This window comes from Triturus cristatus, chromosome 8 (genome assembly GCF_964204655.1).
Source record: "Triturus cristatus chromosome 8, aTriCri1.1, whole genome shotgun sequence".
NCBI lineage: Eukaryota > Metazoa > Chordata > Amphibia > Caudata > Salamandridae > Triturus > Triturus cristatus.
In genome coordinates this window covers 1423493212-1423565300 of record NC_140591.1, presented here as the reverse complement: position 1 = coordinate 1423565300, position 72089 = coordinate 1423493212, and the positions used below count along the sequence as shown (strand labels likewise).

Genomic DNA, 72089 nt, shown 5'->3' with positions numbered 1-72089 from the left:
ACTCATTCATTGCTGCCATGATTGAGTCAATGCATCATTTGCAAGAGCCAGTTTCCTCTATTGCCCACATCATACTTTTAATACATTTCCTAGTTATATCTGCTACTCAGACTGAGAATGTTTCCAAGCTTAAAAACAAAGCTGTGCACAGTCTTTGATTCCAGTGTGGGAATGTTTAAATCTCTTTTACCTAGAGTGTGGGAGATTCACACAATTTGCTGTTGTGCAATTACACAAAAGTTCAACAAAATTACATGAAATTAGGCAAAAGGAAAATGTGCCATTTAGCACTATTTAAATGTGAAATGCACCTTTGTGTCATTTTTAGATGCAAGAACACTTTTTTTTGTTCATCATCACCCTCAATCAATCTTTATTTTATCTTAAAAAAATCATAAAATCACAAGCTATAAAACAATACAATAAAACATTGTAATAAAAGTACAATATTATAAAGTCCTTTCTCAATGCATTCAATTTGACTAAAATCAGTAAAACTCTAATCTAAATCGAGGACAGCTTAAATACCCGATTGTCTCCCCTCCATACATTTTCAACTATGAATAGTTATCTTAAGAAAACAACATTAATTGAAATAAATATCAGGGCTATTTAACATTTGGAGATAAGATAAGGCTGCTCTTCAGTAAAGGTTTGAAACACAGCTGAAAGAACTTGTAATTGAAACCACAAAGAACATAACATGCAACAGACATTGTTCTGCCCTGCCATTGCAGAGACAGGGGGGCAAAGCTGTACCCCACACATTAGCCACACCATAAAAAAACATGCTTAGGGCCAAACCATCCATGACCTAAATCAATAAAGAAGAGACCTCTCACAACAAGTTTTTAGGTCTTGCCTAGCGATGCAGCACGAAAGTGCTGCCATCGCTTTGCGAGGCATGCAGTAGACACTATAGTGGGGAAGCTTTGTTGAAGCTCCGTCCACTATCCGGCCCATCTTCTTCATTGGCTTAGGTTATAAATTCTGCCTTGCAATTGGTTTTAAACTTGTTAGTCCCTCCCCATGACAACCATGTCAGTCATTTGTATCCTTCCATGGCTACTGGCCCCTTCACTGTACAGACTACTTTCTTCCCGTCCCTCCCTCCCTCAGTGACTACTTGGATCCCTGCCCCCCTCCCACACACTCCCGGTCGTGATTATGCTTTCTGGTGTTGCCCACATTCCATTTCCCATGTGCCGTGGAAGTCAAGCCTAGGATCAGGTGCAGGGAGCGGGTTGCAGTCTCCAATGCTTGTTGTATTGTGTGGATCAGGTTACCTCAGGCAAAGCTTAAGTGCCTCAATTATTTGGTACTTGTTTGTGTTCCCAGTACTTTTGTGTTTTTTGTAGGACGCCTTCTAGTGGCTCGTTCTTCCACTCGAGTGCTGAGTTTGTGCATAAGCAGCTGCTTGAAATGATGTCACCTTGATCCATAAACTGGGGTGCTCACTTTACACCGCTTCCTCTGTTGCCTTCTTCGATATGTGCCTTGTTTGTGGAATTGGATAGATGGCATTTATCATCTTCTTCTATGTCCCAGCTAAAATGCGTCTTAATTAGGATCGGTTAGTCATGGGAAGTTATTACTATATCTCGCTAAAGCATTGTTTAGAGTGCTCTTCAAAAACAGAAAACATATATGCTAATAAAGTCTTACAACAAATCCAGTCCATTAACTAATCAATATGCCAAAACTCCGCAAACGTGCTTGTGGCCGTGCTAAATAATGTAATCAATTAAAGCATTTACATTCATTCATTCATTTATCAAAAGCAGATTTCCTAGCAACATTCCCACCCGTTTCTTCATATCATCGACACCAAGACACTTTCATCTTATTTGATTGTGGGGGAACAAAATTCAGAGACCGCACTTCCGAAACGTTTTATGGGAATGTGTCAGTGCATGGCAGGATGTCTTCCAACAGGCCAGATTTCGGCTCTAACCACAATCCTTTCCTCAGACACTTAGATATCCTACGCAGGGTTGGACTGGCCTATAGGACAATCTGGCAGTCCCCGAGGGTTTGGCCTGAAAGGTCAGCGTGTGGGCCGTTTTTAGGTCAAGCATTCAAGACCTCTTGTATATACTTTGGTATATACTTATATGTGTATGTACTGTGTGGGCTCTGGAGATCAGCCCTAGGACTTGTCTGCTTCCACTTAGGGACTTTTTTTTCTGTTCAACTGGCTCTATATAACTGTCTTGATAGAAAACGAACAGTAGAGGTCAGTAAAATACCAGAATTCCTTTCTGCTGAGGGACTTTCGTTTTGAAATTTTTCTGGCAACTGCCTCCATTTAACTTTTTCGATAGAAAACGACAAGCAGAGGTCAGTAAAATACCAGAATCACTTAGGCATTCTCTAGATTCCAGTCCATAGAAATTGTCTTCCTCGAGCAGCCATAGACAATAATATTTTTCTCAAATCTTGTATTTTCAGTGATATGACCACCAAAGGCCCTGATTTTATATTAAAAACAGAGCTGTAGACTATACCATTTCCTGATGAAAGACGATATTTCTCCCCACGTGTTCCCATACCTGGCGTGTCATGCAGTTTGGTGCTTACTTTCCCTCCATGTTAAAGAACAGTAGGTGTTTCAGCACCCAGGCTAACGTGCTGCATAGCGAAATACATATAAGGTCCCAAAGGCGAGACTGATTGCATTGAAAATGCTTGTTTTTTGTTGGATTTTCTTTATTGATTTTTTAAAAGAATACAAAATTGAGGAACAAGGAGGAGAGGAACCAAATATTCCCCCACTGCGACATATTGACAAGAGTATGTATGATCAGATAAATTGGTGGAGACAAGTAAAGAGCAAGTTGAGTAATAATAGGGCAACATTCAATCACAGTTACATTCATTTTACATCAACTGTGGCATTCTGTATTGTGAGTATGCTTTCTCCAACTTTATTAACAAATGACAAAAAAGAATAAAGACAAGAAAGAAAAACCTGTCCTTTGTTATCTGTATATGTGTAATGTGTACCTGATTGAGGGTTCTATCAGGTCTCCACCTATGTGCTTGTGTGTGCATATGTGGTGGGAGCATATGAGGGAGGGGGAGGCCATGATCAGTGTGGTCTTGTATGTCTCTGCTTGTGATGGACCGGAATGCACCAGTGTGAGAAAAACAGCTGCTCTCTTTTCTAAGTATTGCTTGGCCTGTGGAACGCTACGGGAATGCAGACCAGCCCACAATTCATGATGTGTCAGAGGCCATGGTTTGCAATTTTGATTCTATGGCAGCTAGGTGGTCTTGCCACTGTGTGAGATTTGTTGTTGATCGTGTTGTCTTTAAGCGTTATCTTTTGGTTCATGTGTTCCGTGAAGATCCATGAGCCATACATGTATGACTGGACCCATGGATGGTTTCCAAGACATGGCTACTCTACGCTTAGCCAATCCCAGTGCCAGTTCCAAGAATCTATTAAGCTTTTTCCGGTTGGCATTTCGCTTTGTGATTCCAAGGATCGGTGAGTATCTCGGCTCTACCATTCTAGTATGTCCAAAATGGAAGGCATGTAAAGACCATATGGGGTAATGTAGCGTCTGTAGATAAACACCTAGGACATATATCAAGGGAGGTAGGGAACATGCAGGACAGCCTATGTGAAGTTAAATATGTATGGTGGAGATAATTGAATTGTGTCTATTTCAGTCTGAAGTCAGTAGATATGTACTTAGGGTAGCCTATGCTCTATGTCCACTGTTAACCAGTGAGGTCTGCTGCCAAGGCGCTGTCCTAGTATTCTCCTAAAATTTACAGAAGGGAGAGGGTGTCAGGTCTAAGGGAGTTTTATAGCGCTGTGATTGCTTTTCTGCCCTGGCCATGAGTCAGCAGTGTTTGTAGAACCCTGGATGTGGGGGGTTCGGTATCTGTGTTACCCCACTCCTGAATAATTTGCTGCTTCAATATTGCATAGTGCAAGAAAGTGCCCAGTGGGCATCCATATCCGTCCATCAAGATTTCAAACTCCATATTTTTGCATCGATGTATAAATCCCCCTAAGTTTCGAGCCCAGCTGTGAGCCACACACCTATCTCCGCTCTCTTGAGGCAAGCACAGGAGCTGGGTTGCAACTCAAGGGTTAAATCTGAGACGTACGATGAGGGTCGCTGGGCAGTCAGAACATATATCAACCAGCTGTCCCGAGCCATTAACATCAACAGATTGCCCTGCTTTTTCTGCAGCGGAATTTTAGTGCCAGAAAGCCACTCAAGCATGTTGGAGCTGTTGCAGCTTCATCACCCAGGGGTTCAGTTCAATGAGGTTTCAATTTGAAAGCCATCTCATTGGCCATTGGAGTTGCGCCGTGGCGTAGTAGTACTCATATTTGGGTGCCCTCAAACCTTCCTCTGAGAAGGGAAGGTATAATTTCTGAAGTGCTACTCTAGCCCGAGCATTACCCCAAATCAATGATATCAGGAGTGACTCCAGGTCTTGAAAAAATGTGCGCAGGAGTTTGTAGGGGATGGTTGCAAAGAATTCTAGGAGTCTGGTTAGTAGTAACATCTTGGCGATGACCACTTTCCCAATTGGAGATAAAGGCAGCCTGGTCCAGAATTGTAGCGTGGAACGATCTGTAGCAAGTACTCTGCCCAAATTATCCTCTATTAAATCTGTCCAAAAGTAATACATTTGGACCCCTAAATCTTTGAAAGATTTAGAGTCCCATGTAAGTGGTGTAATAGGCAGAAGCAGCCAGGTGTTTTATTAGGAACACTACTGATATGAAGCAGTTTACTTTCAGACCGGATATTTGGCCGTGCTCATCCAGTACCCTCGTTAAGCCCTGAAAGATTATGCTTAGACCATGCAGATAAAGCAGCGTGTCATCCGCGTACAGGGAAACTATATGCCATTGGGTGTATGCTTGAATGCCCCAATCCAGGAAGTGGCTTCGAAGTACACTCGCCAAGGGTTCTATGGCCAGTGCAAAAATAATGGGCGATAGAGGGCATCCAATGCTCAATATTGAAGGAAGGGGAGATAGTATGACCTGTCTTTACCCTAACATGTGGGCTAGTATATAGTATCCGTACCCAACAGAGAAAATTAGGGCCCATGCCAAACTTTGAGATGAATGCCCTCTAAGTAATTCCAGCCTAAGGTGTTGAATGCTTTTTCAATATCTAAGGAGGCAATCCAAGGTGTTTCTGCCTCAGTCCGCGCCCACTCCAATAATTTAAAAAGCTGGCATAGGTTCAGCCTAGTGTTCCTCCCTGGTATAAACCCATTCTGATCGCTGCGGACTAGGAGCTGCACCACATCTATTAACCGGTTTGCTAATATTTTACTCAGAATTTTATAGTCGGTGTTCCGTAGCAACAAAGGACGGTATGATCTCATTTACAATGGGTCCCTCCCGGGCTTTGGAAGTACACCAATATGGTTTCTCTTAGAGATGGTGGGAGCGTGCTGTGATCAAACACCTCATGTTAGTCATAGTATAATCGGTGCAACAAGGCCTCTGCATACGCTGGATAGAACTCCGATGGCCAACCGTCCGCCCCTGGTGCCTTGTCTCTCGCCAATTGTTTCATCATTTCGGAAATCTCAGTTTCAGATATAGGGGCCTCTAGTGTTGCATACCAGGGTTACGTTATCTGTGGCAGTGTGGTGCATGACATGAATCGCTGGATTACCTGTCATGTTCTAGTCTCTGGGGCTGTATACAGGGAGACATAATATTTGTAAAAGGAGTCATTAATTTGTTCCTAAGTGTTCACTAATTGCCCGTCTAGTTTGTATATGGCCGTGATTGGGGGCTGCAAAGAACCAGACCTAAGCAGCCATGCCATCGTCCTGCCCGCTTTGTCGCCATCGGCTTGTTGCTGCGCCAGTTGTTACTTGTATTCAAGAGCACAGAGCTCGTCTTGTGTCCCTTTGAAAGCCAATGAGGGCACAAAACCCACGTCGACAGGAGCAAGGAGTTCGCAGCAGCTAACTTTGTATTCTTGGTCCTGTGGCTCTTTCAAGAGCATCAAATGGGAGCCGTTTACGGCTTTAGTCATTGATCCTCGCGACACCACCTTAAATGCCTCCCACTCTAGATCAGTGGATGTGGCAGAACCTGCATTTTCTTGAAAGTTTGAGGTGATAAACTGTGCCATAGACGTGAGCAGTGGTGCATCCTTAAGTGCTTCCAGGGGGAGATGCCAGGTTGGAATGCTGTTACTACGCGTGCCTCGTAACAGGTGTACCAGAAGAGGGTTATGGTCTGACAACGTGCAGGCTATATACGCAGCACATGTTGCTTTAGATAAAGCATCTCCTGAACAATAAATTGCATCTATTCTGGTATATAGTTTGTGTATTGGTGAGTTATATGAGTATGTGCGTGTTCTGGGATGTTTGCTACGCCAGATGTCCCTTAGCTGCATGTCTCTAGCCCAATCCCTCACATGCTCATCAGACCAATTGATTGTCCTCCCGGTAATGGTGGGTGTGACCTATCTAAGTCCAAATAGTGTATGCAGCTAAAGGCACTCCCCCAATACATTTGAGCTGACGGAGTGTACAATAAGGATAGGGTCAGGGTTTGTAGGAACGCTGCCTGTCCCGAGTTTGGTGCATATAGGCAAATAAGTATCTAACAGTCCCTCTGGAATCACATAACGACCTTGTGGGTCCACCCGAGTGTGTAATAGCTGCAAGGGAGTTCCAGGTGCCACCCACATCAAAGTACCCCTGGCATAGCCAAAGTACGTGGTCCCAATCACCATACCTCTCTAAAGCTTGCATACTGATTTGAGGGTTTGCTGTGTGAGGTGTGTTTCATGGAGTAGCACAATAGTGATCCTATGTCTGCACAGATACTGGTATACCTTGTGCTGCTTGGCACAGCCAGCCAATCCTGCACGTTCCAGGTGAGTAAGAGATAATCATTACTTGCCATTGTTGTCTAGTGGGTAGCAAATGACAGGAAGATATTCCCCCATCCAGTGTGGCCAATAAATATCGGACCCCCTCCGTGGCAGGTGTACTCGGATATTGCCTTAGTAGTTAAGTGTACATTGAGTACGGTGTTTGTCGATACAAAATGGACAGGTTGCAATTAACATTTACAGATGTACAGCTGCCTGAATTCCTTGGAAGATGCCTGGATGGATCATCCAAGTTCATCCGCTGTTTCCAGTGTAATTGTGGGTCCTTTCCCCATCAGCGCTGAGTGGTGTGACTCCATTAGTTTGTACGCTTGGTCCAGGACAGTATGTGTATCAGATCCCAATCTGGAGGGCAGGTCCAGGTTGCCTTGTTGTTCTGCCTGCTTAATAGCATCCTCCTGTTCTCTTGCTACCTGATCTTTAATGGGACTCCTTGCCTGTGTCTTGTTGTGGCCACCCTGCGCGCCCACAGTGTGCCACCATCTGCGAGACGCTGGCAGCCGTGGGGCACTGGCAAATCCATTCTGCTCCACCCAGGACCAACTTCTTCAGGAAAGTGACAGAGGGTGGTTCTGTATTTGTGTCAGATTCGCAAAGTAGCAGAGTATTGTAGTGTGTACTGTACTTCGTGTCTCCGTAGGCATCACTTAACATCCATACAAGAGGATCAGCACCATTGAACTGACAGAGTGTAATCAGGAGATATATGTACTGTAGAGTTTTGTATTTGTCATGGGCTGCAAACCAGAGTAACCTGCAAGATATGGTCTCTGTCCCGGTTACTGAACAAACGCACGACCACTGGCCTTGGGGGTGTGACTGGCCAAGGGGGCCACCTGGCACCCTATGTGCATGTTCGACTGAGAAGAATTTCAAATGTTTGCCATTAAGAACATCTGTTGTGAATCAAGTATCCAAATGTAGCTGGGGGGCGCTAGGTGGTGCACAACCAAGATGGCCGCACGCCTGTGAGGCTCTGGCAGCCGTCAGAAATCCTTGTCCTACCACATGAATCCTGCCTGAATTGCCTGATGAATGCTCCTTGACATCTCCTTCAACACCAAGATGATTTTAGTGGCTCTATGACCTTGGTGAGCAGCTCCAGATCAACCTCTGTACATCGAGGGGTGAGCGCGGTAACGCTTCTGGAGGCCCGCACGGCTCCTGCTGCTACACGAGCCCCGGAGATTCCACGTAGCGGTGGGCCTCTCATGTGGAGGCGGTTTGCAATTGCTGCCTTCCCCCGCCCGCCGGTGCTCCGCCTGCTGGCACATCCTACAGTCCTTGCCTGGCACGGACTGTGAGGGAGGGACTCATCGGAGACTCCCGGGGCATACGGTAAGGTGCATGCTGCCCGGCACTAGACTAATCACTCTGATTGAGTGCCGCTACCCTCTCCCTGACTAGATTTCCCATTGGTCACGCTCCAGTGATACCCAGGAACCCCAATAACGATCCGGTCTCCAAGATCCTCAAGCTTCTGAGGGCCTCCCATCGCCATTGACGACGGTGACTATTATATAATTGGGCACGGCAGATGTTATTCCTTGCTGGGGTTGGTGGTGGGCATCCGTGGCTTCTGCTGTATACCCACATCACAGCTGAAGGGACGCCATTGTCGATTCTACCTGCATTAGACTCTCTAAAGTTGTGCATTACATTGCGATTCTCATCGCTGCATATTGCCTCTTCGTGACGACCTCTGTCCACGTTTGCTGCACACATCTGCCTGCCACCCACCCTCTGAGTGCAGCTCGAGTGCGCCCTTGGAGGCCTTGTCCCCTGAGGTCTGGACAATACTGCTTGCTCCTACCCTGCGCCCCCACTTGTTGTGTTCCCTTACAGTGTGCTGCAGGTACGCATTGCACGGAATGAGGTACATCGGCCCCGCTTGGGTGTGACTTACTTGCCCGCATAGAGTCTTTCGCAGCCTGATTCCACAAGCATTGCGCCGCCAGTGTAGAGCGCTAACTCTTTCCTGCTGGTGGTGGTTGGGATCCACCGATGTTGCCTGACTGACAAACACCTGCAGTGTTCCCATAGTTGCCTGTTGCTGTGCCTCAAGGGACCTCCTGGCCTGAACCTCCATAGCCTGCTGTTCCCCCAGTGGAGCTCCAGTGATCTTCTCCGACTACATTGGAGATTGCTGCCGCTGACCAACCTGACTAATTTATTTATTTGAGTTTGTCCTCTCCTCCTGTACTGTCCCCCTTGCAGCCGGAGATTTGGAACCTACATACTGATCCCTCCGTGGTTCCCTGGGCGCACTACTCACCATTCAGCTCCCCTACACACTCGCCAGATTACACTTGTTGGTTAAAAATGAGGAAACCAGATGGACGCCAATCCAAACTTGTTTTTGACTCCAAAAAGGTAGCTACACGGTCAACTCCGGATGATAATAGCCAGCAAGGCCCTGAATAATTGCAGGACCCACCATCGGCCCCGGAGGATGAGGTAAAAACACTGTTATTAGCTATGCAACATAGCCTCGCTGATCTCTCTGGCAAGATGGATACCATGAATAGCCGCCTTGACTTTCTCGTGCAGAAAGTGGACAAACACGATGAGCAACTGAAAGAGGCGGAGCGGCGTATTTCCGATACTGAAGATGCAACCTCTCAGATGCAGCTCCCAATGACACAAATGGATAAGCTCCGGAAAGTCATTGCGGCCAAAAATAAGGACCTCGAGGCTTGCAGCCGCCGCAATAACATCCGAGTGGTGGTGGGCATACCTGAAAACATGAACACGGGCCACAGGGAAGACTTCATTGAGCGCCTCTTGTTGGACACCTTTGGCACTGAATCCTTCTCATCGCAGCTTATTGTGGAGCATGCAGATCACTCCTTGGGTCCCCGGCCCCCTCCAGGCAGCCCTCCATGTCCCATTGTGGCCAGACTCCTTAATTATCGAGACCGAACACCGCACTGAAAAAAGGCACGTGAGCAAAAATCGCTGCACTTTGAAGGCAATGAGTTCACCATATATCCAGATTTTAATGTTGCAGTTCAAGGGGCACGCCGAAAATTCCTGCAAGTTAAGCAAAAGTTGCGCAAGGCCCAAATTGAATATGCCCTCATGTACGCGGCACACTTGCGGATTACCCATCAAGGAAAAACCATCATCTGCACCAATCTGCAGCAAGTTGAGGACTTTCTAAAGACACTCAAGTGCAGATCAACACATCGAGATTCCAATGACTGCGATCCCAGATCACCATCCCCTCCAGGGAGCTGATTCGAGAATTAGACATCAATGCATTGAGATTTGACACTGGCTCCCACTTCCTTCCCTATCGAACACCTTGTTCTGCGTATTCTCAGATGTTACTCTCCCTTCCTGTTCTCGCTGGCTGGATCAATACATGTTGTCTGCTGTTTTCACAGTCCTATGATTAGTTATTGGCAAATGAATGTATCCTGTAAGCTACAGGTGTTTCACGCCTTATTAGTGTTTTTTTTTGCTTCATCCCGGTAGGTAGGTTCTGGACTATGCCAAGCACCCTCCCTCTATAGTTATCGCCTCCTGATCCCCATATAATTGGGTAACTGCTTTGCAGTTTTGGCTGGGAGACGGGAGGGTTTCGTGCCCCACAGGCGCCCCTCAAATGGGCGATCCCCACATGTCATACTTTCTTGTTGGGCTCTCTTGACTGGGTCTGTAAAGTTAGGAAGCATTTGGGGTAGGGTTGGGCATTTATGTACCAGCACAATTGGGCTGATGTTGTGGGTGGGGGTGGCTTTGTCACTGGGTTTTTACTACACTGTCAGCGCAATTGGGGTGCTGCCGTGGGAGGTGGGTTGTTTGGGATTGTTGCATCTTTTTATTGAATATTTGTCACATCAGCAGATAGACATGCCAACTCACGCTATACGACCTACAAAAATACCACACATTGAGACATCAGTTCTGTAGCACCTTGTACTTTGTAATGTTTTCACACTCTGATCAGTTGCAATTAAAATTACTTACATGGAACATCAGGGGTCTTGGCGACCCACGCAAACATAGACAAATTCTTGCATACCTCGATAGGCATCATATACAGGTTGCAATGCTTCAAGAAACGTACACTGACCATCGTCTCGCTCATTGCTTTGGAGGCAAGTGAGCTTCTGATCGAGTGTTTTCCTCATACTCCACATATTCAGGGGGCACATTGATTTTAATTAAGAAAAACACCCCCTTCATTTTTGGTGGCGCTTCCCTCAGGGAGAAGCTGCATGCTCTGGGGCACTTTGGGTACACAGTCTGTAACGTTGGTCTGGTGCTATGGACCGAATACGGACGATCCAGATTTTTTCACTACCCTCTGTGGGCACATTCTCAAGGTGGGGTCCACTCCCGTCTTATGGGGGGGTGATTTCAGCACTACTTTATGTCCTTCAGCTGATAGGTCTAATCCCCTTCTGCATCTCTACACCAAAACCCAAGACACGCTATCCCGGCTGCTTCTCGACCATGGTCTCATTGATGCCTGGCAGTATGTTCACCAACTTGGGAGGGAAAGCACCTATTACACCACGCCGCACGCGTCATGGTCGCGCCTTGACTATTGAGTATGCACCTGAGGGGTTGGCCCCTGGATCCTCTCAGCTGAACATATGGCCCGGACCTTTTCTGACTATGCACAGGTGAGTCTAACGGTTGCCCCCCCTAATCTTCTTGTGACCCCACGTTGCTGCAGGCTGGTGCCTGAGGCACTGCTAGATGCTGCTTTTCAGACAGAGCTTGGAGAGGAGATTTCGGATTTTTTTACTCACAACAAGGGTTTGGTTACACATGTAGGCACGGTCTGGGAGGCATTCAAAGTTACGGTGCATGGCACCTGCATGTCAAAAAGTTTTGGAGTCCTTCGAGCTATTCGTCGTAACTTGCGATGTCTGGAGTTGGAGTTGAAACAACTCGAAAACGGTCTCTGGAATGAGACATCGGGAGCTCAATGAGCATTACTTAGGGAAAAGCTCACTGACTACACCACCACAGCCGACCGTGATGACAAATTCCGGGGCAAATACTTTATAGCTCGGCAATATGGGGAGGGATCAAGACCCGGTGGGGCCCTGGCGACTGAAATCCGACTTTCCAGTTTCTCTAATTACGTAATAGAAGTTGTTGATCAATCAATCAATCATAATATTTAGAAAGCGCACTGCATACCCGTGAGGGTCTCAAGGCGCTGTGGGGGGGGGGGGGGGTGCTGCTACTGTTCAAAGTGCCAGGTCTCGAGAAGTCTCCTGAAGGTTAGGAGGTCTTCGGTCTGCCGCAGGCGGATGGGGAGGGTGTTCCATGTCTTGGCGGTGAGGTGGGAGAATGATCTGCCACCGGCGGTCACTCTTCGGATACGGGGGACGGTGGCGAGGGCGCGGTCTGCGGAGTGGAGCTGGCGGGTTGGGGTGTAGAGGCTGAGTCGGCTGTTGAGGTACGCTGGTCCGGTGATGTGGAGTGCCTTGTGTGCGTGGGTGAGGAGCTTGAAGGTTATCCTTTTGTTGATGGGGAGCCAGTGCAGGTCCCTCAGGTGCGGTGTGATGTGGCTGCGGTGAGGGATGTTGAGGATCAGGCGTGCGAGGCGTTCTGGATGCGTTGGAGCCGTTTCAGGAGTTTGGCCGGGCTCCTGCGTAGAGTGCGTTGCCGTAGTCCAGTCTGCTGCTGACGAGGGCCTGGGTGACCATCCTTCTAGTTTCGGTGGGGATCCACTTGAAGATCCTGCGAAGCATGCGGAGGGTGTTGAAGCTGGAGGAGGAGACGGCGTTGACCTGCTTCGTCATGTAGAGGGTGGAGTCGAGGATGACCCCTAGATTGCGTGCGTGGTCGGTGGGTGTAGGGGGTGCTCCTAGTGCAGTTGGCCACCAGGAGGCGTCCCAGGCCGAGGGGGTGGGTCCGAGGATGAAGACCTCCGTCTTGTCCGAGTTCAGCTTCAGTCGGCTGTTTCTCATTCAGTCGGCAATGGCCTGCATTCCTTCGTGGAGGTCGGTTTTGACGCTGTGGGGGTCTTTGGTGAGGGAGAGGATCAGCTGGGGCAGCACAGTTACTCTCTCGAGATCCTGCGCACGTTCACCGAGCTTTATACTGACCTCTTCAGTTCTCGTAGAACTACCCCCCAGACCTCTCTCCTTATCTCGAAGATGTTGCTCTGGGCTGGCTGGGAGATAACCAGTGGGAGTTCCTAGCAGCCCCATTTGAGGATGATGAACTCCAGGTAGCTATTATGCAAATGAAACTGGGGAAAGCTCCGGGGTCAGACGGGCTACCCATCGATTTTTACAAAACATACCTTGACCAATTACTCCCCATGTTAAAAGAAGTCTATCTCAAAGCCCACGAGACTCAAGTTCTCCCAGAGACGATGAGGGAGACACTCATTACCTTGCTTCTGAAACCCGGCAAACCTGCAGATCGTTGCGGCTCCTACCGCCCCCTTTCCCTTATCAATACCGATGCAAAAACACTTGCTAAGCTGCTGGCTTACCCCCTCAGTCTCCTGATGGAAAAATTGGTTTTGCCTGACCCAGCCGGGTTCATACTCGGGAGGGAGACGTCTCACAATCTCCGGACGCTTTTCTCCATTCTCCAAAATGTTGATCCACAATTAGCCCTTGTCGCGGTTTTCATAGATGCCACTAAGGCATTTAATTCGGTTGAGTGGGATTATCTCTTTACTATTTATTTTTCAGTGCATGGGATTGCCCAATGGGTTTTTAGCTTACATTCGCCTCCTCTACACCTCCCCGAAGGCTATAATTCTAATTAATGGACATGTCACCCCCTCTCTGTCTCTTTCTCATGGCACCTGGCAAGGATGCCCTTTATCCCCCCTCCTATTTGCCCTTGCTATAGAACCCTTAGCTGCCAAGGTCCGTCAGCACCATCACGAGAAAGGCCTTTGTTGCTTCCTTCGCACGATCCTCCTATCATTAAACACAGACGATGTCACCTTGTATGTAAAAGACCCCCAGCAGAATCTTAACCCTCTCCTGCGAGAATTTGTCTGGTTTGGTGGGATTTCCGGTATCCACATAAACTGGACCAAATCTCAGATTTTTCCACTAACTGCCTCGTGACACCATGTGCTACAGATTACACCATAGAATGGTGCTCTACTGAAGTCAAATATCTAGGTGTGCATGTTACTGCAGACCGCGAGGGACTGATGAGGCTCAACTACGGGCGAGCACTTGAACAAGTAATGGGCTGTATAACTAGTTGGAACGCACTTCCCCTAATATGGCGGACCGTATCTCCCTTATTAAAATGGTAATCCCTCCGAAATTCTTACACCTGTTTTCCATATGACCCAGGCCAAAATTTTTTCTCCTTACTCCGGGTGGAACTGCTCTGACTGGTATGGGGTGGCAAACAACCACGTATTCAACGGGCACACGCTCGCGAGACCGTACTCCCAAGGCGGCTTTGATGTCCCCAATTTTGAATTGTATTATTTGTGCGCCCAGGCACATTATGCCCACTACTGATTCCGCCCTCCAATCTACACGTCCCATGTTGCAACTGAACACTGGCTAGCAGATCTCATCCCGCTGGACGGAGTCTTGCTGGCCACACTAACACCCCGGACCACCCACCCATCTTCTGTTGACTGCACAATTAAGGCATGGACTCGCAATGCGAACCGTCTGCTTACTCCCATGCTATACTCCCCATTGCTTCCGCTCACTTACCATCTGAAACTATCCCTATTGGAAGAATGCATATTCAAAAGAGTAAAACTTCAGCGTCATATACAATGCTGGGGCGACCTCTTGTCGAATGGCACATTTCGCACACTCCAACAACTATGTTTGGACCCCCCCTCTGCCATGGAGACTCTTGATGTTCGACTGCGTCAAGGGATTAAAGACTGCACTCCGACATACCCTCAAGAACCCCCAATGGTCCCCCGTTACACCTCACACTGTGTGCGACCACTGCCTCTCATCTAGTTTCTACTCTCTACCATAACCTCTACACTGTCACTGAATATCCCCCAAGTGCAGCTCGGGATAAATGGACATCAGAGCTCGGGCTGGAACTCACAGATCGACAGTGGGTGTTCTGCTGTAAGCAGACAGAACTGACTTCTTCTAGCAGTCGGTTGCGCCTCATACATTATATATTTCTGCACCGCACCAACTACACCCCGGTTAAACTACACAAATTTGGGCTGCGGGACACTAATAGGAGTGACAGGTGCCGGGCAGAAGGGGCTGATTTCCTGCATTTGGCCTGGGAATGTTGCTCGTTTTCAGCACTTGGCCTGATGATCTCCATGATAATCCCGATGTCTCCCCTCTTGGCATTACTTGGGTATATCAAACAAATGCCAGTGGCATATCATAAATTTGTCTCCTTTAGCCTATTGCTGGCCCGACGGAAGGTGGCCGGCAGGTGGGGTCGTGGACGGGCACCCAAATTCAAGGAATGGATTGAAGACCTGATACTTTGGCAAGAGCAAACAAATACATATGCTGAACTCCTCCCGAATTCTTCACGCCCCTGAGATATCTGGGGCCCGCTCCAATCATATCTCCTGGAACATCCGGTTGATAATGGACGTGAAACATGATCCCCCACTCAATCTTTGGAGCCTTGTGACTTGCCTAATGCCTTTTACCATACTATGCCTATATATCTGTGGTGCTTGTTCCCTGCCGATCTCTCATGTTTATTCCCACTCACTAACCCAAGCCTTTCCTTTCTTAGGCCTGACATGTGTCGAATATCGTTGCAGTGCACCAATGTTGGTTGCTGCACTTGTATTAATGTAATACTTGAATGCTAAACTACAATTGAATTGCTAAGGTTGTGCTGCAGGTATTCATATCTGAACTGTCGTTACCATGTGGATTGTCTTTTATTCTGCTGTAATCCAATATGTGCAATAAAGTTAATAAATACATTTAAAAAAAGAAAAGTCTCCAAATATAGCTCCATACTTTTTCCATCGATTCATTCTGGCAGTCCTAGTATACGTACATTGTTCCTACAGGATCTGCCTTCCTGATCATCTGCCCTGTTCTTTAGCAGCTTAATCTGTTCTGTTGCCGATACCACCATGGGGCATAAGCTGGCCAGCATCAACTCTGTCTCTTCTACTCTGCCTCTGAATTTGTTGTGGTCTTCACGTAGGAATCCTACATCCACACAACACGTATCTATTTTAGGGCCCAGCATGGTTTTAATTTCAAGTACTGCTACCAATAGCTCATCGAACCGATGGGAGAGGTCGGCGTGGTCTGTAGGTTTAGAAGTCGATGTTTGCATTTCTTTGTACGCAGGAGTGTTCTGGGTTACTGCGTCCCCTGGCTGGTTCTGAGCCCTATCAGCTGTGGGCTTACCCTATGCAATAATGTAGCCAATTGAGATGCCATGTGTTTGACCTGTTTTACTTATGCTGGCAATCTGTTAGATTAACTGGCTCCCTCACATCCCTGTTGGGCAGGCCACAGTGAGGGCCATTGTGGGGTATGCTTTTCAATTGTCCAAGTGTGAACACGGGGCTGACCTTATCTCTCGCTATGCTGTACAGCCAAAATGACCAGTTTGTGAGTCAATGCATACTGATTATTGGAGACTGCATGAGGACAGAGTGGGGACCTTACGAAGCAGACCACTTGCAGGGTCTGCTATGGGCGCCAGTGGAGGTAGGCCCAGGGCAGATGTCTTCTGTGGGGTCGCGGTCAGCACCCACACATCAGGCCGTGTTGTGCAGTCTTCTCCCAGGATCAGATATCCACCTCAGCTCCTTCAGGGGTCATCACAGCACTTTGACTCTGGTGCAGAACAGCCACGTCTCTATCGGAGGCTTGTGTTGCAACCTGCACGGCACTGTTGCTACGCGCCTCTACCCGACCAGCTCCGCCTGCGAATCACCAGGGTGATGCACTGCCGGCTGTAGGAAGGTACCGCCCTGCCTGGCAGTGCTGAGTCATGATTATTCGTCCATTTGGCCGGCAAACAACCAAGTATTAATCAGGATCTTTGGTTGGCATGTCGCGGAGCTCTGCGCTACGCGTCTGGTCTTGCTGCGATCTTGGCCACGCCCAACCTCTGACGGCAAGTTAAATCTTTTGTTGTTAAAAAGAGTGCTGAAACAAAACCATTGTGAATAGCACCAGCTCAATGTTTGTTGTATTGCGTCAGTGGTCCACTTTTACTGGGAATGCAGCATCAGTACTCAAAGTGGTGTAATGACATCATTTCAGAAATGTGTACCAAGTGAAACACGAAATTGGCAAAACTATGGGAATTAGGCCTGCCTAATTTAAATTTCACTCAGGCCTACTTTTCACAAATGTATCATCGTTAGGCATTTAAGCTGTATTGGAAACTCCCAAAAAGATGGGGTTTGTATAATTCTTAACTTCAGAGACAGTTGTTTTCTTGGAAACAATTTCTGTTCTGATTTCTGATTGTATCCCTAACACAGGGATTTGTGTCATACACTTAGGATATTTCTTCAAACCTGGTATGTCACAACGTTCCAAGAAAGAACTTACAGTGCATGCTTTTTTTCCTGACAGGTATATTGTTTCAGCAGAGAACACATCGTCCCCTTTATTGTTGGCTACAAATGATTGATGGCCAATTAGCCTGTCGTCTAATCATAATATTAATCGCACTCTCGTACTGAGTTACTTGAAGGAGGTTTTCTATCAAATGACTCTGGTTGTGGCTAGTGATGAGCAGGGCCGGACTGGGAATCAAAACCGGCCCTGGCATGTGCTCAGCCGCCCCCCCCCCCCCCCCCACTCCCCACTATGCTGCAAAAACGGCCCTGTAACAAAAACGGCCCCCAGGGGCCCAAAACCAGCCCCTACCCGTGCAGCCCACCAGGGGATCGCCCGGTGCCCGCTACGGCCAGTCCGGCCCTGGTGATGAGTCTAACTTAGGAGGGGAGCACACAAGAGACTCTATTAATAATCACATATGCTATTGCCGTGGGAGATAGCTGGTATTTACTCTAAGTTGCAAAATATGGATTGGTGAAAAAGGTATGAATACTTAAGTTATACTACTTCCAAAAACCTGGTCTAGGGACAACATGTTCTGGATGCATAGTCCTCATTCGCCTGCTATTCCATCTTTTTCAGGAAGATCTAAAGGTAGACTAATTGTTTGGGTCTTTTTAGCCTTTTATTTGTGCCACAGTAGAACATCACACAGGCCGAGTATGTTTGCAAGATCATTAATTGACCTTTTCTAAGAAAGGTATTATTCTGCATGTCAATTGCTATAACAAAAACATTAACCGTTTGGAATGTTCCAGCATCTTCTATTCCTTCCTCATTTAAACAAGCATTTGCAATGCAATCGGTCTCGCCTTTGGGATCTTAAACGTATTTAGCGATTTAGCATATTTAGAGTAGGGGCATGAGTAAAAAGCTAACACAGTTTGGGTAGACTTTAAGCACAATGTTTGGGGCAGAGTGACATAGGGAGAGGAGAGAGTTCTGCAGAAGGACAGAGAGTGGGGTCAATGAGAGAGTATAACTAGAGACCAACGGAGAGTTTGGAGGACAGCAGTTAGTTTAAAAGAGCTAAACACAGAGTTAGGAGTGAGGGAGAGGAGAAACTAGAAGAAAGAGACAGAGTTTTGGGTGGGAGCATCGGCGGGGGTAGCGTGCATTTGAGACATAGAGTTTAAAAACAGAGACAGGCAGAGTTGGCGGTTGAGGAAGATGAGAAATTTTAGAAGAGAGAGACAGGCAGAGTTTGGGGTGAAGGGAAGTGTTACGATGCGTCTTCTAAGGTATGTCATGTCGCTAACTGTATAACCTTACTTAGAGAGTTGTGACTTAGTTTAGGCTGTTATTTACAATGTTTATTCATGTACATTAAGGGGAAGATGTGTTACGATGCGTCTTCTAAGGTATGTCATGTCGCTAACTGTATAACCTTACTTAGAGAGTTGTGACTTAGCTTAGGCTGTTATTTACAATGTTTATTCATGTACATTAAGGGGAAGATGTGTTACGATGCGTCTTCTAAGGTATGTCATGTCGCTAACTGTATAACCTTACTTGGTATGTTCCCCCCTTCACCCCTATGGTTAATGGTTCGTTCCAAGTCCCTGAAGGGGACCTTAGAATGTTGGTGAGGCACAGTAGGAATGCTGGTGGACAGAGGAGTCAGGAATAAAGGACACTACTCTCACCTTCTGCAGTCTTCATCTTTGTATCAGGAAGGACGCTGGGTTTAATGGGGCTGTGCATGAGACAGAGAAACTGATTTTGGGGAGCAAACTGTGAATTTAAAATATTGTTTCAGGAGACAGGGGAGTGTTAGGGGGGGGGGCAACATCTGAGGCAGAGACAGGCAGAAACATGTTTGTATGCCCCTTGCGGTTGCCGCTAAGCACTGCACCAACTTTTCTGAGGACTTTACAAAGTTATCCCGGCCGTATTTCTTTTATGCGTCTACGGTTTCGGGGAAAAACTAGAATACAAGTACCCCCTGGTATCTTCTACAGTTAAAACACAGGCATTTGTAAAGTCGATTACTCTGGACAACAAAAAAGCTTAAAACCGTCAAATACATGGGTAAAATAATAGGCTTTCGGATTTTAAAAATAAAAACATCTCAAGAGAATACAGATTGAACAAGAACACCAGGATAAATAGGTTTACCTTGCAAAATGGCAAGGCACACTTGTATGCACGGCTCAAACCCTTAAATGTTCGTGAGCGCGAAAAAGCAGACACCCGAGCTAGAAGCAGACCGCGTTCAAAGTAAACTGGTTCAAAGTTTTTGCACGCGTGCAAACGTTGAAGTGGCACAGCTGGCACGAAAACAAACTATTGGTGCAATGCACAATTGCAACTGAAATGAAAGCTCACGTGTGAAACAAGAGTTCAGAAGGTAGGGGAAATACATAAGGACATAAGAATGCTTTATTGGCATGCTGATGGGTTGACAGTTGACACGTGTTTCCAAAGCTTCACAGACTTGAATGGATGTCACCATTTTTCACGAGGATCACAAATCTTTTGTTTTCTGCTGTAGGAGCAGAGCTTCCAGGCTCAGCCACGCGCTCTGCCCTTCCTCACCAAAGTGCTATGTACGAGCGTGTCATTTCCTCCTCCACACCACTGGAGAGTCAGAAGCAGGTGGCCAGAAACATTATCAAGACATGTCAGAAAGTAAAAGGCTTCAAATTAACAAGTGCGGAAGGAACAAGCCAAGAACCAGGACTGCGGCACAGGACAGCAGCAGATATTCTGTTAGATATGTTCCCAACTGTGCAGCACATGACAGCACTGTACACCCAGCAGGGCATTGCCCTCTCTGAGAGTTCTCAATCTCTGCTGCAGTTATGGCATTGATAACAGCCGCAGAACACGTCATGGCGATACATTTATTTTCATTGAATCGAGGCCCTTCTTTCTCAGGAAAACGCTAGAGAGCTTGCTTTCTGTAAAAAAATGTTAACAGGCAGTAAAACCACATGGCTGCCAAAAAAAAGCGCAGTCGTGCTGATTGTGATTTAAAAAAACCTCTAAATGCAGTTGCCATTAATGCATGCAGCCGAAGCTGCGATAAAAAGAACAGAAGGGGCACGGCCGCTACAGTGAATGCATGCCGTGTCTGCAATGCTGTGAATGCATTCATTGAAATCACAGAAAGGTGTCAAGGGAGGTTTATTTTAAATATTCGCCGGTTTGAATGAGAGGAGCCATATGATTTTCTAACTGCTTTCAAATGGCTGAAATGAAAGGAAACCGTCAGGATTATTGCAGAAGAAATTCCCGGCGACGCGCCCGTGAGCTCTAACTGCATTTCACGAGTCTCAAGATCCTGGACCGTTTTTAAATCATTATCAAGAGCTTCCACAGGCCCATACAATTTAAGTCTCAATTAACACTATGAATTGAAGAACAGATTATGGACATCTGTCTGCAGCACAATTGAGAGCTCAAACCAAACCAAGTCCGAGTCCTGAAGAGAATCCCGGAAGTGTTGGGGATTCGAAGAGCGTTGGCTGTTGAGTGTGGGGGACGGTAGAACAGGGTGTGCCACGAGGGGACTGAATAGAAATGATTTCCCCCTTTTTCTAGGTTGTCAACACCCTTAACTAGGATATGCACCCCCACCCTCCCACAGGAAGGACAGTAGACATGTGTCTTTGAATGAGCAATTGTCCGTCTTGTGTTTTCAGTCCTAATGTAGGACTGGATTAATTTCAGGCTGGCAGACATAATTTATCGATATTTGTCTTGTGATCATTGGTTTGCTGTATAAAATGTTGTCACCAATAACGTTTGGTATGATATATGTGTTGTATATATTGTCTCACAAAAGAAATGGTTCTAAATCACGCATACAAATGTGTTTGCAATTGTGTGATTTACTAATGTTGTGTTTCCTTTTAAAAGACATGTCCAATTGATTTATGAATGTCTTTTTGAATTATCAAAACTAAGCAGAATATATGCTCAAAAACCTCAGAATTAGTGGTCTCAGGTTTATCACGAATAGTTAAAATAAACTTCCCTTGACACCTTTCTGTGATTTCAATATTTGGGTGACCCGGTCTGGGGAGTACAGGACCCACGCCTGCCTTGTTTTGACTAGTGAATGCACTAAGGCAGCCGGGAGCACACTCTCACCTGGTGCAGAGTGTCCAGGGGCAGCTGTGTCCTGGAAGGGCTCAACCATATTGTTATTCCCTGTCGTGGTCCCTGTGCCCACCCTCTCCCTGGAGCACCACCCAAACAGCAGGCACGTGAAATGAAAATGGTGTGCCTGCTGTTTAACAAATATACTAACAAAACATTTTTGTTGAGGTGCATATACCACAAGTAAAGTTCGCAAACCGCTGCTTAAAATGAAAAGGAACACAACGATCCTAACCCTACTAGCCCATTCCTTGTGAGCGCGGCACCTGATCTCGACATGACCAACAATTATGGGCATGCCCCTGCTATGAAGTAAACGCCCAGGGAGCCTACCACGGGGATCAGGTGCTGCACTCCCTAGGGAAGGGCTACCTTTAAGGAAGCATGCTTTCACTATAAAGTGTTAACAGGCAGCAAAAGCATGCAGCTGCCAAAGATAAAGCACGGCCATAGTAGTGCTGATTTTAATTTAAAAAAAGGCATGCGCAGTCGCCATTATTGTATGCAGCTGAAGCTGCTCAACACAAGCATTTGCAATGCAATAGGACTTGCATTCACGCGAGACCTATTGCATTGCAAACGGGAGTGCGGAAGTCACAAATAACGGGGGTGGAGTGAGGTTGGTAGCGAACGAGAAGGCACAGACTTTGGGGAGGCGCACAGGAAGAAAGTAGTGCTGTGTAACAGTAAAAGTAAAGGGGCCAGTAACCATGGAAGCACAGAAATTATGACATAACCATCATAAGGAGGGACTAACAAGCCTAAAACCAATCGGAAGACAGCATTTAAGACAAAAGCCAATGAAAAAGATGGGCGGAGAGTGAGTGGAGCATACACAAATCTTCCAAGCTATACTGAATAGTGCATGCTTTGCAAAGCGAGCAGCGCATGCACTGCAACACTAGGCTCAACCTAAAAAGAAGCCTTTGTTATTCTTGCTGGTGATTACAACATTTAATTGAGGCAATGAATCTCTACCCAAAATTTGTGTCTGGTGGTATTCGGTCTAGTAGTGTCCTTCAAATTAGGTCCAAGCAAGGAGAGTGTTTAGTGGATGTTCTGACAGTGAATTTACGGAAAGCCTCCCAAAGTAATTTGAATGACTCAGGTAATATCTATACCTTTAATGCTAGGAGTATACAGAGCATGATTGATTAGGTCTTTGTTTCTTATAATTGACATAAGTAAATCAGTCAATGTTATGTTGAGGTTAGCCCTCAAATGATCATGATCCAATCATCCTACCATTTTCACAAACCCTCTGGGAAACTGATCGATCAATCTGTGTTGAGTAGAGCTGAGCACGGACAATTTACAAAACAGGGATTGGTTAACTTTGACACTTTGACAAGCAAAATAGTGAGCTATAATTTCAATAAAATGTTGCATTGTTAACTGGAGATGTCTGCTTAATATATTGTTTTAGACGTTTTCAAGCTAGCTCTAACTTTGTCAATAACCTGTTAACTTCTTAAAAGATTGGTCCAATAACTTTTAACCCCTTCAGCGCTGCGCGGATTCCCCCGCGGTGCTGAAGGGTTCGAGCGCGGGCGGGGCCATGACGGAACGGTTCCGTCATGAGCACAGCTCAACCAATGCTCATGACGGAATCATTCCGTCATGAGCATAGAAGGGGTTAAGAAGCAATAATGTTGCAGTCACGCTTGTTTGACTTTTACCCTTATATTAATTTTTGCTTGAGACATGAATGCGATTATGAAGCTTTGGTATGTCTATAAGAAAACCATCCTTAAAAGGAGTCGTTGCCAGCACAAGGCTTGGCAGGACTTGTGTTACTTTCTTTCATATGCTTTCACAAACAACACAAGTGCTTCACCTGAGCAGTGTGACATTTCCAGTCACAGCTCAAGTGCAGTGCAGGGTCACATCTGAGGGTAATCAGCTTCTCCCAGTTTTGATCATTTCTTAAATGAGGATATGCTTTTAATTCCCAGCCTTGAAGACCCCCAGACGTGCATGCCAGAAAGAGGTAAAACAAGGCACTGGCTGGCCACTTCTCAGTCTGCTACTGAAGCTGATAGGGTGAGCAAGAAACCAGAGAACAAGGAAACCTGAGGAGAAAATGGAAAATATGAAATGTACCATTTAATTGTGATACAAGCCTGCTCTTAGGCCTGCTCTTAGGCCTGCTCTTAGGCATGCTCTTAGGCATGCTCTCTGCATCTTCGTTAACCGTGGTAAACGACTTAGCGCTCTTTTGCCTCAGAATTAAGGTGGTAGAATTTCAATTAGCAGATTTATTTAAATGTATGAATGAATAATTGATATAATACACAACAAAACAGCATCTGCACCATATCTAGCAGGAGTCACAACAAATAGAAGAATGGAATAGGATGAAGTATTTACTGCACAAAATATTAACCAAAGATATAAGTATTTTCTGGGCTGGTTAAATACCTCTTATTCCAGGTTATGGCCCTTGTGGTGTGGCTACATATATGGATGCCGTATTTACCAGCCCAAAGTCTGCACGCTTGCTTCTACTTTTGGCGTTTTTCTTTCCAAATTCCCAGAGGTGTGATATTTATTGTATGCAGTCAATCCTCCACCTGCGTTAAATATCCCTGAGTAGAAATTATATTAATAATAGATATGATTTGTGCACATATTTATATGTGTTTGTTTGGATGGAATTGAGCTCTGCACTTATAAGCATGGCCTCAGTACAATTTCCTATTTACTCAATAATTCTGCCTTACATCATGTCATACAGTTTATTCTACTTCATTTCTAAGGAGTGATGCCAGTAACCAGAGAAGTGCACCCAATCACACACACACACACACACACACACACACACACGCGCGCGCGCGCACACACACACACACACACACACACACACACACAGGGCTCAGCCACATCCTGTGCATAGAGCTCGGGTATCATAGGCCCCACCCCTTCTGTGAGAGTATAAAAGACATGTCCTGAGCACGAGATGAACAGAGGACCTAGGCACAGAGACTTCATCACCCAACTCCTTACCCTCTTAGCAACATGAGGGCCATCCTTGCAGCTGTGGCAGTGCTCCAGGCACTGATAACTGGAGGTAAGATGAGCATGCCCTTTTACAGTCCTAATTATTTTGAGTTCACTTAAAGGTGCACATAAATATGAGGAGTGTAACGGTCAGGACCGAGCTAACTTTTCTCCAGAAATGAGCTGTAAGTTGAAATGTCCCTAGCTGACTCTATCTACTATCATATGATTGCCCGTGCTCCCTTTATCCCTGTCTTTCCCTGTATGTTCCATTGTTGTTCTCAGTTTTGGACAACCTGTAATTGCAGGGGAATCTCCACCCACAATCCAAAAATCTGGTGCTGTCCTAAGGATCCCCCCCCGCCCCCGGTGTGCTCTAAGGTGGGCTATAAGTAGAATTATTTGCAGTGACGTGGAGTATTCAGAGGGTGCCCAACTTTCCCTGGGGGTCTGCCTGGGGTTCTGCCTTGCTAGACCTTGCCACATTTCTTAGCCCTGTACCCTGAGACATTTCTCCCTGTGACAACGCAGTCAGTTATTGTCTCAAACATTGCAACAGGCGCAGCATCGAGGGTCATCATCTTCAGAGCATCTGTTCTCACAGTTTCCATAAGTTGATCACTAACAAAACTTGCCTGAAAGTTGGGGGTGTGGAGAAGCACGTGGCTAGTTCATCCAGACCTGTGTCCACAGCGTCAAGACACAGGTGGAAGCAAATGTTTCCCCAGTCTTGTTTTCACAGTCCCCTCTCAGGCAGTTAGTCATTCCTAACTTCTTCATCTGTCTCAGGTGCTTTGATGCTTTGATGCTTGGATTGCGTCAGGTTTGAAGTGGTGGAACCATCCAGGCATTGCTGATAATACCGATTGAAGAATTATAATTGTCAGGTGTTTCCTCCAGGACGTTACGTCAATGTGACTCAGCTTCCAAAGACTTCCTTTTTTGTCATGAAATATGGAACAACATCTGTACCAACAAGTCTAATTTGTTCCTTGACTTGAGCTCCACCAAACATGAGACTTGTGTCTCAACTCAGGTTAATAGTGTATCTTGCCTGTGTCCAAAAAAGGTTATTCAACGGCAAATGAGTTTAGGGTTGTTATCCTGCCAGTACCGATTGTGTGCTATTCATTTGAAAAACAGATTTTGCCTGAAGTGAGGTGAGCTAAGAATGTGCAATCTCTCATGCTGCTCGATAACTGAGCTCTCGCTTTAATATTTGAACACGAGGTTTACCTTATAGGGAAACATAATCCTGCCGGACAAACCTGTTCCATAGATGATTAAATGTGTGCTGCAAATTGATATTTTATAGAACTTCTCACCAAAAGTTAGAAAATTAAATTCTTAATTAGGATATCACTTTGGAAACAGTGTCGCAATATTTTCTCCTGAAAGCATACGCGTGGAAAAGCAAGTTACATTGCAGTTGTCAATATGAAAGGTTTTAACTTCACTCCAACAGTGTACTTAGAAAAATGACAGCTCTGCTCAGATTAGATACATTTTGTTGCTCTTTTAAGCTGAACATTTATGACTAAGGCTTGGTCAGCAACTTTGAATCACAGAAAAGGTCAGAAGTTCAGGAAGTAAAAAAAGGGGGAACCCAACTATAGGAAGCTTGGTTTTCCTGAGTGGTCTTTCTAGATTATCCACATGTCAGGGATCCATATTTTTCTGCTACTATGACTTTGTGCATTGTGCATCAATGACACAATATGTGTTGTGTCCCCAAAACTGTGATGGCTTTAGGTCATTGGTTTACTTGACAGTACAGTAAGTAAGTTGACTCATTAAATGCACCATTGCGGTTGAAGGTAAAATGTCATATGTAGGCTGCAGAGTTTATTGCATCACATGGCACGTCATAGAATTGTCATCTGACATATACTTTTTGTTTCCTCCAATCACTTCCCTCTTTACTTATGAGTTGTGATGCCCAGCACTCGTACAGATGTGTAATATCTTTTGTCTATGTCTAACCATAGACATTTTGTACTGGAAGGGTAGGCTTCCAGTACAAAACCTATGCAAGGCATCACACTCACTGCTTTGCACTATGGTGCAAGTGCGTGTGCATGGCACAAGGCAGCCGCAAGTGCTCCGGCACAGGCAGAGAGGTAAATAGCACAACATCTATGTAGACATTGTGCTGGTCTGCTCTCTGTCCTTTGATGTAACACAGCACATCAGCATTGGTTGCTGCTGTGTGTTGTTTCAAATGTTATTACATCGGCCCCTCTATCTTTAATTCATTCTACTTATCTCTTTTTTCCCTTTTTCTATGTATTCTGTCTTTCTCTGCCTCCTTCTTTCCATTTCTGTGTTTCTGTCATTCTCTCTCTGTCTCAGTCTGTTATAATATTATTGCCCCAGCTGCTGCTCATCTCTCCCATTTTCTGTTCATGTTCCTTCACTTTTTTACTCTCCAAACAGCCAGAATTCTCGGATACATTTTTTTTATTTTCCATTGTATTTTGTACCCTTGACCACCAGGTGCCATATCATAGAAGTGCGCCTGGGGCTCAGCGGGCGTTCACGCCTGCTTTGCGGACTCCAGGCACTTGGGTATTACAGAAGGGGGCTTAGACACTTGTGTATCCCCTTCTGTAATAACGGTAGCGCTGGCACACATAAAGCGCCAGTGCTATCATCAGAGGGCATTCACACATTTGCATGGAGTGTGGCACATTCAAATGAGGGAATCCCTTTGTCTCTGCGCCCGTGCCGTATTACAGATGTAGTGCAGAGACAGAAACTCTGTCCAGAGGAGCACTAAAACATGGCACGCTGTCAGTGCGCCCTCTGACGGCAGCCCCCTGAAGGGTAGGGTTGGAATACGTGCTACTACGCTTTTGTATAAGGGTTCCTGTTCGGTTGTCAATGTTTATGTGTGCTCCCGGGGCGGCATCTTCACTCTTGACGTCTTTTGACAAATAGTGATCTGCACTCCGTTCCTGAAGGGGAAAGGGGCTCCCACGGACCCACTCACTGCACCTGCCTGCAAGGGGATTTGTAATCTCCCGTAAAAGTGCGGGCAGGGAGCCGCCTGCACTGTGAAACATGGAGCACCTTCAAAGCAGCCGCTCTGTTTTTCACATTAATTCACTGCTCACAACACAGCATGATGTTGCAGCTGCCATTCATCCTAATATGGCACATTAAAAAGATGTGCCTGGTGCAAACATGGAAAACGCCCCATATGTATGATGCAGCCCCAGACGTCTCTTGGCTTCTCCTTATTCCTAAATCATTCACTCTAAGTCTATAACATCTATGCTTGTTTTCTACGTTTTGAATTTTAAGCACAATTATATTCAGATCTCTAGAATTCATTTCTTTTTCCCAGCAGATTGCCTGTTTTGCGAGCAGTGTCTCGCTACCGGCAGCAGCCAATGCTCAGGGGTCTTCAAGCAATGCTCTGCTGACGTCACTCACTGCATCAAAGGACTGGAGAACAGCACAGTGGGTGAGTGCCGCATGCCACATGTTGGTAATGTGACTTCATTGTCCACATGATGGCCAGTGCTCATTGTGTACAATCATGATTACAGCAGCCAAAGATATGTCTTAAGAGGCCATTGCAGGTTGATTGCAGGTTGCACTGGCTGCAGCTTCTGTCAGCGCTACCAGATACCAGGACCAACAGCACCTACATACCATTACAGTCCTAAAAGTATAACACTCTGGACTATACTATGTGAGCCAAAGCTGTAGAATGGGCCTGAGCAAGCACCCTAGTATTCATATTTTAATAATCCTATACTGAATTGTTGAACACTTTGCTCATGTGCTTTTTTTAATATAGAGTGGCAGAGCCACCATGTGGTGGATTGTCATAAATAAGTGCCGCTGATATGAAATAAGTGCAGGTGCCAAGCACCAGAAAGCACCGGCACAAATTAAGAACTGCTTCTGGCCATTCATGCGTTGGTTGTAACCTGCCTCTGTGGCCTTCAAAGTCCCTTCCATTGCAGTCACATGGCAGCAGCTTGTGATTCACTCATATGTGCTGTCTGGTATAAATATCTCAACCCTGCCAGCCTCAGTTCTCTTGCTTGCCTGTTTTCAAAGTACTTATTTGCAAACAGTCCATGGCCAAAAATATGGGAGTTTAGAATTGTGGAAAAAGTAATAAAGGCTTGAGAGTGACATCAGTGACAGATTTCCATTAAGTGAGCATTGTTGAGGGAGGTGAGAGATGGGGCACCTCATTCAAAAATGTTCAAGAGGAATTTTTCTCCCTACATAAAATTGACATTTGCTGAAAAACATTTTCCGAGTTAAATTTTAAACACCAAACCCTTGCTTTTTCAGAGGGCAGCTGTTTCATCTACACTGCTTACTCATGTCTGCTCTGGAACTCACAATATGCATTTTGCCAACAGGGAATACTGTTATTCTAACTGCATTCAAGGACTGTCTGGATCCATCCAGCAAAGCAACCTGTGAAAGAGACCTGACCTTCAAAAACTCACTTTCCTCTTTAAGAATCAGCAGAGCTTGCTGCGACTCTGACTTCTGCAATGGAGGAGAGGTGCAAGGTATGTATGTGCATGGCTCTGACATCCTTTGCACAGGCAAGATGCAGAATGCAGACCGTCTTTGTCTCTGATATAAGAAACCGAGGAAGTGTGCAGGGTATGTACAGTCTGTGATTCCTACATCTGTAACAGAGCAGATGTTTAGGGCACATGAGGTTTGTGACTCTTATATCTGTAATATAAAGTAGGTTCAGGGTTTGTACAGTCTGTGATTCCTGCATCTGTAACAGAGCAGATGTTTAGGGCACATGAGGTCTGTGACTCTTATATCTGTAATATAAAGTAGGTTCAGGGTTTGTACAGTCTGTGATTCCTGCATCTGTAACAGAGGAGATGTTTAGGGCACATCAGGTTTGTGACTCTTATAGCTGTAATATAAAGTAGGTGTGGGGTATGTACAGTCTGTGATTCCTGCATCTGTCACAGAGCAGATGTTTAGGGCACCTGAGGTGTGTGACTCTTATATCTGTAATATAAAGTAGGTGTGGGGTATGTACAGTCTGTGATTCCTACATCTGTCACAGAGCAGATGTTTAGGGCACATCAGGTTTGTGACTCTTATAGCTGTAATATAAAGTAGGTATAGGGTTTGTACAGTCTGTGATTCCTACATCTGTAACAGAGCAGATGTTTAGGGCACATGAGGTGTGTGACTCTTATATTTGTAATATAAAGTAGGTATAGGGTCTGTACAGTTTGTGACTCCAACATCTGTAACTGAGGGAATGCCTGGCTCTCACACAACTAAATTGGCTACCCACCAAGAGACAGACAGACTGTAGGGCTCTGTGCATTGCCCACAAGTTAAAGTCCTCATGCACTACAACACCTTATCACTCATACACAGCTTCAAAAGCACAAGGATCTAATAACCTGTCACTCCGTGCAGTCTCCAAGATGCCCCATCCATTGGACACATCTGTCATTTATTCTCTTGATAGCTCTGGGAATACCGATTTGGGCAGCTGTTGTTTTCTTTATGAAAAACTCTGACATAACATAACATACCATGAAATAAAAAGCAAAGGTATGTTCAGTAACATAAATGAAATGCAGGGTATATAAATCCTGTGACTCTGACACCTGTAACAGAGGGAATGTGCAGCGTGCATACAGTCTGTGACTCCAACATCTGTGACAAAGGAGATGTACAGCGTATGTGCAGCCTGTGACTCCAACATCTGTGACACAGGGCTGTGCAGGGTGCACACAGTAACAGGAGGGATGGGCAGGATACATACAGTGTGTGGCTCCTTCATCTGTAACAGATGGGATGTTCACGGTATGTACTGCCTATGACTCTGATATCTTTAACAGGGGGATGTGCACGGTACATGCAGCCTATGATTCTGACATGTGTGACTAAGGGGCTATGTAAGGGTCATACAATGTGTGACTGTGACATCTACAACTGAGGGGATGTGCAACATGCATTCAATGTGTGACTGTCACATCTGTGACACAGGGGATATACTATGTAGATATAGTGTGTGGCTTCAACTTTTATAATGGATGGGATGTGCAATGTTTTATAGTTGAGTTTCTGACTACAGTAACTGAGGGGATGTGGAACATATGTGCATGAGCTAGCTGTAAGTACTGGAACTTGTGAAATACATGGAGCTTGATTTAGGTAGTGGCATGACTTCTCACAAATAATCTTTATAACTCTATATCACACGTCCTTGCCCCAGCTCGTAACCCCAAAATCAAGAGTGTACACACCTCTGACAGTTGTACATCACAACACAGAGGCCAATACTATCAACCTTCACATAGATTGACTCCACAAAATCAGCCAACACCGTCTTGTCATAGTAATCATATACTGGGAATTCAGATTTTGATTAAACACAGCTCCCCACAGGATTCTCATTGGCATCACATCTGTTCTCACAGGTATGGACCAGGGATAAAGATTTCCAAAGTGTAGAGTTTTCTTAAAGATGAGTCAGAAATCACTTGATCTCCCAGCTCTTCCAAGTCCCCTGAAAAAAGTAAACATTGAGGGGGGAGTACTAGTTCCCACAATAAATGCATGTAGGAAGGTCTCTTAGTGGGAAGCAAGAGACTGAAAAAAAGAAAGCTGGTCAACAACTTGGCCAAGGAGGAAAGGAGATGCACGCTTCTGCTCCAATCCCCAGCAATGATCATTGGAGCAGTTATTTCAGGCCTCAAAAGAGTCCTTTTGGAGATGGAGCAGTAACAACTCATCTCATCGATAGGGGCGTCGGGGTGTTCACCTGCCTCCTTTGAGCCTCCTCATACTGCCCCTCACTTCTGGTCACACTGGTCTTCATTTCATTTAGTTGTGTTATTGACAACACAACACAGGTCAGCCCTATTGGCCTTTTGAGGCTCCTGATTATAGGAGGGGGAGGAGGGGGGCTAATTCACAATCCCTCTAATAAATGCTGTTTAAGAATATCTCATTGTGTAAGCAGATGTCTTGACTGCACATGTGTAGGGGGTAATCCAACTATGTTCGACTCACACAGGTACAATTCATTCCATGTAGTGGATGTACCGTGGAAGCCCCAGGCAATGCAGTATATCACCTACAATGGGTCTGTCATGCCACTCACCAGTGCATTCCTTAGAGCAATGAGGAGTGACACAGGGCAGCAGGTGCTGGATACCAAGTCCTCTCTTAGAAAATTAGAAAATGGGAAATGGCTTAATACATGTCTTCTGTGGGTATCTTTTGCCCTGCCTGGTTGCTGATTTGCAGTGCAGTAATCCTGCATTTCTGCTTCTTATGTCCAGTGACAGTGTCCTACCCGGTAAACGGCATTTACTTAGCAGGCGTTACTTCGCATGCCGTTACTACGCGGATGGTAGTACGCACGCGTTGTTACTTAGAAAACCTTTACTACGCAATTCAGAACAGCGACTTGCGTTAGGGGGGGGGAAGGTGTTGGATTTAAAATCCAACACCTTCCCTAGTGGCCGCATAGACTGGAGTTGGAATAGTAAATTATACTATTCCAACATCCAGCACCCCCTACTGTAATTCGTTGTTCCGAACTGCGTAGGAAAGGAATGCGAACTTAAAACGTGGTTGTACTAACGACCGTGTAGTAATGGCATGCGTACTAAACGCATGTGAAGTAACGTCATATATTCGTCCTACCCTGCTGCTAGCAGTCACCAAGGAGAAACCAAGATAAGAAAAAAAGATCATTCCAAAGTTGTTAGTTAGTGCATTTGTGAAGTGTGTGTGTGAGTATGAATGTGTGACAGGAAGTGTGTGTGTGAGTTAGTCTGTCACATGTGTATTTGTAAGGCACACGCTCACCCAAGGGTTTCTTGGTGCTGAATAACAGATGCCTAGTGTTGCCCAACTCAATGCTACTCAGTTATCAGCCTCAGGATGATGAAATGATGATGAGTGGACACACCAGGACTTGAACCTGCGACTATGAGGTCAAATATGGATGTATGACGTTACAACGCATGCTGTTACAACGCATGCTGTTACAACTAAAGTTTTACAACGCGAGTGCATTGACAACGCAGGACATTACAACGCAAGTCTTTACATCGACTTGCACTAGATGGCGTGCTAACATTAAAAAAGTGTAATTTACTATTCCAACTCCAGTCCACGTAACAGTAGGGAAGGTGTTGGGATAGTAAACTACACTATTTTTAATGTTAGCACGCCATCTAGTGCAAGTCGATGTAAAGACTTGCGTTGTAATGTCCTGCGTTGTCAATGCACTCGCGTTGTAACAGTTTCGTTGTAATGGTAATGCGTTGTAAAAGTTGCGTTGTAAAGGTTGTTCCCCGTCAAATATAGGCCCCTACTGTGGCCTCATTAGTCCACTAAGCCACTAGCCCAGCAGGAGAATGAGAAACAGCGAAAGTGTGTATGAGGTAAGTGTGTTGTAGTGAGTGTTGTAGAATGTGTAACTGTGTTTGTGTGTGAATAAAAGTGAAAGAGACTCCTGGGTATATTTACAAAAGAATGGAGAAGCGCGTCGTTAAGTAAAAATTGTTGGCACAGCGCTTCTCCAGATTGAAAATGCAGGCAGTAATGTGCCACAGTCACAAGAATGGCGGGCACCCTGCATTTCCACTAGCACTGGCGCTGAGTTCCGCTGCCAAGCGCCAACGCAGGCATCCTTTAACCAACTAAGGGGACCTGAGTTGGAGGAAATGATTGTTTATGTGCAGGAAGGTCTCCCAGCACACAATGATTTTTTATGAGCGGGATGGGAGACCTTCCGGCACATAAACAATCATTCATGGCGTTCTGCAACTTCTATGTTTGCTGCTTAACGCAATTATACAGCACCCTTGTAAATTGGGGGCAAAGTCAAAATCAATGGGTGCTGCAGTGGAACGTCCACCGCAACTCCTATTGCCTTTCTCTTTCATGTTAAGTACAGCCTGCCTATCACACCTACCTCAGTCCACTACCTACATGGAGGTCATCATTTCATCTCACCTGATGTGGTGATGCTAAAGATGCATGAATCATTGTATAGCTTGAAGGTTAACTTGCATTTGTTCTTGATTCCAGAATGTTGTGCTTGCAAACAATTGATCACTTAACGTATGCTAAACATCTGTAAAAAGGCAATTATTGCGTGGGGCACCTTAGCTATTCCAATGGGTTATATAGTGATGTTTTCATTTTAATACCTAAGAAACTATAGTGAAACAAAAATGTGGGTGCCAGACAGCCTCCCATTCTACTGATGTTGAGCCGAGTCACACCAGGACGCATTTCAAGTTAATGGCAAAAGCTTGACAGGTCACTTTTGAAGCCACATCCACAGTTCACCGAACACTCCATGGGGACAGACCATGCTTACATCAGCAAAAATAAAACCTTACATAGAACAAGCAAGAGTTACAGCTAAAGGATGTATCAACTACTGACTGTACCACACATTTGAAAGATATGACAATACCTCCTACAAAATCATCCAGTCAGTCAATCATTTCCACTTCCAAATAGTATGATAGGTATTGGTATGATCATTAATACCCCTTTCTACAAATTTGTAATCAGATATTCTGGTCTGCATCTAACCTCGCAGTATCAGCAAAACAACACACATTTGCTGAAATTAATTCAAATCAAAGGATATTTTCTTTAGCACACAAGTGAAAAGCATGTCAAACCAACTATGAAAAATAGTTTTGAATCTTACACATATAGCACTTCTATATCCAACACTTCTGAAACAGTCTCCTCCTAAAAGGACAATTAAACCTGAACTCTGAGGGCTCTGCTGCCTGGTCAGAGTTATGACACCCAATACAAACCATGCAATATAATGCAATCTATTCTCCACCTGCTCTTTGCTTAAAGCCGTATCAGATTAGCAAGGGCCTTTGTGGGAATCCTGTGGAAGAAGTCAACCCAGAGGCAAAGACGTACAGCAGGCAGTGGCCATGGCGTGCTTGAATAAGGAGGTTCAATGAGACCAAACATTTTTACAAACTTGTATGTAACATGTAGTTTTATGTAGTTATTATCTTTCTGGGTTAAATTCTTCTTATAATTTTGCTGAGTGGAGAAATGACCTGTCTGGATCCTCTGTTCTCTCTTGAAAGCAATGTCTACGAATATATGCCTTGAATGTATTATGGGACTAGACTTACTTCAACAGTGCCAATAACTGGACTATAGAGAACATTTTCCCCAGCAAAGACACTCTAAGAATGACTGTCTTCTTCACATAATCTACTCTCACAGGTGATGTTGATCTTCCCAGCACTGATAGTAAGGTAGTGACATTCTTTAAGCTTATCTGAATAAAAATTCAAAAAGCATCAACACAAGCCAGGTCAAGTCAAGTCAAGAATAACTTTATTTCGGTTCCAAGAACCATAAATGTTTGACAAATAAAAACATTACAGTTTAAGAACTGTATAACACTTTCGTAAAACATCACAGAAAATAGGATACATAGGGAAGAGCTTGTGGTTTGAAAATTTCAGTTCATAGAGTAAAAAGTTAGGACCACATAGTATTACACAGACCGTTAAAAATTCCAGCAGTGTAAATTTTGACAATGAGAAATTACAACATTCTCGTTCAGTCGCTATAGTTCGTAATGCTTTCTGATAGCCATCGTAACTTTAATATAATTGGATCCTGCAGTGCAAATAACAGGAGTGACCAAAGAGTGCAGCACATGAAAACCATAAATATATGTACAGGGGCAGATTTCCCTTCAAAGTGGGGCTAAAAATGTATTTCTCGCCTCTTTGTACAGGGGCAGAATAGGATCAGAAGCATAGTGCTCTGGCTTGCCAAATATTCACACGGGCAGGGCATAAGGTTATAGACCCATCCTAAGCGGTGATAATTTTATTGCCTAATTAGCAAGGTCACGCTAACGCGTGAAACCTTGCTTAACCGTACGAAATCTTAACGCCCACCTTTGCATCTCTAATGAGATGCAAAGTGGGCGTTCCTGACCTGACATGACTGGAGAAATGTCGCTAAGCGACATTTCTCCTATCATCAAGCCCCACACTATGAAGCATAGCGGCAGGAAAAGTAGCGATAACCCCTGTTATCGCTACTTTCCTTACGCCTGCTTCAGGACTGACTTAGCCATGATATCCTATGGAAGGTGGATATCATGGCTAAGTTTGTGAGGCCCTATCAACAAGCTATCGCCAAACTTCGTGGGATTATCGCTGGGTTTCCAGCGATAATCTCACGTTAGGCAGTTAGCGCTAGGATTTTTATCGCTTTTGAGATAAGCGTTGCTAATAGCACGCTATCTCAGCGATAAAAATCCACGCTAGCCGGCGATAATTATCCTAGCGCTAAGTGCGCTTAGCGATAATTATCGCCGGTTGTTGTTGATATGCCCCACTGTTCTGTACATGGGTGGTAAAGGTTAGATAGAATTGCTGTTGGCCGGGAAGCACATATGAGAGGCCCATCTCCTCGTGTTGTGAGTAGCGCATATTGGCCCTAGAGTGACGTGCCTCTTTGATGATGACTTTCCCATTTGTTGGAATGCTTTCAGGGATGTCATAAATGTACCCCAGTCCTACCACTTGGAATTTGTCTCTTACAAAGTGAAGCCATGGGTTCGCTAAGGCGCTGTCTGGATTAATACAATCTTTAATTACTTCCCCTGAGAACATTACTTCGTCAGACACCAAATTTGTCCCAATAAGAGCAGAAGTGCATGACCTCTTCTGTCCTCTACGAACCCTAACCCCAGTTCTTGATGACAAAAGTATGTCGGGGCTCTCATGGGGGTCGAAAATAACCTTTTTTATAAATGTATTTTTCAAAACTTGTAGTTGGCAGTTTTTGTAGATTTGGGGACAAACCATGGTATAAGATTTAATAAAATTGACTTTTAAGTCAAACGACAACATAAAATCGGTAAAATCATTAATCAATTGTTAAAGGATATTTCTGTCACTGCCAATAACACTGTGCCATCTGCATATGATAGTAGTGGGACAGGGTTACCCGTGCTGTAATAAGTGGTTCCCAATTCATCTGACTGTTGAAATGGTTCCCTGCGTACGTAAAGTTGTTCAACTTATCTATTATTTTGCCCCTTACAGCAACATTTATGGTTTTTGTAGATTTGGGGACACACCATGGTATAACATTTAAACATTTATAACATTTTATGCTGCAGATCAGCGCATATAAAATCTCCCTACTTCCACGGACAGAGTAAATCCACAGTCACGCGCACATATACTCATCATACGCTAGGGCCCATCACACTGACATTCATTCTATTACTCTATCCACACTGAATATAAGAGAGAAACCTAAACCAATCTGCATCTAAACGAGGTCAATGCAATCATAAAGAAATTGTCCTGAGTCATGATTTTAAACACAGGAAATACATTTGAAACTCAATAAATGACAAAGAAATAACCACCCGACACTGGAATTCAAACAAATGGTTGTTTATCTAAATTAATTCAAATGAAAGTCAATCAAGAGCAAAATCATTATTCTCATAGTTACCTATTCTAGCTAAATGGATCAGGACAGGTCTCTCAGTAAAGTCTCCCGAGTCGCCGTCCTCACGATCAGCATCGATCCTCACGAACATAAGTTCAGGAAGAAGTGGCCTTAGACCCTCCCTAGTCTAAAATTATTTATAATAAAACTTGCAAAATAAAAGTAACAAACAAACTCTGAATGTCCGTTGAGCAGTTGAGCAGAGCGAGCAGGAAAGGATGTCGTTTAGCAACATTTAGAAAACCTCCGCTCAGAAAAATCACAAAAATAAAAACACAGAAGAAGGAAACTCGAGTTGAGGGAACGATACATTTATGAATGCTCTTCCTTGGTACCATAGTGAAGCCACCGCAAGTTATCTCAGTTCATTGTGGCTTTATTCTTTTCCAAGGGCAAATGGAAGCAAGGCCGGGGCTGCCGTCCTCACGGAAACTTTTAATTCAGACAGAGGCTGTGGTCAGGTGACTTCCAACCATGTTCAGCAAGGCCTCTTGTCAAATCTCAATCACTCGAGTGCAGGCTGTAAATAGCGGCCATCTTGGTTTAGGCCAAAACGAACCATCTTAATTAAAAGAAACACAAAACAACGTTACCACATCGTAATGATTATACAGTGTTAATTCCCACTAATACCCTTATGTGTATGTATTTATCTAGCCAGCTGCAACACAAAGAAGCATTAGAGCACGTTATTTTAAAGCGCAAACACGAAACAAATAGCACCTTTGCGACACTTATTTAATTAATTTGCTCACCAATTTAGTTCACGCATTAATAAAGCAACATATATGCATTCCCGCGTGTAATTTTCTCTTCATTAGTAATGTTGGTTAATCAAGACTTCTAACAAAATTAATAATTAATGATTATAAATTAGTAATTTTAATCATGACATATAACATAAACTGGAGTTTAAATCTCAATAAATTTTCAATAGAAAACCCTGCTCCAGCAATCCCCCCTTTGGTGATATATATCACCACAAAAACCAACCCAAAAAAAAAAAAAAAATGTTGTCCCAATTTTTAGGAGAAATTGAAAATGTCTTTTATGACACAACATTAAACACCAGATTCTCTTTCATCATCCCTCTTCGACTACAAATAAACACTCTCCCTCAATTCTTCTAATTCTATTTCTTGTGGGTCTCTCTTTGACCTCTTTTGTTTCTTTGCAGTGTTTCCTCCAATTATTCTCTTTTTCCCTCCCCTGTTTTTACAACACAAACACCCTAATCTAAGCAGCAATAAAGCAACAATCACACATGTCAAAGGAAATAATATTTTACCAATAATGGTACTACCTATCTTAGCAATAAAACTCTTAACAGCTAGTAGCTTATTAGCTATTTTAGTCCAGATACTTTCAGCTTCCAGTGGTACTAATTCTTCATGCAAATCAGTAATATTTTTGATATAGACCTTTAGATCTCTGCTTTCGTCAGGAATGTAAGTGCAACAATGTTGAACTTTCAGCATTCCACAAACTCCACCCTCCTTGGCCAATAAAATATCAAGGGCAAGTCGATTTTGCATAGACATGGCACGTACGGCAAACAGCTCCGTATTTACCAAAAGAAACCCTCCAGCGGTACTTGTCGATAAGCGATCCACCACTGTTGACAGTTTCCGAATTCCATATGAATTTAAAGAAATTCCCACTGCTGGAATTAAAGCTCCAAAGATATCACCTACAATTTCTGACCAAGTTTCTCTCTTAAAACGTGTTAGTAAATTAATGTGTTCTACATCTTCTATCCTATCTATATGAAAAATCTTTGGAAAGACCAGGCCAACATAACACGTGCCATACCAATGGTCAGGCAACCTGTAATAAGCCCTATTCCCACAAATATAATACACTCCCGGGAAAACTGGATCTTCACCACCTTTAAAACCCCATCCTGTTGCAATAAAGTATGTATCATGACACTCACTAGTCCCAACAAAATGACTATCAGATTGGGATCTCCTTCTGGTAATGCATAGTTTACCCTTTTGTGGTGCATCTAAAGCCAAAGTTGGACTGGCCCCATCCTTCAACTCTTTTCCCATCTCAATATCCCATATTGTCTCACTCACTTCATATTTCCCTGCCTTCTCATGCATACTCACTCTCCTTTCCTCTACCAAGTCTAGGAAAGCCTTTTCCTCTTCTTTCAAACTACAGGTTAAATTGTTTCTAAAAATGTAATCTAATATTAATTCTTCTGCCTCAATAAAAATCTCACCAAAAATGTTAGCTTCTTTAGCTGGATTCAGCTTCTTATCCATAGGTAATTGCCCAAAAATGTTATCTTTGTTAGACATCTCATAATCTATTTTCCCTAACAAATAAAAAACACTACTTAGCACACTACATGAAATCCCATACATAGCTGGTAAATGGTGATAAGTAACACCCTCTGAAACGGACGCTGGTAATTGCATACAGACGTAGCAATCCCTAACTTCCATTGTCTTTACGTATTCGTACAACAACTTTGAAAAAACATTGCTAGAAAAATCATTAATTGACCTATCTTTATGTATGTAAATGTTACTACTTCTAGTTGGAACTACTTTCTGTGAATTTTTCTCTATGTTAGTCACATTCTCAGTATGTATTCCTAAGGTGTCTATTGTAACCCTAAAGGTAACTAATAAAGCTAGTACACCCCATAATAGCATTAATAATCCAGTACAGCAGCAGCACATTCTACACCATCTTTTCAAGAAGGCACATCTACTTTGATTATTTTCTGTGTTAGCCATTTTACTACTTTGGCAGTGTCTTTTGACTTAGCCTTTTCTACTCCACTACCGAAATTTAGAACTCTAGATTATTTCAAACAGCTAATTTCAGACTTTTTCTTTTCACTTTTCTCCAAGTGACTCCTTCAGTTCACTCAGTTTGGATTTTCATCACTTTTCACTTCTTCTTCAGCAACATCAAATTGTATCAGATCTTCAACAACATCCTGTGCATCCGACTCTTCTCCAATGTCAGTCAGGATAACTTTCAGGATTCCAACAGTTTTCTCCTCAACCACTTCTCGTACGGTCCCCTCTGGATTTCTTTGACTCTCTGCCTCTTCACCTTCAGACAGTGCCACGTACGTCCATTCCGGTGACCTATACTTCTGGTTAGGTTTTCTAATTCTCTTGATCTCCTCTGGTTCTTTTGAGACCTTTTGTTTTTCACCTTTTGCTTGATTCTGACTGGACACCTCGTTCACCTGTTCAGCTTTCGATGAACTTGAACTTGCACTTGCTGGTGTCAGTCTGTACCTTAGCCTCTTTATCCTGTTAGGCCAAAGATCTCCTCTTACACTCCTTTTTGGTCTCACTTCTTTATTATTTCTCTCTCCAATCCAAGTTCTCTTGCTCAGAACTCGACCCTCTGATTTCTCATTCTCACTCTCATCTGATTCTGTCTCATTTGCCTCTTGTCCATGAACAACTCTCTTTTGCTCCACAGTCTTTCCCACCACCGATTGAGATTTCCCTAATTCTGTCCCTCCTCGGGTCTCCGACACGCAATCTTCTTGCTGTCTACTTATCCCTTCACCTAGCTTATCAGGAATGTTCCCTACACCTCCTCGGGGGTCTTCCGCAATCTGTCCCTCTCTATCTTCTTCTGACCCTACTTCTTCAGGTGTAATCTCAAGTGGATTTTCAACATCTGATTCAGGCGTAGTTTCTGTGGAATTGCTCTCTTCTCCTCTTCCTTCTCCACTGTTCGTTGGAACTTCAGGCACTCTTACAGAATCTGATCTCTCTTCTGAGACTCTCAATGTTTCTCTTGAAGCCTCTCTTGGAAAGAAAAAAGAATCACCTGACTCTCTTTCTCCTTCCCCCCTTTCAGAATTCTTTTTTCTTCTCACTGGTTCAGTTTCTGCATCATCACTGGAATCTGACTCTTCAAAATACTCCTTACCAGTCCCATCCTTTGGATTTGGAACTCTCAGAGTATGACTTGTATGAACCCAGTTTTTCACACCAGCACACTTTACTGCAGTTGTCGTAGTCAGAATGACTTGTCTTGGCCTTCCCCACCTTGGAACCAAGCAATTTCTTATCCTGTGCACCTTAATCCTCACCCAGTCCCCTGGACTCAGATCGTGGGCTTGCTTCTTCTCAAGTGTGGTAGCGTCTTCTCCAACCTGGTGAAACACAGAATGAACTGCGTCAGCCAGGCCTTTACAGTAATCCAAAATCATGTCATCAGTAATTGTCATCAACTTATTGACAGGCACGAATGCATGTCTCATCGCACGTCCCATTAATATTTCATGTGGACTCAACCCTGTGGTTCTATCTGGAGTAGACCTAATAGACATAAGCACTAGAGGCAAGACATCAGGCCATTTCATTCCAGTGGCTAAACACATCTTACCAATTTGGTTTTTGATTGTGCCGTTCATCTGTTCAACTACACCAGAAGCCTCTGGCCTGTATGCACAATGTAGCTTCTGCTGTATGCTCAATGCTTCACAAATTAAACCCATGAGCTCATTGTAGAAGTGTCCACCTCTGTCTGACTCAATTGTCACTGGGAACCCGTACCTAGGAATCAACTCTCTTAACAGTAACTTTGCAACTGTTATTCCATCATTCCTCCTAGTCGGATAGGCCTCCACCCATCTTGAGAACAAACAGACTACCACCAGAACATACCTCAATCTGTTCACTTGGGGCATTTCAATGAAATCTATTTGCATTCTGGTAAAAGGACCTCCTTCTCTGCCTATTGTTCCTAGACTCACCACTGTCTTTTTCCCAGTATTGAACTGCTGACAAATCAAACATCTTTGACAGATGCTCTCTGCAATTAGCCTGAACTTTGCATTGTACCAGGTTTGTTTGAATGACCTAATCATTGCGTCCCTCCCCAGATGTCCCTGACCATGGTACATCCTCGCCATTGTTGACAGCATGCTATTTGGCATGACTGGTCTACCATCTCTATAGATCCAAACATGATCTGTCTCTCTTGGGGCACAACCTGCCTTGATCCAATCTCTCATTTCCTCATCTCCTGCTTCATCCTGCAACTGTTTCACCTCATCCCACGTTTCTAGGACATTAGTAAACATCACAGAACAAAAAGACATTTCCTTTTCTCATCCCCTGTTAATCGAATTATTGTTCTTTGCACAATACTGTGCTATGTCATTGGCAAAACGATTACCAAGAGTAACAAAATCATCTCCTTGTCCATGAGCAGCACACTTCACAACTGCTAATTCTTTAGGCAGCTGTATCGCCTCAAGCAATTTTCCAATCACTTCAGCATTCTTTATTGGAGTCCCACTCGACGTCAAGAAACCTCTCTGAAGCCAAAGTTGGCCAAAATCATGAACGACTCCAAATCCATACTGACTATCAGTCATCACAGTCACTCTCAGATTCTTTCCAATCTTGCAAGCTTTTGTCAATGCCACCAATTCAGCCACTTGAGCAGACCTAACTCCTTTCAAAGACGAAGCTTCCATAACTTCTGAAACTTTGCACACCGCATATGCTGCACTCAGCACACCATCATCAGTCCTCAGACATGATCCATCCACAAACAACACATGATCACTCTCAGGCAATGGCAAATCTCTTATGTCTGGTCTAGGTTTTGTGCAGTAGTCAAGCACATCCAAACAATCATGATCAACATCATCTCCCACATTCACATTGTCAGCATCTGGCAACAGAGTTGCTGGATTCACATTCACACATCTCTCAAGAGTCACATTTGATGCTCCCAGAATGATTTTCTCATATTTAGTCAGCCGACTGTGTGACATATATTGAGTCCTGCTTCTCGTCAAAAGAATTGCCACATCATGAGGTACGAATACCCGTACAGGATATCCCATTATTATACCCTCACTCTGTTCCAAGCTTCTGCATGTAGCAGCTACCGCTTTCAGGCAACCTGGCAAACCCACAGCTACGGGATCAAGTGTCGATGAGAAGTACGCAATTGGCCTTCTCAGTTGTCCATGTTTCTGAATTAACACTGAAAGTGCACATCCATTTCTCTCACTGCAGTACAACTTAAACTCTTTCTCATAGTCTGGCATTCCCAAAGCAGGGGCTTCACACATTCTGCTCTTTAACTCTTCAAATGCTGCCATTTGTTCTGCATCCAATTCCAATGGGTCTTTCACTTCACTTTTGGTCAATTTAATCAGTGGCTTTGCTATCAGGGAGAAATTACTTATCCACTGACGACAATAACCCACCATCCCCAGAAACATCCTCACTTCTCTCTGGGTCATCGGGGCCCTCATTCCGCTGATAATTTTGATCCTGTCATCGGTCACCTTTCTCAGACCTTTCTCAATATTGTGTCCAAGATAATGCACCTCTTTCTTGCAAAATTGCAATTTGGCTGGAGATACCTTTAACCCTCCATCTGCCAGATGATTCAGTAAAGCTATGGTATCTACTTCACAAGCTTCACGTGTCTTCGATGCCACAAGTAGGTCATCGATGTACTGCACTGGTACTGAGCTTTCAGGCATGATCAAACTCTCCAATGATTTCTTCAATAACTGATTGAATATCGAAGGACTCTCTGTATACCCCTGTGGGATACGACACCATGCCAAAATACGCTGTCCAAACCGAAATGCAAAAATCGGCTGGCTATCATGATGCAATGGAATTGAAAAGAAAGCATGACACAAATCAATCACCGTGTACCACTCAGCATCATGAGGAATCTGATACAAAATCCCTGAAGGATTTGGCACAATGGGACAACATGCCACCACAATTTTGTTAACCTTTCTCAAATCTTGTACAATCCTGAACTTTCCATTAGGTTTCTTTAGCCCCATTATCGGTGAATTACACGGGCTACTCAGTAACTCTCTCAAAACACCCTGTTGAATCATCTTGTCAATTATAGGGGTTATTCCTTCAATTATCTCTGGTGTCAATGGGATATTAGGATAAACAATCCCCTCTTTCACTGAAATCTTCACTGGATCTACATTATTCATCAATCCCACATCTTCTCCAGTAAAATCCCAAACCGCTGTTTTTACTGTGTGTCTCAACTCCTGAGGCAAATCATCTGGAATAAACACAGCATATGCACCAACAATCTCACTCTCTCTATTGTCTAGAGTCATCCTGTACAAGACATCCTCATCTGGTGTCTCAAAAGCTATTCCATCCGGAGTACAAAAAATTGTACAATTCATCTTGCACAATAGGTTACCTAACAAGTTCACTGGACTAGTGTCACAGACTACAAACCTGTGCATGTCTGAAAATTTCCCTATTCTTACCCTTACTGGTTCGGTAAGACGAGTCTTAATCTGTGTATTTGCTACACCAACCACTTGGATTGCTTCGTCCGAGAGAGGAAGATTTCTAATATCTGCTGACCTGACAGTTGATCTCGTTGCTCCTGTGTCTACCAAAAAAGTAACACTCTCCCCATTTATTTTCCCATCTACAAATGGTCCTGCCTGGTCTATTTCTAGAGTTGCACCAAGTATGCACTCTTCCTCCTCTCTTCGGCACCGTCAATAGTCCCCTTCAGACTCACTCCCCTCATTCTTTAACCAGTACTGCTGTACCAGGTTAGAACGTCTCGGTTTGTTTACCTGCTCATCATTGTAGAATCCTGAGTCCTGGTTATACTTTTGGGACCCTCTATTCTGCGGCAAGGGCGGTTTTGGCTCTTGGCTCTGCTGTCTGACAACCTTCTGCTGTTGTTGCTGTTGATTACACCCCTCGTTCTGCACCTGTTGATTCAAGGGTTTATTCTCATTACTCACTAATGGTGGATTGGTACACTCGGATCTCCAATGCCCCAATTGTCCACAGTTGTGACAAGGGAACTTTTTCTTTGCCTCTTCTAGATTCCCCTTCCCTTTTCCTGCATATCTGGGCCTATTTCCTGGATTATTCGCTTGTTCCACCATCTGTGCTTCTTGTCTTTCAGCAACTTTCACCTGTGCCCACTTTGCTTTCTCTTTCAGCTTTCTCTGTTTTGCCTCAATCTCATCACTGAAGTACTTTGCATGTCTCAAGATTTCCTCAATCTTTTTACTCTGCCAATCAACTGTATGCTCACGTATTCTCTCACTGATTTCAGGTCTCAAGCCATATACAAATCTGTATACAAAATGACTCAAATCCTTGTCACCCAGGTGTTCATCTCCACTAAACTGTTTAAAAGCCAGTATCAGCCTTTCATAAAAAGCATGAACTGATTCTTTCGCTTCCTGATGTGTTCGATCTATCTTAACCCAGTCTGTCTCTTTCGGGGGTACCTTATTTTTCAGGAACACTATAACCTGCTCGTACTTCTTCATAACCTCTGGGTCTGGTGCTCCCGTTTTCGGATCTCTTGGGTACTCCTTAGCAGGCCAATCTACAACTATTTTACACTCTGCCCACAAGTCTGCTGGAACAATTATATCAAACAGACTATTCAGGTCAATCCACAGCACTTTTGACAATTTCACAAACCTGTCTACCTGCCTATACCACTCGACGGGCTTTTCTCTCAATCGAGGGAAATCATTCGTAAATGACAAAATATCCTGTCTAGTCCATGGGACATGTACATATCCTCCTCCTCTCTCATAGGATAAGCATCCACTGTTTTCTCTTTTTCTCTCATGGGAAAAGCTGAATAAGTCCTGTCCACTGAATCTTCCCTTTTCTTGTACCATCTATCCTTCCACTTTTCCACATCACCCCATTTTCGCAATAAGGCAATCATTTCCTTAATCTGCCCTGTTCTGCCAACACCATTTAGATTCTCAATGTCCTTGTCGGTGAAATCCACCCTGTAAGGCTTCTGCAAAGCTTTTATCTTATCCATGTCAACTCCTTGTTCACTCGCTGTTGCTTTTAACCTGTCATGTGTACTTTTAGCCCTCCAGGTGATACTCTTGCACATAAATAACAACTCTCCATCATGATGGTTTTTTAATATCTCTGTAGGAATTGTTCCTGCAATAAGCTCCTCCAATTCTATGCGCAACCTGGCTACATCAATTGCCTGTGAATCTTTATCCTTCTTTTGAAGAACTTTCAACCAATCATTCAAATCTTCAGCTGTTATTTCAGTAGACTTTTTCACTGCACCCACTTGTTCTGACATTCTCTGTGGTTCCAAAATCGTTCCTCCCAAACAACTAGTATTCAATCCTGAATTAGGCTGTACATCTGATCCTCCACTGCATGTGTCATGTCTTGACTGCTTCAAATTATTTTCACCCGTCCTCATTCTAGATTCCTCCAAAGTGCAAGAACCAACCAAACCATTACCTACATAGGGAACTGTCAAACCATTTTCACCCATTCTTTGTTTATCAAAAATAGGCACAACCGGACCAATCGTTACAGGCACTGTAACAGCTTCCAGATTTTTCGTCAGCTCTCTAATTTTCTCAGTCAGCTCAGATGTGGTTCTGGCTAATTCTCTTGTTTTCTCATCACCGATTCGATTCTCTCTCTCTCGCTCTCTCTCTCTCTCTCCCTTTCCGTGAAAGAGCTACCACTTTTCAGATCAGGTGTCACAACCTCAGTTTTCACAATTCGCAAAGTATTTCTTATCGGAGTAGCAACTGGCGTGCTCTCTTCTGGTTCTGGTCTATATGGAGGTGGTCTCTTGTAAATCATGTCATCCAAGACCTCATCCTCATAATCATTAGCCCCATACCTTCTCACTTCTGTATCAGGCACCTTTTCTGCACTTTTTCTCCCTTCCTTTTCTTCAACAGTTCTCATAGGATATAATCCCTCTGACATACTAGCATCACGCCATCTCCTCATTCGATCATGATGAGTCTCACGATCATATTTCCTCCCGAACATATACCTATAATTGCCTCCACTCCTCTGCTTTTCTCGCTCATGCACCTCATCTTCCCATTCCACCAATGCCTCGAACTGTGTCGGCCTTGGTCTAGGCTCTAGACACATCATTTTTTCCCGTAAATTTCTCAACATGGCCAGATTAAATGAACCATGTTCCGGGAACGCTAAGACACCATCTTCTTTAGTATACTTAGCCCAGTTATCTAACCATATACAGGTATGATACCCATATTTCGCAACCATGAAGGATGCAGGAGTTCTTGTCGGAGGTAGCAATTCACCTTCTCTAGTTATTATGTTTTTATCCTTGTCGAACCATCTTTTAATTTTACCGAACAAGGATTTCTTTTTCTTTTCCTCCGGTTGATAATACATTTTCGCGTTCACTACAACCCTCTAGTCCTTTCCGCAACTGTACGATCTTTTGTCCAATAACAGCGCGACTCACACCAACGCACCAATCCTGGAGCGTCTACGTCACCCTGTACTCCTTCCAATCCCTGCGCGGCTCACACCAACGCACCAATCCTAGCGCGAGCACTGTTCTGATCCACTGCCCAATCACAGCGCGGTCTGTATGACGTCAGTAGTCGCTGCAGTCACTTCTGCTCTGTCTCCTGTCACCAGTCTACCCCTCCTTTACAAAGCCTTCTCAGTAGACTTCGTTTCAGATTCTACAAAATCTATTAGTTACAACATATAAACATCTCCATTGTCTGCTTCGCTAACCACAGAATAGTAAAGAAATTCTTTCTTACAAGAATCCCGCTTCTTTCTAGAACAGCACTTGCCTCTGCTCTACCACGGAATCATTTCTTTCGTTGACACAGTAGCACATCCCTCTACTCTGCCCTTCTAACATGCATCCATTAACTGTTTCCTCTAGGACTGCTCCAAAGAGTCTCACAATCAACTAAATGCTCATACATTCACGCACTTTCACACCAGAAAATGTAGCACATGCACACAAAATCCTGCCTTTCCAGAGAACAGCGAACAGTCTGTCCCCCTACAGAATTATAACACACATTAACCAAGCAGCGCTTACCTCTGCCCAGTCCTTCAGACAAGCTCAGAGAATACCTATTACTACTCCAGCAGTAAGCTTTAACGGCGAACCTTACGGATCCCTGGGACTTAAGACCTGAGTTTCACAGATAACCTTCGCTACCATACGCACTCCTTTTATACCGAAAATATGTCCCTAATAGTAACACACGACGATGTCACTGATTCCGAACCCAGACAATGTGACGCGCAACTTCAATTGTCATACGTTTTTCCCCGCATACGTACAGGGCCAACAATCCCGTCTTTCCCGAGAGCAGCACTCACTTCCCTCTGCCCTACTACGGAACCGTCACCAGCTCCCCACGTTCCAGAAGCCGTACACACTACATAAAACTCAATACGACAATTTCAACATATAGTATTAGTACATATACCAACATCAATCAATAAATCAATGAATCAAAAGCCTATGTACAAGCAATCTATCAGATCAAGACAATAATCTAAAACCATCATACTGCTACCAGGAAACTGCTGCAGATCGGCGCATATAAAATCTCCCTACTTCCACGGACAGAGTAAATCCACAGTCACGCGCACATATACTCATCATACGCTAGGGCCCATCACACTGACATTCATTCTATTACTCTATCCACACTGAATATAAGAGAGAAACCTAAACCAATCTGCATCTAAACGAGGTCAATGCAATCATAAAGAAATTGTCCTGAGTCATGATTTTAAACACAGGAAATACATTTGAAACTCAATAAATGACAAAGAAATAACCACCGACACTGGAATTCAAACAAATGGTTGTTTATCTAAATTAATTCAAATGAAAGTCAATCAATAGCAAAATCATTATTCTCATAGTTACCTATTCTAGCTAAATGGATCAGGACAGGTCTCTCAGTAAAGTCTCCCGAGTCGCCGTCCTCACGATCAGCATCGATCCTCACGAACATAAGTTCAGGAAGAAGTGGCCTTAGACCCTCCCTAGTCTAACATTATTTATAATAAAACTTGCAAAATAAAAGTAACAAACAAACTCTGAATGTCCGTTGAGCCGTTGAGCAGAGCGAGCAGGAAAGGATGTCGTTTAGCAACATTTAGAAAACCTCCGCTCAGAAAAATCACAAAAATAAAAACACGGAAGAAGGAAACTCGAGTTGAGGGAACGATACATTTATGAATGCTCTTCCTTGGTACCATAGTGAAGCCACCGCAAGTTATCTCAGTTCATTGTGGCTTTATTCTTTTCCAAGGGCAAATGGAAGCAAGCCCGGGGCTGCCGTCCTCACGGAAACTTTTAATTCAGACAGAGGCTGTGGTCAGGTGACTTCCAACCATGTTCAGCAAGGCCTCGTGTCAAATCTCAATCACTCGAGTGCAGGCTGTAAATAGCGGCCATCTTGGTTTAGGCCAAAACGAACCATCTTAATTAAAAGAAACACAAAACAACGTTACCACATCGTAATGATTATACAGTGTTAATTCCCACTAATACCCTTATGTGTATGTATTTATCTAGCCGGCTGCAACACAAAGAAGCATTAGAGCACGTTATTTTAAAGCGCAAACACGAAACAAATAGCACCTTTGCGACACTTATTTAATTAATTTGCTCACCAATTTAGTTCACGTATTAATAAAGCAACATATATGCATTCCCGCGTGTAATTTTCTCTCCATTAGTAATGTTGGTTAATCAAGACTTCCAACAAAATTAATAATTAATGATTATAAATTAGTAATTTTAATCATGACATATAACATAAACTGGAGTTTAAATCTCAATAAATTTTCAATAGAAACCCTGCTCCAGCACACCATGGTATAACATTTAATAAAATTGACTTTTAAGTCAAACGACAACATAAAATCATTAATCAATTGTTAAAGGATATTGCTGTCACTGCCATTAACACTGTGCCATCTGCATATGATAGTGGTGGGACAGGGTTACCACAAATTCAATGAAAATCAATCTCCTTATCCAGTAAAAAGGCCGTTTGTGTACATTAAAAAGAGAAAGGGGGCTAAGAAGCACCCTTGACGAACATGTTCTGTAGAGACAATCAGCTTGGTCCTTCCCCCTTGGGTGCTGTATGTTATAACAACTGCGGGGTTAGCATGTAACCTGCGTAGGAGGGAAATCAGTCCGTCTTCTACGCCCATTCTTCCCATCAGGGCCCACAATTTGTCCTGCTTAACGGTGTCAAAAGCACTGGACAAGTCCATGAAGGCCAGGTGGATAGAACCCTGTCTGGTCTTCATGTACTTGCCAATGATCACAGACAAATTGAGACATTGGTCAGTGGTCCCCAACCCTCTCCTAAAGCCCTTTTGTGTTTTTGATATGACCCCTGTGGTGGATGCCCAGGCCTCTAATCAGGCAAAGATTACCCTCCCAATACCTTTACTGTAGCATCAATTAAGGAAATTGGCCTATAACGTGCTGGGTCACTCCTATTGTCTTTTTTAAAAACGGAAACCACTATGGCCTCCTTCCAAGTTACTGGAACAGTGCTGATAACGACTCCTTTAAAGACACTTGTCAATAGAGGTGCCCACAGGTTGGGATTCATTTTAAACAAATCAAATGGGACACCATCAGGGCCTGGGGCTTTCAAACATATCCCCTTCGCTAAAGCCTCCTCAACCTCTGATACTGAGATGGATGAACTTAGTTGGGAAGCTGCAATTAAATCTACAGGAAGATCCCAAATATTCCCCTCCAACTGCTTGAGTTGCAGGTTAAATATAGCAGTAAAGTGGAATTCTCAGGCATCCCCAAAAACCAATGATTCCATCTGTCTCACTTCTTCCGTGAATAGATGGTGGTTAATGATGTCCCAGAAGCTTTTAGTATCTTTGAGGGAGCTTGCTCCCAAAAAATCCTCCCATGCTAGTCTCCTCAATTCTTCTTTTCTTTTCCCAATAGTGATCTGATAAGTTTCCCTCGCACTATTAATTAGGTACTGCCGCAGGGGGTAGCATGAAGGGCCCTTCCAAGGTTATTTTGGGCCTTAATACATTAAGTGTCACACCACCATACCTCTTGGGGTTCTCTTCAATGGGTGGGTCTGGTCATCCTTCTAGCTACATCCGAGCAATGCAGCTCAAACGCCCAGAAAACCTCCTCTGGGGAGTAACCGTGCTGTAAACACCTCATAATTAGGTGATAATTTGCTGTAATGGTATCTTCCTCAAATTGGGGAGGGATAATCTTGCCCCATTTTAGCCTAACCTCATCATAGAGACCTTTCACCAGTTCCCCTCCTAGACTAATTTTAGACCTTAAAGGTTCCATATGCATCATAATCCATGCATTAAGTGAGATGTTAAGGCCAGAATATGTTCATGACAAAGACCTTCATGGTTACATTAATTTAGTTATGATTAATGTGGGTCACGCTCGTTAACCCCATATTGTCGTTCTCTGGGGCGTTTGTCTAACATCTAAAGATAAAGATCCTGTCAACCACAGGAAAGACTCTTCATTCTGTCAATAGGGCCTGTGTCTCAAACTTCCTCTGACATTAGCTTCTCACCAAGCTTCTGAATGTTTTTGAGAAGCTGCCAGTAAAGACAGTGTGGGCTTCAGATGCTGCCTTAAAACAAGGGCTAGCGAAGAAGTGAAAGCACAACGTGCTGCACATCCTCTTGCCACTTTGTCTCTTTTCCATGATACACCTGTTTCTCTAAGGGCAGGTGGTATTTTGATGAAGCCACCTTCTCATAGTCTCGAAGATGTCAACAAGAAAGTGGAGATTCAAAAGCAATTGTCTCACTTACCTGTAACATTATTACTTTTTGAAGATTAAATCAATACTCCTACTGTGTGTCCATTGTGGTGCCTGCAATGATGTGCCGCCTAAAATCTGGAGCCCACTTTCCCCTTCCTTTAAAATCTATCTGTATGCTGGGGCGTGGAGCATGGGCTAACTGGTAAGATCAAACCACACTCAATATATTGGCATTGACAGTATTTACTTAACCCCTTCGACGCTCATGACGGAGTGGTTCCATCATGAGCGTCGGTTGCGCTGTGTGCATGACGGAACCGCTCCGTCATGGCCCCGCCCGCACACAGAACCTTCAGCACAGCGCGAAAATCCGTGCCGCGCTGAAGGGGTTAAACCTCAAGGGTGCGTTGCACCCTGGTGCATGACTGATATGTGGATGGGTTGTTGTCCTCACATCTCCCGGAGATGGAGAATGCAATGGTTCAGGTCTAGTGAGTTACTTCAAGCACACAAAATTCTACAGCAGTTAAAGAAAAATAATTGTTACTCTGGGCAAGGATAAAGTAAAAAAACATATGTGCCTCATGAGTTAAACCTAACATTTGTTTTATTTTCATACAATGTGGGGTATTTAATGCTATTGTTGTTAGGGTGGGCGAATTTAGCATCGACTTGGCATCCCTTTTATGAATAGAAATACACTTTTCAATTCCTGTTCTCTTATTTCAGTGCCTGCTGTAGACGACACCCCCAATGGCTATAAATGTAAAGATTGTTTCACTACCGAGTCTGTGGACCCCTGCTCAGCGGCTGGAGAAATTCAGTGTACCGGGGAGCACAACACCTGTACCAGCTTCTCTGGATCTGGCGCAAGACCTGGTGAGATAAACCGATTTTTGTAATTATGAGTAATATATCACACTGCACAAATCTTCTCCGTTTCTGGTCCTTTCTTTTAAACTAAGGGGCTGATTATGATGTTGGTGGGACTGACACCGACTTGCCCTCAGTGTCGGTCTCACTGACATCTCCAACCGCCATCAGACTGTTGCATTAGGATGCAGATGGTCCGACCCCATTGGCCCAGCGACTGACCAAAAGCTTCCAACAGGCTCCAGGATCCCATTGGACGGTCAGTCCGATCACTTTCTCCACAATGGAGCCAGTTCCTTCTCAGGCACCGCGGTGGGGATTGTGATCCACCTTTCTCTGCCAGCCATCTCATATCAGTTCTTCCAATGTGAAAAAAGGCTGGCAAAAAGGTTTTTTTGGGGCACCTAGCAGGGCCTCTGTCCCCTGTGGTCCTCCGCTTTGGGCACTTCTGGTGCACCCCTAAACATCCCTTCATCGTGTAGCAAACACCACATGGTGCCTTCCAAGGGGTGCAGGATTGCTTGAAAACATGCCTCTTAGCATTGGTTCAAAGGGGGACCGATTTGCCACCTTCCTTTACTTATATATAGGCGGAATTATCTTGCTATAATATAAAGAATTTCACAGACACTGGTCTGGATCAAGAATTCAAAAGATTCACTACATCAAGTTATGAGTCCTTTTACAATCTGGTATCTTTGATTCGCAGATCTTATCAGTGCATTTGATTTAGTTAACCATGCCATCGTTTGGTTATTCTTGATCTCCCTTGGTGCTTCTAGGCTACATATAGGTTTCCTTACACTTCGTAAGTACATTTTTTAATTTTGGCACACAGTGTGAATGCTCGCCGACTTTCAAATTAGGGCAGGGCATTCATCAAGGTTGAGTTTTGGCCTCTTTACAGTTTTCTCTTTTTAGGTCATGCTGATTGTCATACGTTCCCACCAGCCCTCGCTTAATTGCAGCATTCGGACTTGTTCTGCCAGCCGATAGCTCACTTCCGGTCAAGCCAGAAGAGCACCGGCTGATTACAGTCTCTTTCCCATTTTATTCCTTATGTGTTTTGTTGTAGAACTCTTTCTTTTTTTTACATTGCTGCTTTCTGTCTGTGGCTGCTTGTTTCAATTGTATATACTTCTCATAAGCAGAGCGACACAGGCGGCGTGATGCGCTGCTTACGAAAAAAGTACAAGCTTGAAAAATAGAGTTTGGCGAGCCACACCTTTCTTTTCTCTGGTAAGGCTCGCCAAATGCAATTTTTTCGTTTTTAGGTCTCGCCTTGGCAGTGCATGCGCTGCATGCGCTGTCTCAGCGAGAGATAAAGTAATCCGTATGTTGTGTGAAAATCTGTGTGATTTTTCATACCACTTGTGATTCGTTTAACTGTGGCATTGCTGTTTTTATCTTGCTTTCTGTTGGCTGTTGATCCGATACCAAACTTCCGTGTAGTCTGGAAGCAGCATCAACCAACTACAGTAAACTTACACTGCAGGGCGGTATCTTTCAATGTAAGCACTACATTGTTTTTTGAGTGTCGCATAGGCTGGACATCTGCTGCCCCGAGTGTGCTGAGCGCCTGCAGCTCCCACCAGTCCGAGCCGCAGCCCCCAGGACCTCCCTTACTGCCCTGTCCACACCACTCGCAAAGCTTTCTCCCTCCCGCTGTCCGTTCGCCCCCTGTCATCTCTCTGAATTTGGAATGCGGGGGGTCTGGCCATAGAGTTCACAGACTGGGAAAGATGTCTTGGCAAAGAGCGGAAAAGTGCCTTATGGGCCATGTGCGTTTGTTTCATACTTTTTTAATTGTGTTTTTTTCACGGGTGCGTGCTGGCATCTCTCTGGATCCCCGTGAGGTTTCCCTTCGCCAGTCTGTGGAAGGGGTAGCAGCCGGTATCCCATATGCTGCTATGAATCATAATCTCGAGTGTGTGTAGTGCTCGGCGGTGTTCTCCGACAGAGCATTGATAACGTCAGCAGAATATAAAGCGGACAGCTCCTTCGTAAGCTTTCTTTTACTTCCTCAGCTCCTACTGAGTTTCTCCCCTGTATTTATACTCCTTAAATATATTAATAAATTCCCAATCTCTCCAATCTATTCCGCTCCACTGTTGGACCGCAGCTCGCTAGTTAATTGCTTAGTTTAAGTCCCAGCAGCTTTCCTTTTCATGTTTGTAAACTGGGCACCATTAAATTGAATAATAGGAAAACCTGATGTACTCAGAGTATAATATGCAACTGTACATATTTTAAATGCATTTTTCATGTGGTTCTATGTAGCGTAGAAGAGCCCCCTGTGGGCCTCAGAGCACTATAACATGAATGGGCGGACGGGCAAGGCATGCTGGTCTTGTTAACTCTTGGACTCTACCATGGCTCTCCCCCTATCCATCCCACACACCTCTATCTAGTAATGGCTGTCCTGTCCTCATGAGGCCTAGTCAGTGACAACAAAGGGCTGAATTATATTGTTTCGTTATAGAGCCCGCCTGTGCTCGGAGTCCGGACTGTGACTTGACAAAGCAGGTAGGTATTCTATTTAAAGTGTCTGCAGGTGAAGGATGGGGCTCGCGCAATCCCACAGCGGCCACCCCCGCGCGCACACAAGTAAAGGATGGTGTGGTGCATAGTACATAGTACACCATACCTTTCTTGTTATCCCTTATTCCGGCCCCTGCTGCGAGGGGGGACCTGTAAAGCGCTGCTTGCCCAAGTCGCTGGTTCTTTGTTTAGGAACTAGCCATCCAGCTGTTCTGTGACCGGTTCGCTTGACATAAGAAACGAATACAGTGCTCTGATTTATGTTCCCATGTCATCTTGGCGCTATATTGCAACTAAATGCAGGATTGTGTAAGGACTCCGGTGCCTGTACCATAGCATACAAGTGCACAGGTGTGAGATGATGGGGTGCAAGCCTGCTCTGTTGGGGAGATGTGTGCTCTGGAACAGAATGTGGTTTGCTGTTGCCACACCGATGCCCTATGTCATAGACTTATGCTACTGCTGGGACATTATTTACACACCAAAAACATCATTTGCAACACCAATAGCCCTAATTGCATTGCAGATGCTTGTTCTACAATGTTCACAGCATCTGTGGCGAGTTTCTACAGCTCCGCCCCTCCTCCTACTCCCGCCCCAGTCTGCACATTTCCCCGTCTGTGCACAAGTGTAGGTCTCTGTACTATCAAGAAACCTCAAGCCCTGCGACTCCTTCGCTCGGTCCTAGTTGTTGAGCCATGAGCACTTTGCATTCTGGGACCTGTAGTGTCTCCTTTCGCACTGACCTGTAGGCCTACATTTCCAGCATGACTCCTGTGGCTGCGCTCTTTGAGGGGCCCTTTAGGTAGCTAAACTCGTAGCTATCCACAGAGCCCCCAGCTCTGCACCGCGGGGGCTGCAGGCAGCTCGGTGTCACGTGCTGGTGAGTGAAAAGAAACTCAGCCGCTTTGTGTTCCCTCACCCATTTTCTACGAATTAAAGCATCCATTTTCTATCCTTGCCCAGTGAAATGTGACCGCATAAATGTGGGTTCAAGCAGTGTTGAAAGATTAAAGAAACTGTTTCCTGATGAAAAGCTCAACTCTATAAATACAGGGGTAACAGCAATTTCTTTAGTTCCGTCTACATTCCATTTGTGTGTAGTTTATTGGATTGCGGAATATGCATTCTTAAAAAAAATTCATTACTGATATTGTTTGAGAAGTTTTCAGTGGTTTGAAGGTATGTGTGTCGCTTTTTGCTCCACCCAAAAAAAAGAACAAATGTAATTTTTACACAAACCTCACAATATCGGAAGTGCAAACAACAGTGTAAACAACCATTTGCAATGCAATAGGTCTTGCATTTACGCAAGTTTGACCTATTGGCATTGTAGATGACGATGCCTTTTATTTATATTTTAAAAACCAAAAGATAAATAAAAAAAGGCATTGACATTTAGAATGTCAATAGCTCCAACTCACGTAATTGCAAGACCTATTGCACCAAGCATTTGCAATGCAATAGGTTTCGCATTTGCAAGAGTTTAAGTTATTGGCATAATAATAATCCACATTTGTAAAGTGCGAACAATCACCCGTAAGGGTCTCTAGGTGCGGGGGCCATCGGGAAGATTAAGCAAACTATTACCCAGAGTCACATGGTGCTGGGCTAATCTGCCGCCGGCGATCGAACCGTGATCCCCAGATTCCGGAGTCAGTTGCCCTGGCCGGGGCGCCACACCTCTTCCTCTTCCATTGTAAATGACAAGGCCTTTTATTTATGTGTTAGTTTTTAAAACAGAGAAATACAAGGCATTGTCATTTACAATGCCTATGGCTTAAACTCTTACGAATGCGAGACCTATTGCATTGCAAATGCTTGTTTAGATGCTGGGGCGTCTCTCTGGCCAGCTATCAAGAAGGCGGCGCAGCTTGAGTCTGATAGCAGCACCTGGCGTGCTTCCCTTGTCTGTGCTGCGGTCTGCAGCGGCTGTGAACGTACTCCTTCTGTCCACGATAAAAGTTCTCCAGGACTTTCACCGTCATCTTGTCTAAGAGGGCGCTGCTCAGTAGGAGATCGCATGCACTGCGAACATTAGTTTAATAGGTGAGTGCATTATATACTGTCCATATTGCTTTCTGTCCATAGCTGCTTCTTTCAATTGTATACACTTTTCGTAAGCAGCGCAGCACGGGCGGCGTGTTGTGCTGCTGCCGAAAAAGTTGCAATATTTTTTCTTTTCTTGTGCGGCTTTGTATTCTGGTATCTGTTGTTCTATATTATTTATCAATGGAAAATGAATAGCAGTAGTAAAATGGGGGGCAAGAACATAATCAGTAGCGGGTGGAAGTCCTGCTCCAGACATCTCTGGGGCCAGGTAAATGTGGTGAGGAGAGGTCTGCAGTCCCTGTCGTTGCCGAGTACTTTGTAAACTGAGGGGTAGTGGTGGTGTTAGCGACTTACTACAGCCTGTTGATGTCACTCCCTGTCTCACTGCTGACAGATATGTATCACGCACAGGGCGAGACTATGGAGAGATGAGGGGCACTGTAGGAGAGTGGTAGTGAGAGAGTTCATGAAGGACGTCATTGTGGGATGCCAAATAAAAAGACTGCTGCACCGGGAGCCACCACCTCTGAAGCCGGCCCTGATCACGAGGATCACTCAGCATTCCCATGGTTATCCATAGAGTGCTTCACACACCCCTCAAGGCGCCTCCCTGTGGTTGGGTAGGTTTGTGCATGATTATTTCAACAGGAGATACGGCCCTGCTGTTTCCGACATCAGTGAGAATCTGGTCCTTGAGTGATGGGGCGTCCGTGTTCCATCATCATCTTTAATGACTGCGCTGTGAATGTGGGTTAGTGAGTGCAGTGGAAACAGAGGGATAGTTGTGCTGTCTCTGGCACTACTGATGACTTTAACTGGGGGCTAACAAAAACATTTGATGTTCGTGTCGTGGTACTGAGGGGCATCTCAGATCTCTCCGCTTTCTCATCAGAGGCATATATTGCTTTATTAGAAGCTAAGGTGAGCTCTGTAACATGCCAACTAGTCATGCCTACTTACTGTAGCGCGATATAGCCCATGGGATAGGTGCGCTTTTTCGTGGGTTGGTATGCATGTGCATTGGAATCCTAGGAATACCCCTGCTGTCTCCAAAATGAGTTCTCTGTAATCTACAGGATTAAAGAAATATATCGCTACTTTTCCTGACGCTATGCTTCATAGCGTGGGGCTTGATGATAAGAGAAATGTCGCTTGGAGACATTTCTCCTGTCATGTTAAGTCAGGAACGCCCACTTTGCATCTCATCAGAGATGCAAAGCTGGACGTTAGGAATCCCGATGCTAAAGCAAGGTTTCACGTGTTAGCGTGGTCTTGCTAATTAGGCGATAAAATTATCGCGCTTTTCAGCCAAACACGGCCACAAAAGCGGCGATAATTTTTTATCGCCAGCTTGTAAATATGCCCCTAATGCACTCCGCTGCTTGCAGAACTATGTAGTAGAGTTACTTATGTCCGCCTTATAGAGTTCCGCATAAGAGAAATCAACAAACTATTGTCAGGTCCACTTTTGACAAGACTCAAATTTGGCACAGTGCATCATTTGGTGGCTTTTCCTAATATGAAGTCCAGCCCCTTAAATATGATATGTTGCCTGTGAGATAGTTGGTGTAAACAGAGCACGTTGCAATTTTTGATGTTTTGTAACTTTCTTCTAAGCTATAGGCATTTTTATCTTAAACCCAACCTTGTTGCTTAAAACATTAGATTTTATAATTTCACTTTGAAGATTAAATGATCCTTCTGCATGTTTTAGTGCACTTTTTTTCATCCTGAAAGCCATTAATTGGAGTAAAATTGTAATATATAAGCAGATCCATGATTTTTATTATATATGTTAAAACATTGTTTTAATCATTATGGTAGACACTGCTGAGCCAAAGGCCCTAGTTCTCAGTGTGCACCTCGCCACGGCTGGGTTTTGGGGGAGGACCCTGCTGCTGCCTGAGTCATCCAGAGCTCTACAGAGTGGGTACATCTAGGTCAGTGGCACAACTCTGTTCCACCTAATCAATATTGATTCAGAGGATTGCTGTTCATAGAATATTTTTTTTTTTATAACTCTTTTTATTATAAGAACTTCGACAACACGGCATAAGTTCACAGAGATACAAAATAGGCAGTGGCATACACAAGGAGTCATCAGTACACAATATAATTTTACAGTTGGACTCACGGGGAGGGGGAAATATCCTGGTCACTCTGTCGGGGGGGGGGCACAAATCTCGCCTCGGTACATGTTCCAGGGGGTCCACACCTTAGACCACTTCCGGGGGCATCCCCTCGCAATGTAAACAGATTTTTCACGGTGCATGCACCAATCAAGGTCCCGTGTCCAGTCTGCGATTTTGGGTGCCTGCGGGGCCCCCCAATGTTGTGCAATATTACGTTTAGCGATCATACAGGCGAGCGTGACCCATTGTATGGCGTGTTCATAGAATATTTGATTGTCCTGCCTAATGGTGGAAGAGATGAGAGGAAGCAGAAGTGGAGGCCAAACAATATAACTCCTTCGGTCCCTGCGATTCTTACCTTTCGGGTATAATTAAGTGTCCATCATACAATACATCCTAAGGGAACACATCACACAAGAGCAAGACCCTCTGGAATAATGAGATGCTGTGGAATGCAGTAAAAGGCAGTGATCAGGAGGGTTATAATCCAGATTTCCTAACAACAGTGGTTCACTCTTGTGCCCTGTGCTCTATGCAAGCACAACAAGCTACATACTCACCTTGGCAGGTGACACTACACACAGCCAGCAACAATACCATGAAGAGAAACAATACCTACATTGTGGACATGAGTGTGTGTGTCTCTGCTATTGTTGACGATTGGTTCTCTCAGGTAATTCCATAAATATAGGGCACACTGTGCAAGTTGTTCAGGGTGGCATAGTCCAGTCAGTCTCCTACAAATGTTCTCTTGGAACCACATGAGTGCATTGTTGCTGCTGTATCCCCAGCACATGTGGATCATATATACTGCCACTTTATAACAGAGGCGAAGCACAAGAATGGATTTCTTGATAACTCCCACTGATGGGCTCATCACCAAGGTAAAGTGGTATTTTAAGAATTATGCTTGAATATTCAAGTGCACCAGGAGCGTTGCATAAAGAAATATACCATTACAATAACAAAAGTTGTATTTTGAGTCATGAATTTGGTGCAGTTCATAATAAGATTTGCTGAAAAATAACTGAGCATTTCTGGGCATCAGTTGAAAAAACATTTTTTGTAAAAGAAAACGTTCAACAAGTTTTCCAAAAAGCAGTAAATAAAAGAAGAGTCCTTTGGTAAACTCCATAAAATAGTGTGGGTTGATTGACATTTATTGTTGACAGTGTAAAGCTGAAATCATTACTTATGTGTCAGGCCAATAGTTTCCTTGTTCCATGCACCCTCTAAATTCCCACCATAAGGACATGTAAGGACCTCTTGTGACAGTCAGAATAAAGCCTGAAATCCCAGAGCCTGGAATCCAGTCCAGGTTGCTTCTAACAATTTGCAGCATCTGTATTAGTTGCCAATCTGAGATCTTGGGGACTTTGGAACTGGGATGGGCATGAATTCTTTCCAAAATGGAAAACAAACTTTCATGTAACAGCATTGCTAATGAATGATTATTGTCTGTGTGTTTCTTCTACAGGTCAAGATGATCAATATTATTTCGCGATTGGATGCGCTTCTCAAGATTTCTGTCAATCATTCTACCTGGTTGGGTCGCATGTCAACAGTTATGATTTACTGTGTTCACCTGCAGAGAAGCTTTGAGACCATTAATTACACATCTTACGCAGTAATACCCCAGCAAAGCAGTTGTCAATGGAAACATTTTTAACGTTTTACAAGTCCCTGTCATGCAGAGTCTGGACTTGTGAAGTGGAGCACTGTAAGGAAGAAGCAGATGGACTCATGTCAGCCTCCCCGGGACACAGAATACACATGGGCAATGTGCTTAGTACTGTTTGGGCTGTTTACGGACCACCAACCTCCATATTATGGCATCTTTGGTGCCTGGGTGCATGAGAGGGTTTCATCTGCTTGATGCATTGAGTGATCCAAGCCCGGGCCCTTCAACCACCCACAGATATTGGCTTGTGGTCAGAGAAGGTGCTCCTCGCGATGAGCTTCTAATGCCGACTTGATGTGTACCTATGAAGGAAACTGAAATCTAGTGTCACCTCTCTATTTTAAATAACAATACCAAATTATTATTGTACAGTCAATGTATATCCTGCCAATAAATATAAATGCAGATTACATATCAAGTCTCTGTGTTGACATGTGATACACAAAGAGTGTAACACACTTCAGCATGCTTGAAAACTGTCTGACTTTGAATTTCTGACTACTTCAGTGTTATCACTTCCTTTCCACCACCAAGGGCTGTTTAATTATGACCACATCTGTGCCTGAACCAGAGAGACAAGGTGTCACCTCCCATCTGAGATGCAGGTGGAAATGTTGGATCAGCCATTGGGGGCCTCAGCTGGCGGTTATCCTGCTTCCTTTCAACAATGATGACCATCGGAGACGCTCTCAGGAGACTCCCAACTAACTAACCGTCTACTATCAGCGGGACATTACCAGGTGCTTCTGGTCATTCCTGCTTTGTTTCTCTTTCTTGGCCTGAAAGTTAAACACCTGTTTGAATATAACATCATGGAAAATATCTGCCACATTGTGTTGATGATGTCAAAACAGAAGAACGTAGAGTTGTGAGTTTATTTGTTCTTTGTAATCCTTTGACATGTCTGCTTTATGCTGTAGAAAACCCCGTGAACTGGGGTGGCGTGGTGAGCAAAATAACGATGAATTAAACCCAGATCTGTGACTGGGGGTGAATGTTTTGCCAATGTGCAACATTCCGTCCATCATCTTGTGTGATTTGCTGTTCGCCCTATGTGGGAAGGGTATGCCCAGACGTGGGTCCCGTGCTCACTACGCCACTGGAGTCAAGCTATCCTGGCTAAAGAGGGGTGAAACCCCGAAACCAGTCCTAGGATGCTTGATTCCGGTCCAGGGAAGACATGGCTTGGCAGTTTGGGCTGGACTGTTCCCATGAGGCACAGGGTCAAGACTGATTTGCATATGGCCATGTCTGAACTGGGGTGGCGTGGTGAGCAAAATAACGATGAATTAAACCCAGATCTGTGACTGGGGGTGAATGTTTTGCCAATGTGCAACATTCCGTCCATCATCTTGTGTGTTTTGCTGTTCGCACTATGTGGGAAGGGTATGCCCAGACGTGGGTCCTGTGCTCACTACACCACTGGAGACAAGCTATCCTGGCTGAAGAGGGGTGAAACCCCGAAACCGGTCCTAGGATGCTTGATTCCGGTCCAGGGAAGACATGGCTTGGCAGTTCGGGCTGGACTGTTCCCATGAGGCACAGGGTCAAGACTGATTTGCATATGGCCATGTCTGAACTGGGGTGGCGTGGTGAGCAAAATAACGATGGATTAAACCCAGATCTGTGACTGAGGGTGAATGTTTTGCCAATGTGCAACATTCCGTCCATCATCTTTTGTGTTTTGCTGTTCACCCTATGTGGGAAGGGTATGCCTAGACGTGGATCCCGTGCTCACAACGCCACTGGAGTCAAGCTATCCTGGCTGAAGAGGGGTGAAACCCCGAAACCGGTCCTAGGATGCTTGATTCTAGTCCAGGGATGACATGGCTTGGCAGTTCGGGCTGAACTGTTCCCATGAGGCACAGGGAAAAGACTGATTTACATATGGCCATGTCTGAACTGGGGTGGCGTGGTGAGCAAAATAACGATGGATTAAACCCAGCTCTGTGACTGGGGGTGAATGTTTTGCCAATGTGCAACATTCCGTCCATCATCTTGTGTGTTTTGCTGTTCACCCTATGTGGGAAGGGTATGCCCAGACGTGGATCCCGTGCTCACTACGCCACTGGAGTCAAGCTATCCTGGCTGAAGAGGGGTGAAACCCCGAAACCGGTCCTAGGATGCTTGATTCCAGTCCAGGGATGACATGGTTTGGCAGTTCGGGCTGGACTGTTCAAATGAGGCACAGGATCAAGACTGATTTGCATATGGCCATGTCTGAACTGGGATGGCGTGGTGAGCAAAATAACGATGGATTAAACCCATATCTGTGACTGGGGGTGAATGTTTTGCCAATGTGCAACATTCCGTCCATCATCTTGTGTGTTTTGCTGTAGCAAACCCCCGTAGCATAAACAATATAGAACTGATTTATAATTTACATTGAAAAATTAATAAACTTAAGTTGACACTGCTGCATCTACTATGGGTCTGTGTTTTTTATGGATAGCTATTGGTTGAGTGTTTAATGGGAGAAGGGTTGTAAAAGGAACACCAACTGCCAGGGTGTACTGCAAGAGTCACTAAATTAACATGAGCTCAAACCCATGGTAGCAATGACACAGAGCAGACAGGCTTAATCTAGGGAAATGCATAAATTATTTATGCAGTACTGAAACCGTAATAAATTCAAAATACCGAACAATATAAAACCCAAATCGAATTAAAAAAAATCAAGTGCATTTTAAAAAGGGAAATGTCATCAAAATGACCAAAATCCAGTAAGGAGCAGCAGAGGAATTACATTTTAAACTTTAAGTACATTTGAGTGGCAATAATATTCTATGGTACACCGGGACCTAAGCACACTTTATGGCTTACAAAAATGGACCTCGAGGCTGTATACACCAAGCAGGTTGGCCCGGTCTAGGATTTTGCCTTCTGACTTAGGGGCATAACCATCGCAAAATTAGCTTAACGCATCTCTTCACATCTCAATCTATAGCAGGAAAACAACTCTGTGTTAACGTGGTATTCTCAACACGGCGGTACCATGCAATAGTCCCACGATAACGGGTCAAATGACTGTGTTAGAATTACCACGATGCGGAAAAAACACGAAACACAACCGCGAAAATAGTAGGGATGAGTCCAATCGCGATACAAAAATCAGCGATAACCAGTGATAGGCCTGCAATTTCAACGCGTCTTGCTGGAAAATGCACTATAAAAGCAGAATAAAAAAACTGTGAGATGACAATGTACAAGCACAACTCCACATCCGTGATGTAGAACAAATGACCATTGTCTCACATCAAGTAGGCATCTCCTCACAGTCAAAATGTACATTGAGATGCCGTCTGCATGTAAACTGCGCCAATGCTGAAACATGCATGGAACACACTGAGAAACCCATCTCCCCTTCACATTGCAGAGGGACAAGCAAACCCCTACTGCACACAGTCATGATTTTTCATTTTTTCTTTGTTTTAACTCCATGTTTCCATGCAAGTTTGCTCCGCACTCCGCCCCACTGCGCTGCAGAAACAACGAACACCTTGGAACCGGTGTGGTTCCAAACAAACTGCACAGCCTTTTTCAACTGAATGGTTATGGAATGGATACAAAGAATTGAAAAATACATGGAATAAAAGGAATATGGAGAAAAAGCAAAGGGGGAAAACATGGAGTTAAAACGAAGAAAAAATGGCAAATTTAATTGATTTGATTCATTCTGTTGAAAAAGGCTGTGCAGTTTGTTTGGAACCACAACCGGTTCCAACGTGTTCGTTGTTTCTGCAGCGCAGTGGGGCGGAGTGCGGAGCAAACTTGCAGCCTCTACAGTTCTGGAGCGGTCAAGCAAGAAAAGCATGGAGAAAGTAGGTGTGCAGTTCACCACCTCTTGTTTTCATTGACTTGTATCCATGGGGCATTGCTGCGTACACATATGTTGTGCAACACACAACATGCAACAATCATCTTGCACACAATGTCTGGGCTGAACAGGAGCCTTCCACCTGTGACGTCCAGGCACCTGAATCGTGACTTCAACATACCAAATGTGTGTTCCACGATGCCCCTGGTGCGTTTGTGAGCCGCATTGTACTGCCTCTGGGACGGGGTGTTCGGGGCACGGAGGGGTGTCATCATCCAAGTGCAGAGTGCATATCCCTGGTCACCTGAGACAGTGCAGAGAGACATGAGTCAATAGTTGGTTCTGCATGATGTGTTGGCAGGCTCACTGGTTCATTGGTGGGTGATATGTGTGACTTTGTGATTCCTGTATGACATTTACTACTTGTTGCAAATGAGCGGCATCAATGTGTATTACGTAGCCTCACTGCTGCTCCTCCCTCCCCCCGAGCCCATTCACTAGCGTGCGCAGCGCGGTTGCATCACTTGCACCCCTACAGCACACCATTGTCATGCCAGTCTGCGCATGTCCACAAGCCTGACAACAACACAGTGCAGGTGGGTGGCTACATGTGTGTAGGCCTAGGATAAGGACAGGGCAGACACAGTTCATGCCTGGCTGTACTCACCATGCAGTTGAGGGTAGACCTTTGGTTTATGCTGCGAAAATAGCTGCACACACAACAGTTGGCATGTCTGATCCCTGACCCCGAGTGGGCTTGTGCACCCTTATTTACCCCTCGGCTGAGCCCGCACTCCGGGGGCATGCCACACAGCAACATTGTAAATTGCGTGACAGGTGGCACCGACACTACACCAGCGACACACGCATTAGTTACTTCCTTGGCAAGGCCTAAACTTAACCACACCCAGAGCCACGTGTTGAATGACCATGATGTAGCGCCTAAAAGGTTTGAAATTAGTAGGGGTGCTTCATATTTACCGTTAGTCGGCACCCGCATGTAATCAATGCATATATAAATGTGTTGTGTGAAATGTATTAAGAAATGTATTAGCTATGTCACAATATAGAAGTGTTAGAGATGTGAACACCTATTGTGAATGTATTTAGTAAAATGTAGGATTAGTTTCTGTTCAATGCAATGTATTAGGTTAATGTGTAATCTGGAAAATTATTCATGTAAGTCGCTTGTTCATATATATGAAAGTAAAAGTACTAATGCTTAGGATGTGATTTAATAGTTTGTTTGACTGAGCAGAGTCTGAATGCACATATATCGTTGAGAAGAAGGCTCGTTATTTCTCATGTTAGCTGAATGCGGTAGGCCGCAGTGATTTATTCTGTGAGAGGTTTTAGGCTGCAGTAAATTGTAGAGTTAAAAGATGCGAAGTATGTCTCCATCCCGTGATCTCACCGCAGGTGCAAGGACAGTCGCTTCGTTAGTAGAAAAGGTCTTTGTTGAAGAGTTGAATTATGGCGGAAGCCAGACATGGGAGTACTTTGGAATGTGCCAATCGCAACTCCTAGTGCGAACGGCGTCTGGGACTCAAGGCCAAGCTGATGGACGATGAAGGATGGACAGTTTCGGATGGAAAAGTACAGGAAGAAGACCTGGTCGAAGAGGTGTGCCGGAGGGCGTGTTCTATGATTTGGGGTTTTGTATTAGGGACAGAGCCCCGTGGGTTGAGCAGAGAAGAGAGAGGAGAGGGAAGCGAGAAGGTAGAAGGAGCGTTTTAGATCAAGCTCTCTAAGTGAAGACTTCTTAGGAAGTTCACTTCTGACACCTTTTGATGATTCTTGGGTCTTAAGGGAGTGTTAAGCAGGGATGTCATTTAGTATAGTGTAGGGACAGAGATGCTTTGCTAAATGATTCCTAATATTGACATTGGCTTGGTAGTGTTCTACCTCATGCTTTTGGAAATTATACTTTTGTTCATATTTAGTCGAATGCGGATTCTTCGTAGGGTAGCATTTGTGTTAGTACCTGTTTGCCTGTTGTGCCTTATGATATGTTGTGATTATGTCAAATTGCGGAAGGTATTCTCTGATAATTGTGTTTGCTCCCTCCACGCTATTGGGCAAGCAAAAAGGTTCATTCGGCCAGCGTGGGTTTCTTGGAGATAAATGGTAAACAAGAAAATTGGGCCCCAGCAGTTGGTAGCAGAGGATGGTTACTTCCGATAGCGAGCGACGATTAGATTAAGATAAGTGATCCTTGAGACCCATAGACGATAAGAGTGGTGAATCATCAGACGGTGACCAGCAGACGACAGCGGATGAAGAACATTGATGCCGAGTAGCAGTGCGGCAGGAAGCAGCAGTTCGTGAAGTGAGTATGAAAAGGATGAGATGCGTAGATTGCGGTGTTGATATATTGTGTGATGTCTTGCGGAGTTGGGTTGAATGTTGAGTGATTGTGAGATCAGGCTGTGAGCGCGCGCAGCCCGGGCATTGTGGTGTAGAAGACACCCGTGGTAGATTTTGTTAACTACCCAAAGGAGATCGTGAGGTACCATCGATCACCTGGACCGAGATAGGGGGAGCGAATGTGCGAGTGCATGACAGCTCGACGCTGGTCGTGGGTTGTTGTATGTGGAATAGAGTATTTGTAACCTATCAGAGGCGAGCTGTCTGCCCGGAAGGGGACAGACAATTGCCAACCGAGGTCAACAATTTTGAGAGACTGTGGACGAACAGTCAGAGGCTGTGGACGGACAGCCAGACAAGTAACTTGTTTGGGACAAACGGTTATTTCAGCGTATGAATGGGACGAGTGCAGGCGTGAGACGTAAAGTGTAAGGAAAGGGAACTGCTGCGAGCGAAGGAAAGGTGACGTCAGAGAGTGTCGCGCTGTGATAGGCTGGTTGGTCGCGCTGCTATTGGAGGGTGCGATATCAGGAGGTAAAACAGAGTAGAATCGAATTTTGTCTATCATGAAGTGTTTTAAGGTTTTCCGAGAGTTGTGTAGAGGTGACAAACATGTAGTTACTCGGGAAGGGGAAGAAGCTCCTCCTGAGGATACTCCAGCACATTATATGTCAAAGAATGTGGGATTGCATACGATAATTTGGCTTGAGAATTGGCATAAAATGACTCAAAGTGAAGGAGAATTAGCTTTCCCGAGATATGGTTCCTTTAGATTAGCAGTGCTGTACCAGTTGAAGTCTGTGATGGCGTCCTTACGACCTTTGCCAAGGCCAACACAATTTGAGGCACTACATGCGTGGATTAGAGCAGCGCATGATAAAGAGAAAGGAAGAAGTCAGGAAAGGGTGAAAAGGTCGATCAAGGCTTATCAGGATGCCAGATGGGATGCAGCGGAGAAAAGATGGAGAGTGCAAACAATGGAGGGAGATAGACTGTATCCCTTATTGATTACTTCAGACGGGATAATGAACATGAAGTCAGATAATGAGGACGATAGTGATACCGATGATAGCTTATTGGAAAGGTTGCTATCAGAGAGACCACCTCCGTACAATCCAGAGGTCCCAGCAGAGACGTTGGATCAAATAAGAGAGACTAGAGGAGTAATAACCAGAGACGAGAGTAGAAGGAAGGATCGCAATAAGAACAGAGGGTGCGAGGAGCCAGCCTGAGGCTAGCGTAAAGATCGAGAGAGATGTGAGGTTACCGGATGCTCTAAAGGTACCGGTCACTATTGGACCTATTGTTTCGATTTACCACCCAGATCCAGAGGAGGTTGCTAACCCAGAGCAGACAGATGAGGGGGTAAGGAGAGAGGCCGCAGGAAGTGGCCTAGTGGGCAGAATGGCCCGGACTCCGAACCCTATTTAATGGAGTACACCATTGCCAGCCATGTCAGACTCATCTAGGGGACAAGAAGAACAGAGATTAGAAAGGCCGAGGTCTCTGATGGAGTCGAGATCAGATATACGATCATGGGTACCACTGATGAGAAATCAGAGACCAAGAGTGATGACGGCAGAGTGAGAGCGGGTCATTTGCACGAATTGGTCCGCTCCTAGGGGCATACCAGAAGAGAGTAGGTCGCAGGAGCAAGAATGTGAGGATAGAGATAGAGAAGGGGTAGTCTGTCAAGAAGTGCTGAGAGGAGCCCTGAAAGGGGGGATGATAGACGTAGTAAGGTTAAAAGCAGAAGTGGATGAGATAATAGGTGGAAATCTACCCCTTGAGAGAGTGCTAATATATGGACCAGATGAATTACTTTTCGTAGCGAAGGATGTGACTCGGAAGGCGCAAGTTGCACACGAGAAATTGTCAGAATTGGCTAAGCGATATGAGGTGGATTTGTCCAAGACTAAAACATTGCAAGGAAGTCATAGATTGCAGTACAGTGACCAGGAATTGGAGGAGAAAAGGGTTCCCGGACTGAGGACCCATAGCAGAGATCTAATCATAGCCATGCGTACATGGATGATGCTTGACAAATGGGAAGAAAAATGGTCCAAAAAGAAAAGCACTAGAAGAACGCTAGGAGAGACCCCACCTCCGGGTGGAGGGGCGTTACAGATAGGGAATGACCCTTTAAGGGAAGTGCAGAATGGAGGATATGTGCATGTACCCTGGAGCAGGGGTGATTTGGCGGCGTTTACAAATAATTTTCCCCGGCTTAGGGAGAAGCCCGCAGAGTGGTATAAGCAGGTTGACCGCTTCATAAAGATTTCGAAGGTATTGTGGATCAATCTGAATACCTTATTTGACATTGTGATTCAGGGAGATTTGTGGGCAGCATGCAAGATTGCCGTTGAGTGGCCGACTCACGAGCCTGAGAGGGACACGGTCACGAATGGTCCGTCACCAATGGTGATGAGGAAATATGAGCAAGTGATTACTTGCTTGAAGTTGAAGGTTTCACCACAGATATTGATTGGGTGAAGATAGACAGGACAGTACAGGAACCTAAGGAGACGGTACATGAATTCTATGAGAGACTCTTGCAGGCTTTTAAGCAGTACAGTGGCTTAGATGCGTTGGAAACAAAAGATATGGGACAGTTTGTTTCAAAGTTTGTGTTGGGATTGAGGCCAGAGGTTAGTCTCATGATACAGCAGCATTTGCTTTGTTGGCAAAACAAGCCTGTTGATGAGATTTTACGGTACGCTAGATATTGCACAGATGAGATTGAATCCAAGCACAGGAAGTTGAAAGATAACTTGGTGCTTGTACAGATGCAAACCGCTCAGGGACAGCCAAATGGGGGAGCGTTGGTAAGGAGACAGGGAAATTATCAGGCAGGAAATCAGAACGTTCAGGGGCAGGGAAGGCCAAGACCTATAGACCCTAGAACAGGTATGGACGTGGCGACATTGAAAAAGACCACAGCTTGTCATCAGTGTCACCAGGTTGGACACTGGAGACGCGAGTGTCCCCATAACCCATGGAATCAGATGCAGCAGGAAGGGGAAGTAGTTCAGGTCCCTGGGGCGGAGGCGGTATCGACAATGACCAGACCTAGAATGATAAAAGCGGGAACTGGTGCTCCACAGGTGCAGGTTCCCCAGCCACCCAGAATACAGAAGGTACAGCAGGGAGCTCGAACCTATTTGCAGATGCCCATGTTTGAAGTGAGTGAGGAAAATGATCTAAGCCTGTTGGCACGATCATGTTCACAAAGAGACAAGGATTGCATGCTCAGAGCTATTTTAGAAGTAGATCAGAAAGGACCTTTTGTAGAAGCAGACCTTGATGGTCACCCTACAACCTTTTTGGTTGATACGGGGGCTACCAGATCGACTATAAGATCGGCAGTGGTCCCAGGTCTAGCTCTTTCCGGACAAAGCATCCAGGTTGTTGGAGTGGCAAATAAGAAATTGATTAGTCCATTGACAGAGCCAATTCCAATTAGGATAGGAAATTTCAGTGAACGACACCAGTTCGTGGTGTGCGATTCTAGTCCGGTTTGCTTGTTAGGGAGAGATTTATTGTGCAAGCTCAACTGCACGATTTACTGTACCCCGAAAGGAGTGGAGGTACAGACGAGAGATGATGATGCGACCTTTAAGGTTGCGAACCAGCGTGTGTGTGTGGAAATGTACCCAGCATTGACGGTGGAGGAGCTTCCTCTTGATTTGATGGACTCAGTGTCTATTGACGTATGGGACCTTAGTGGTGAGGAGATTGGTTTAGTCAAGGGAGTAGACCCAGTGAAAATCCAGATTAAACCAAATGTACAGTTTCCGAGGACACCCCAGTATAAGTTATCTCCTGAAACTATTGCAGGGATTAGACCCGTGATTGAGTCTATGATCAAGCAGGGAATACTAATGGAAATTATGGGTAGCCCATGTAATTCGCCTATCATGGGACTACAGAAACCAAGTGGGAAATTATGGGTAGCCCATGTAATTCGCCTATCATGGGACTACAGAAACCAAGTGGGAAATTTAGGATTGTACAGGATTTGCGAAAAATAAACGAAATAGTTGTTCCATGTTGTCCAGTGGTACCGAATCCATCTGTGATCCTATTTCAAATTCCATGTGAGGCTGAATGGTTCACAGTGATTGATTTGTGTCAAGCTTTTTTCTCGATCCCTCTACATGAGGAAAGCCGGTTTCACCACAGATATTGATTGGGTGAAGATAGACAGGACAGTACAGGAACCTAAGGAGACGGTACATGAATTCTATGAGAGACTCTTGCAGGCTTTTAAGCAGTACAGTGGCTTAGATGCGTTGGAAACAAAAGATATGGGACAGTTTGTTTCAAAGTTTGTGTTGGGATTGAGGCCAGAGGTTAGTCTCATGATACAGCAGCATTTGCTTTGTTGGCAAAACAAGCCTGTTGATGAGATTTTACGGTACGCTAGATATTGCACAGATGAGATTGAATCCAAGCACAGGAAGTTGAAAGATAACTTGGTGCTTGTACAGATGCAAACCGCTCAGGGACAGCCAAATGGGGGAGCGTTGGTAAGGAGACAGGGAAATTATCAGGCAGGAAATCAGAACGTTCAGGGGCAGGGAAGGCCAAGACCTATAGACCCTAGAACAGGTATGGACGTGGCGACATTGAAAAAGACCACAGCTTGTCATCAGTGTCACCAGGTTGGACACTGGAGACGCGAGTGTCCCCATAACCCATGGAATCAGATGCAGCAGGAAGGGGAAGTAGTTCAGGTCCCTGGGGCGGAGGCGGTATCGACAATGACCAGACCTAGAATGATAAAAGCGGGAACTGGTGCTCCACAGGTGCAGGTTCCCCAGCCACCCAGAATACAGAAGGTACAGCAGGGAGCTCGAACCTATTTGCAGATGCCCATGTTTGAAGTGAGTGAGGAAAATGATCTAAGCCTGTTGGCACGATCATGTTCACAAAGAGACAAGGATTGCATGCTCAGAGCTATTTTAGAAGTAGATCAGAAAGGACCT

At 44.6% G+C, this 72089-nt stretch overlaps 1 protein-coding gene across 1 annotated transcript; it reads left to right on the top strand.

The window, feature by feature from the left end:
• Positions 1–24508: 24508 nt before the first annotated feature.
• On the top strand, positions 24509–60838 carry LOC146805859 (uncharacterized). The gene is made up of 5 exons (XM_085620561.1): positions 24509–24593; positions 27873–27992; positions 28912–29067; positions 52368–52517; positions 60714–60838. Exons 1-5 carry the CDS (start codon positions 24542–24544, stop codon positions 60836–60838), a joined length of 603 nt encoding a protein of 200 aa, XP_085476687.1. The 5' UTR covers positions 24509–24541.
• Positions 60839–72089: the final 11251 nt, after the last annotated feature.

Excerpts from the sequence above, each read along its gene's own strand:
- LOC146805859 (XM_085620561.1), top strand. The coding sequence starts at position 24,542 with ATGAGGGCCATCCTTGCAGCTGTGGCAGTGCTCCAGGCACTGATAACT. Across the intron at positions 27,993-28,911 it reads ACTGGAGAACAGCACAGTGG|GGAATACTGTTATTCTAACT; the intron begins GTGAGTGCCGCA and ends TTTTGCCAACAG. Across the intron at positions 52,518-60,713 it reads TGGATCTGGCGCAAGACCTG|GTCAAGATGATCAATATTAT; the intron begins GTGAGATAAACC and ends TTTCTTCTACAG.